This window comes from Talpa occidentalis, unplaced genomic scaffold (assembly GCF_014898055.3).
Source record: "Talpa occidentalis isolate TD23 unplaced genomic scaffold, MPIMG_talOcc4v2.1 talOcc4.15, whole genome shotgun sequence".
Lineage (NCBI taxonomy): Eukaryota > Metazoa > Chordata > Mammalia > Eulipotyphla > Talpidae > Talpa > Talpa occidentalis.
In genome coordinates, this window is record NW_023601543.1 from 33,205,314 (window position 1) to 33,277,402 (window position 72,089).

The 72,089-nt window shown below is 40.6% G+C and overlaps 2 protein-coding genes across 2 annotated transcripts; one reads left to right on the plus strand and one right to left on the minus strand.

Moving 5' to 3' along the window:
* Positions 1–8,251: 8,251 nt before the first annotated feature.
* On the plus strand, positions 8,252–30,564 carry NOX1 (NADPH oxidase 1). Its single transcript, XM_037511618.1, is given in 14 exon segments — positions 8,252–8,365; positions 10,781–10,832; positions 10,835–10,866; positions 17,001–17,009; positions 17,537–17,612; positions 17,954–18,109; positions 18,200–18,377; positions 18,462–18,594; positions 24,449–24,536; positions 25,063–25,147; positions 25,555–25,789; positions 25,914–26,028; positions 26,999–27,077; positions 30,114–30,564. Coding segments are annotated over 14 exon segments (1,785 nt in total). The 3' UTR covers positions 30,547–30,564.
* Positions 30,565–33,135: 2,571 nt separating this feature from the next.
* CSTF2 (cleavage stimulation factor subunit 2) lies at positions 33,136–57,042 on the minus strand. The gene is made up of 14 exons (XM_037512209.2): positions 56,911–57,042; positions 55,706–55,784; positions 55,205–55,374; positions 54,290–54,426; positions 53,685–53,804; positions 53,431–53,568; positions 51,081–51,204; positions 45,636–45,698; positions 41,539–41,680; positions 40,272–40,447; positions 39,703–39,995; positions 36,350–36,460; positions 35,603–35,728; positions 33,136–33,346 (listed from the first exon to the last, which is right to left on the minus strand). Exons 1-13 carry the CDS (start codon positions 56,966–56,968, stop codon positions 35,606–35,608), a joined length of 1,734 nt encoding a protein of 577 aa, XP_037368106.1. The 5' UTR covers positions 56,969–57,042; the 3' UTR covers positions 33,136–33,346; positions 35,603–35,605.
* Positions 57,043–72,089: the final 15,047 nt, after the last annotated feature.

Consider the following 72,089-nt stretch of genomic DNA (forward strand, 5'->3'; position numbering starts at 1 on the left):
TTAACAAGGCTTAAAGCTGTTGCCAATCAATTTCCTTTCTTTGCATCTGCACCTTCTCTATATACAGTTGAGCTGGGGGACATTGCTGACCTCCAAGTCAAAAGTCACCTCCCCAAAGATGTAACTAATAGCCTACTATTGACCTGAAGCCTTACCTATAATATAGACGACACATATTTTGTGTGTTATGTGTATTGTATACTGTTTTCTTACAATAAAATAAGCTATAGAAAAGAAAATACTGAGAAAATCACAAGGGAGAGAAAGTACAATTTATAGAGAGAAAGTACGATGTATGTATCGACATCTTGTGTTTACATCATCTGTTTACAAGAAAATCCCCATTTAAGTGAATCCACACAGTTCAAACCTGTGTTGTTCAAGGGTCAACTGTCATTCCTTCCCCTGGCTCTTGCTGGTAGAGCGCTCTTAATCACTTCTGCTTTGACTCTGATTGGAATCGATTTTTGCTCAAATAAACTCTTAAAATTTTAAATATGTCTCAGTTTATCTTTTAACAATACACACTTTTGAGTGCAGCTTCCCAGTGTAATGATTGGAACATGAAAGTACTTGCTGCTATTCAAGTAATGTCTCCATAACACTTAACAGCTTAAAAAGCACTGCGAGGATCTCATGTGATGTTCACCACAGCCCCAAGGGAAGTTGGGAGGGCAGGGAACCACGTGGACTTTGTCATCCTTAAATCCCCAGACCCTTTTCCAGGTTTACGTCTGCTCCCCATTTTCCTTCTTCCTTCCAGCCACGGGACACAGCGAGTTTTCTCTCCTTTTCCTCACTGTCTCCTTAAGCCAAGCTGTAGAATGAGACATAGTCTCATTACTGCCCCACTTCCTGGCTGCCCTGAAGCCAAGCACACAGGTTTGTTTAATTGTAAGGTTTACCTGAAAACTACTCTGGAGAAATGGTATCAAAGTAATAGAGATAAAGGAGTGACAAATGTTCCATCATCTTCAAAGTTTATATTATGGTGGTATCTAAACTATAATTTCTTCTACTCTTTTCAGTGGTTAAAAAAAAAGCGCACTACTGTGTTGGAGCCCTCTGCTTAGGGATCTTCATCAACATTGTCCTTCATCATCACTGTCATTCATCACCATCATAGCAGTAAGCAACCAAGGACTGCAATGTTCTGGTTGCTTTGCATATTTTAACTCATTTAGTTCTCACAGCCCACTTTATGGATTGATCAAATGAGGTAGACTTCAAGCCAAGGTAGACTGACTTTGGAATCTGGGTTAACCACTACACATACTGCCTCACTCCTCTTCCCTGCCACCACCCTGTTCTGCCTGTCCTCATAGATACTACTTAAACATTTTTCTCCATGAAGAACCAGGACGCTGGGGCCTCCCTGATAGTGCAAGGGGTTCAGATGCAGCACTATGAAGCAATCCACAGCCACTATAGCACGAGTTCAATCCCCGGCCAAGAAGGTGACCCATATGGTGCAGGCAGACCTCTCCTGACTCACCCACTGCTCCCCTCAGCAGTGTATTTCAGTAGATCCACCTGTTCTGTTCCCCACTCTGTCTCTGGTGAATCCTCTCACCTCCCACAACTCTGGCCGGATCCCCAGCTCTTGTATGCATAAATAAATAAATCTTTTTAAAAAGATGTCTTAAAAAAATAAAATGTGTTAGGGAACATTCCTTCTTCATGTATTTTTAAAAACAATTTAAGCAAGGTGGGTATTAGTTCATCTTTAGAAGTTTGATGAAATTCATATATAAAGCCATCTGGTCTTTTTTTTCCAGAACATTTTTTATTACTTTTCCAATTTTGGGGCTTGCGATTAATTTGTTCAATTCATCTATTTCTTCCTGGTTAGTCTTTTTTTCTTAAGATTTATTTTATTTATTTATACAAGCACTAGGTATAGTCAGAAGCGCGGGAGGGTGAGAGAATTCACCAGAGCCAGAGTAGGTTGCAGAACAGGCAGACTGACGAAACACACTGCTGAGGGGAGCAGCAGGCACAGCAGGAGAGGTCTGTCGCACCATGTGGGACCCTTGCCAGCAGCCGGGGCTCGAAATGGCGCTGCAGAGGCTGTGGGCAGCTTCTCAGCCCAGCACTCAGCCGCTGCGCCACCGGGGAGACCCTTTTCCTGGTTAGTCTTGGTAGATTATGTTGATCTAGAAATTTATTCATTTCTTCAAGGTTATTGAATTTATTGGCATATAGCTGTTTATAGTAATCTCTTATGATTTTTTTATTTTTGTGATTTTTTTATTTTTTATTTTTATCACTATCTGTGGTGATTTCTCCTGTTTCATTCGTGATTCTGTTTATTAATGTTTTCTTTCTTTTTTCTGTCAGTCAAGCTAGAGTTTTAGCTATTCTGTTTATCTTCTCAAAGAACCAGCTTAGTTTCGTTGATTTTTATTTTGTGTAGTCTTTTTGATCTTTATTTCATTTATATCTGCTTTTATCTTATTATTTCCTTCTTTCTCAATTTGGGCCTTGTTTGTTCCTCTTTTTCAAGTTGCTTTAGGTATAATATTAGATAATTTATTTGGTATTTTTAATGTGGACCTGTTTTGCAATAATCCTCACCCTGAAGACCATATTTGCTGCATACCATAGATTCTGGCAGCTTGCATCATCGTTTTTGGTCATCTTAAAGTATGTTTTAATTTTTGCTTTGATTTCTTCTTTGATCCAATTACCATTAAACAACATGTTTAGTCTCTATGTATTTGTAGTTGATCTCCGAAAATTTATAGTTGATTTTTATGGCATTATGGTCAGAGAAGATACTAGGTATAATTTGATCTTTGTAAGGTTTTTGACAATTGACTTGTGCCCCAAGATAATGTCCATTCTTGAAAATGTTCAATGTGTATTGAAAAAACATGTATGCAGCAGTTTTGAGGTGATGTCTGTTAGACCTAGTTGGTCCATTTCCTCACTTTAAAGCTGTTGTTATTCTATTTATGCTTTGTCTTGTTGATCTGTCCATTGTTGTGAGGTATTACGTTTCCCTTGTATTATTGTGTTGTTTTTAATATCTCATTTATATTCTGTTATTGTCTTATGTATCTCAGTGCTCCATCATTTTGTGCATATATATTTATGAGTGTTATTTCTTGTTGCTGTATTAGACCCTTAGTCATAATAAAGTGTACTTCTCTATGTCTTAATGCCTTTCTTAATTGAAAGTCTATTTTATCAGATATACATATAGCTGTTCCTGATTGTTTGTTTGCCGTTTGCTTATATAACTGTCTTGCAGTCTTTAAACCCAAGTCTATACTTGTCTTGTTTGTAAACAGTAGAATGTTGGACATTGTTTTGAAATCTATTCAATCACTCTACATCTTTTGACTGGTGAGTTTAGGCTTTTTACATTTAAGATTATTATTGCAACATAAGTGCTCATTGACATTTTGTTATATTTTGTTTTGGTTGTCTTGTCTTTTTAACTCTTCTGTCATGCTCTGAAGCTCCAATGATTCAGGACCTCTTTTAGTTAGTTTTTTTTTTCCTTTGGCATTTGTGAGTGCCAGAGTTGTATGGTGGGGATCCACACAGTGATCCCCTCTTCCAAGCCAGCTTCTCAGTCTCAGTGCCTCTTACAGTCATGTCCATATCCACTGTAGGCTATTTTTAAGCAATAGATGCAGAGCTGAGCACAGATTGTAGTTGATATTGGAGGTCACAGGCAAGTAGTTGTTCTCATTCCTCTCCATCACAGAGTCTTATCCTGGGGTGTCTGCTTCAGCTGTAGGTAGGTGAGCAAGCTCTAGTTTAAGTATTTCTTCGTGGGAATAGTAGGTGTTTTGGATATCTCAGCCTGGGCTTTCTATAGGGAAAGCCCTCTTCTAGAGGGAAGTCCAGGTGTTCTGACACAATTCAGGCCACAGCTGTTGTGTTACAAATCTCAAATTCAAGCTCGTAATCCTGTCTCTGTGGCCCCACCTATGCAGTTCTCCAACGATGTACCCTATATCCTGGGTACCTGCTTGTGCACCCTGTTATCCAGTGAAGGACCAGGTCTTAAGAACTCCAAAGTTGGGCCTCCCTGGTGGTGGAAGGGGTTAAGCACAGCACTGTGAAGCTGTCTGTAGCCTCTTCAGCATGAGTTCGATCCCCGGCCAGGTAGCTACCCACATGGCGCAGCAGACCTCTCCTGTCTCGCCCTGCTGTTCCCCTCAGCAGTGTATTTCAGTCAGTCTGCCTGTTCTGCTCCCCGCTCTGTCTCTGGTGAATCCTCTCACCCCCTGCACCTCTGGCCTGTACCCCAGTTCTTGTATGCATAAATAAATAAATCCTTTAAAAAATAAAAATAAATAAAAATGAACCCCAATGTTGCCATGTGCCAGAGTCAATAGCTATAGGGGGCTCTGAATAGCACCCACTTCCCCCTTGTGTGGATTGTAATGACCTGTTATCACGCTAAACAAGTTCACTTAAAGTTTTTCCTATAGCTTTCTACCTACTGATGCTCTAGTGTGAGCTGTGATCTTCAGTTCTCCCCTCACGTCTTTTTGGCTTTGTTTTATAAAAATTGTGTTGTGAGTATCTGGAGGAGGCCAGCCCAGGGTTTTCATTCTGCTGCCATCCTGCCAGATTTCCGGGGCTACATTGCTACTCCTCCATATGTGCACCAGCTTCACTTGCCCACCACCACACCTCCTGTGCCAGTGCCTTATTCTCTTCCTTCTCCCACCATGCCCTTCCTACCCGCTTTTCCCTCTGGTAACCAGTATATTTTTCACTACATCTAAGATTTCTTTGTCAGTTTATGGGTTTGTTGTTGTTGTTGTTATTTATATTCCAAAGATACACGAAGCCATCTGATATCTGTCACCTTCTGACTTAATTCACTTAACATAATGACCTCAAGCTTCACCCATTTGGTTCCAGAAGGCACTGTTTCATTTTTTTAATAGCTGAGTAGTAGTCCATTGAGTATATGTTGCACAATTTCTTTGTCCAGTTGTCTGTCAATGGGCACTTAGGTTGGTTTTATGAGTTGGCATTTGTGGATAGTGCTGCTCTATTCGACTACTTCCAGCAAGTCAAGCTCTCCCCAGAGTCAGATCATCCTCCAGGAGAGCTGATATACTGAAGTTTCTAAGGTAGCTTGGCTGAGGTCAAAATGGCAGTGGGTAAATGCAGTTCTTCAGAAAAGCCACCTTAAGGCAATTTCCTTTGCATACTTGCTTCCTGCCCTGCTTCTCCTGAGGTCACCTATGGGTAGCCACTATGTATGAAACCTTTCTTGAGAGAAATATTAGTAAATGTCTTATCAAGGAAGGCAATGATGAGACAAGAGAGAATATTTTTACCCTTACCCAAGAAGATTGTTATTCCCTGAACAGGTAAAACACCCGACTAGGGAAAAATACTTATGATTCTCTTAGATAGGGCTGGCCTATTGAACCAGGGGAGGAAAGTAGAATGCATTTATTAATTCCTAGAAACTCTGTGGGTTTGTGTGCATCTTTCGCATCTTAAAGACTCACAGATCCTGAGCTGGACAGAGGTCTCATTCCTGAAAAAATCTCTCCAGAATCCAGGTTGCTTAATTAACCTGCTGCTTAGACAGATTCCAAAACACCTCGTGACAATGAGGAACTGGATTATTAACCACTGCCTCTCAGTTTTTGTTCTGGTAAGTTATGTTTCACTTCCTGTTAATTACTTTTAACACAGTAAAGAGATTTTATGTTTGTTAATACTCACAAAGTTACTTGAAGGGAAAGATTCCATGCCAATATTGGACTCATCAAAGCCAGTTATCAGTTAAAAATTCCAACTTCAAGATTATTTATATAATTTTTACATAGTCTTCTGTGTGTGATATTTGTTACCATCTTAGAAAAGGGAAAAAACTCCAACTCTAGAAATTGTTTGATAAAAGGAACAAATAACATAAACCATAATTTGAGATTTCTATTTTCATTTTTTCTTTCTCTTATTCTCTTCCATCTTACTTCTAGCTAGCGCCACAGAGCATTGATTTATCCTCATTCTTCCTTATACTGCTCACATCAAGATTTCATATTTATTGAGATGTGAATCTATACTCTTGAAACTTATACAATATTATAAACGAATTTTCTTCAATAAAAATTTCATAGAAATCATGATTGTTTAATATAGACACGATTTTTGAAATCATAAGCCAGCAGTATCCATTAGAAATACAATCAGTCAAAAGGGAGGGTGTTTAGGAGGAAAAAATTATAATGTGAGTCACATCTGTAATTTTTAAAATTCTAATACCTACATTGAGAAGGTTAAAAAAAAGAGAGATTAATGTCTAGTAGTAAATTTTGTCTAACCCAATACATGAAAAATGTTATCCTTTCAGCATGCAAGAAATATTAAAAATACTAATGAGATAACTTACATTCTTCTATTGTACTAAATATTTGAAATTCAGTTTGTATTTTACACTTACAGCACATCTCAATTAGGGCTAACCACATTTCAAGTGCCCTGTAACCACATGTGGGGGATTGCTATGGCATTGTGTAGTGCAGACAGAGACCAGCTCCTGGCTTTTACAAGGGAAAATGAGAAGCAGATGTCACACTGTCACACAGTGAACTGACTGCAGAGCCATCACTCAAACCCAGCTTCCCGGGTTCAGGTCAGAACTCCTTTGCCATAGCACTTAGACACAACCCCCTTCTCTAAACCCACAGCTTCATTCTTTCATTTCTGAACCCACCCCACCCCTAACATACACCCCCATACCCCCGCCCCCACAAGCAGATGTACTGAAATACACTGCTGAGGGGAGCAGCGGGCTAGACAAGACTAGGTCTGCTGTGCTATGTGGGTTGCTGCCTGGCTGCCCAGGGATCGAACTTGAACTGGTGCTACTGTGGCTAGGGATAGCTTGAAAGCGCTGTCCTTAAGCCCTGTGCCACCAGGGAGGCCCCATTTGCATTTTTTACCTTTGTCTTACTTTTTGCTTGGAAAGTTTATCACCCATAACTCACATTTAACTATCTGGCTTTGAATTTCCATCCTCCACCAATCTTGCTGGGAGGCTCAGACTTCGTGCTGTCTCTGACATATACTTCTATGCATGATGTATTTTTAACAAAAAAATAAATTACTCAGAAAATGTTTTTACCCTTCCTTCCTGTGAGGTCTTGTACTATCTTTTCTTTTTCCACTTATGGTGGAGGAAATGATAGTCAAGGTGGAAAATCCTCGCAGATGACACTGTATTTCATCATTCACTTTGATGGTGGACTAATAGAATTCTTTGTTTCTGTGTCCATCTCAGATCCTGAAATATTTCTGCTCCCTCTAAATAAGTTTCTCTCCTTTGTCTTCTCCTTTGTCTTATGAACTCTTGAGATGTTTAAGGATCTTACCTTTCTTTTCCCACTAGGGTCAAAGAATCTCTGGAAGATACTCAATGCTGGAATGTGTGTCTGAGCAAAAGATACAGGAAGAAATTGAGAGGTAAAATCAGTTTGGAAATATAACTGTAGCCAGCAGCCAGCCAGAGCTCCTACTTTGCACCAAACATTGTATTAATCACTTCACATCATTATTTCATGTTGTGAGATAGCACTGCTGTGAGATAGTATTATTACCCTCATTTTAGAAAAGGGAAAAAACTCCAACTCTAGAAATTGATTGATTAAAATAAATTGATTGGTTAGTGTTATTTTTCTCATTTTACAAATGAAGAATTGGTGTTCAGAGAAGTTAAGATTATAGAACTAGAAGTGATGGAGCTAGAATTTGAGCCCTCTAGAGGATAACTTGCCCCCATAGGTACTTATGTGCAAAGTTTTCTTTACTTTTATTTATTTATTTATTTATTTATTTATTTATTTATTTTTGTGGGACCCTCGCCAGTGGCCGGGGATTGAACTGACGCTGCAGAGGCTGCAGGCAGCCTCACAACCCAGCGCTCAACCACTGCGCCACCAGGGGAGGCCCCTTTATTTACTTTTAAATTATTGAATTGCAATTGCTTTGGCCTAACAACTACTGAGCAACATTTCATTTCTAATATTTCTGGCCTCACGGCAGTGGAGCAACATTTTGTCCCAGTGGAACCAGATCTTGGACCCTTGGTTGTGTACCTTGTCCATTGTGAGGACTAACTTGGCTGGGACCTTAAAATATTTAACATGGAGGGGAGGGTATGTTTCTGTTTTATCACCAACAGGACTGCTTTGGGTTCCAACAAAAAAGGACCAGTCTTATTCCAGAGCTCCAGCCATTAGCGATCCAGTTGCCACCCAGGATGCCACCTATGCGGGTCGAAAGGAGAAAGGAGGATCCCTTCCCAGTGACTGTGCAGTCCTCCACGACATTAGATCCAGACTTGATGTCCTTGAGGCTGCTGTATGCTGACTTGGTGAATATCAACAAGCCCTCTGGACACCACAGACTCAGTTGTGGTTTGTGATACCATTCTATGTAACTCCTATTCCTTTTGGTACAACCTCTCCCGAAGATACGTTCAAAGACAACTTGATGGTACATTCCATAGTAACCTTGGACTCGATGTCATAGACTTTGGAGACAGACTACAGCAACAATTGACACGATTGCAGCAGAAAGCACAAAATGCCACATTGGCACATTTAAATGACATTGCCTGTTGGCTGAATCCAACAAAACTGGTTCTCAGGACGCAATGTTGGAGTTTGGATTTTGTTTGGTATAGGTTTATTGTTTTTGTTAATTTTTTCTTGTCATTTTAAAAGCCCTGTGCTGCCTGTTGCAGAAAACTCTTTGTGTTAAAGCTAGGCTGATATCCCTGTAAGAGGAGGCCACCCTATTATTCATTACACTAAACCTTGTTTTTGCATATCTGTTACTCTGCATAATCCTACACAAAAGCAAATGAAGAAGCCCAGTGGGAGTGGAAACAAGTGAATGCCACCCCACTACCATATTCACTGTCAAGGCTGCATTAAAAAACAAAAAGGGGGAGATGTTGGAGACCCCCTAAGGCATGAAGTACTGAGACAAAGAGAATGTCAAGGTCATGACTGGAAGACTGGTCAACATGGGCTGGAAGACTAGCCTGTTTCTAGACCACGACGTCCTTTATTGTGTCAGCAAAGCTATGCCTGAGAATCAGTCAAGAATAGAAAGGGAGTAGAATATACCTGATAACACAGAACCTTGGTCGTGAATGTGTGCCTAGACAAGGCTGAATACTAAGAGAATGGTTCGTTGTCTAATAACTAACAAAGAGTGGAAGGTGACAGTTTGTATCAATAAAAATGAGTTGCACTGGAAACTCGGGACACTTGAGCTTGGACTGAGAAGCCTTGTGTCTCCTGGGTTCCGCTTCTTTTAAACTCTATTATATGTCTGTCAATTCTTTATTCCTCGGTTCTTTCAGATTCCTCTCCTCAATCATGTTCACCAGAGCTGGTCTCTGGCAGAGCCCAAGGAGTTTGAGTCCAATAACACAATTCCAATCATTAGGTTATGCTGCTCAAGGTATGTGAGTATTCCAATGTATTAGGCTTAAGGTTCTTTACTCAGGGGCTAGGATGGTTTTGACCCATTCTGGGGTCAGGGTAAATATTAGAGGAATCCCAGTAACTTAGAGTTCTGTTCAGTTACAGATTAGCTCCTCCAAGTTTGGGCAACAAGTGCCCAAGTTGGTTGGTCTCCAAGGCACTGGGCAGTGGGTTCCTTATTTCCACCTTTGCCAATGCAGAGGCAGAGTTGGGACAGACAAAAGCAGTCTGAAGAGCTCAAATGAGTCCAAAGCAATGATAGGTTAATTTGCAAAGAGACTCACAATCTAAAAACAGGAAAATGTGTGTGCTAGGGTGTAATTAAAGAGGCTGGCCCATCTGGAATTGGTTTAGTCCCTTTCAGATGAGTATTGTTACAGATGTTAAATTTATTCTTTGTTTCTTTAGAAATCCATCTATTCACTCATTGCCATCTTTCAGGGGCAACTGTTCAATGTTCCAGTCCAGGAGTTAACAAGGACTAGATAAAAGGCCAGTAAAAAGCCAGCTAATATCTATTTTAGACTTTTCAGGCCATATTGTCTCCATCACAATTAGTCAACTCTTTCATTGTATCAAATAAGTGGGCGAGGCTAATTCCAACAACACTTTATGGACACTGAAATTTGAATTTCATTTAACTTTCACATGTCATGAAGTAGTTTTCTTTTTTTGATTTTTTTCCACCATTCAAATATGTGAAAACCAATCAACCAATGACAACAACAGAACATAAAACCCATTCTTAGCTTGCTGGCTGTATAAAATATGTGGTAAGGCAGATTTGGCCCATGGGTCTTGGCTTGCTGACACTGCTCATTGGCATCTAATGTGTGTCTCAAAGTGCTAAGAAACTCCGAAAGCAAGTTAGATACTAGGGGCATTATACTTAATTAAATTGAAACACACTGGCAGTGCAAGGGGTTAAAACACAACCTATGAAGCTGTCTGCAGCCTCTGCAGCATGAGTTTGATCCCCCAGCTGGCCAGGGAGCAACCTACATGGCGCAGCAGACCTCTCCTGACTCGCCCGCTGCTCCCCTCAGCAGTGTACTTTGGTCAATCTGCCTGTTCTGTTCCCCACTCTGTCTCTGGTAAATCCTTTCACCCCCCCCCCCACACCTCTGGCCTGTACCCCAGCTCTTTTATGCATAAATAAATAAATCTTTTTTAAAAATTGAAAGAGACTAATGCAAAATAGTCAAAATGATGACTCTTTCTTATCCTTTATCTACTCCTCCCCAAATCCAAGCTTTATTCTTTGCTATTTTTTCCTTCTCTAGGTTACTTAGCTGGGACTGATTATTGTCATATTTGTGCGTGCCTTCCTGTCATATGAGAAGGCCGCAAGTACTTCTACACAAGAGAAATCCTGGGGGTGAGTATCATAGTTGTAATTTGGGGATTCTCTTTTTTTCTTATTTCTGACCCCAGGCCCTGGAGGACCAGTGCCTGGATTTCCTCCAGGGGTAGGGTTGCTAGATGAAATAGAGGATTCCCAGTGTAGGGGCAAGAAGACACAGAGCAGTATCTCTATGATTCAAGCAGATGGGTAAAGGAGAGGGTCCTGGAGTCCTCAGTGGCTTTTTGCAGGCTTTTACTAGGATTTACCAGGAACACAGCAGGCAAGGGGTGCCGCCCAGCCCCCAGCAAGCCTTCACTCTCTGGGATCTCTGGCATTCTCTCATGCATGGCCTTGTTCTCTGCTCCTTTTGCTCTGTTGTTCCCCTTTTCCTACATTATAATGTAAATGTAACAACAAATGCTTTTATTTATTTAGCAAGATACACTGAGCACTATACTAAGAATGAAGAATGATAGTGAATAAAACAGTCTTAATGCCTGGTATTTATGAGTTACAGTTGTGGGGGGTGTGTGATAAATTGATGTGCTCTAGCACTGTGAAGCGGGGGCAGTGATGGGTCTGTGATAGGGTAGTTCAGAGATTTGTTCTTCCTGTTGTCTTGCACATCTGGGGCAAAATGTTGACGACAAGTTTGTCCCACAATCTCTAGAAACAACGTGAAGAGCAGAGATGATTTTGTTTGTTTGTTTGTTTGTTTTTTATGTTTTACCTAATCTTTTATTTTGGAAAAATATTTTTAAAGCAATGCTATTGCTCACTATGTAGAAACTTTAATGGAATATTAAGCAACTCCAATTTTGAGACAGTTTTTTTTGAAAGGTGTAGAAACAACCAAATTTATTTAGCAGTTGGTATAGTGATTCTGTGAGTGCTATTACTAAATTTCGTGGGGGTACTTGTTCTTTTTAATTTTATTTAATTTTATATATTTTTACATCATTTTTGCACAGTGATGGTCTCACTCATAGCAGGAATTTAGAAAACCTAAATAAGGGACCAAGAAAAAGACTAATTATAATAAAGTAAAAATCAAAATCAACAAGCAACTATAAACCAGAGACACACTGTGGGGGCAGGGGAAGGGGAAGATGGATTAGGGTCAAAATAAGGAGGATGGGAATTGTGTGGGGAATATAACCAAGATGAAAATGCATACACTCTGCAGGAGCAGATATGATTTTTGACCAGCAGAGAAGATAGAGTTTTCCCAGTGTACATCTCATACATACGTCCACACCCTACTCCAGGTGGCCGCCATCAGGCATGCATTCAGGACCGCAGATCCATCATCAATCCTAATGGTGGGAGGGCAGAAAAGCCTGATACTTTTTTACCTTACCCTACACCCAGTTAAATTTGAATTTCAGAAAAATATGAAATCAGTTTTCTTTGGTAGAAGTACATCTAAATAGTGCATGGGACATAGGGATACTAAAAATATTCTTTTTTTAATCTGAAGTTCGAGTTGAGCTTGGTGCTCTGTATTTTTGTTCAATAAATCTGACAGCCTTGTCTGAGATAATCTTCCCAGAACCAATAATGAAAGCACACAATAAAGATAACAATTAAGCAGTGGTTTTCAAACTGGTTTCCATGGAAAATCAGGTGCTCTTATAGGTGCCCTCTATTTCAAATAAAGCAGCCTTTATGTAATGGACTCATGATTTTAAGAGTCTGATTGAAGAGAAATAGAAAACAACTTGAAAACCATTGCTGTTGACTGATCTCACAGAAAAACATATCACACAAGAGGGGATGCTTTGGTGGGGGTGTGTTGTGGAGGGGGCCATGGCAAAACTCAAGGCTTGCAGAAAGGTGGGGTTAGATCAGACTAACAACAGGATAGAGAAGATTGGAGAAGTGGCAGCTCAAACCCAGAAAAGGAAGGGTGGGGAGGGGTAGGGCACATTGGTGTGGAGGTGAGCAGGAGGCATGGAGGCGAGAATCATTCTTTTACAGACTCATCAAGCTGGTCACTACCTGATTAGAAAAGCCAATTTTTATTCAGTACCAGGTAGGGACTTCAGTTATATCACTTTCTTTTCAAGGGTGTCCTTTCTTTTTTGTAGGAAGGGTTAGCTTTCCATAAAAACCCACCCAATATACATGTTTAAAGACAGCTTGTTCTTTTTAAAAATACTCCTTTTCTCTCCACAATCAAAGGATCCGTGTTGAGATCACAACTAATTTGAATGTTCTGTTCATGGTTTATTTCACCCTGCTGTTTTCCATTTTAGATGTTGGTCCTTGATCTTTCTTTGGAAACTATAACTCTAGAGGCAGTGTTAATTCGTTTTAAAAATAGCTTTTTATTAAGAGAATGATGCAATAAATGTGAGTTGTTATTAAGATCTGAATTGCTTTATGATCAAAAAGTCAGCAGCAGCAAAATGAATCATGCTCATAGCCTGTAGACATTTCATTTTTTAAAAGTCCTCTCTTTTAGAAAAAATGTAATTATAAATAATACTGCTTTCAATGAGATCAAAGTTATATAAGTGTATAAATAAAACGTAAAATTGCCCTCCTGCCCCTCTCCCCTGAGAGAACCACTGTTGCTAGTTTGGGGTGTGTGTGTACAGATACTCAGTGATGTGTGGTCACACACATCAGACCTATACGTTTTGTTTTTGAGGTCGGTACTATTTTTATTTACTGTTTAAATTTCCTGATACAATTTTCTCTTTTGGTGTGCCACTCTGGGAGTTTTTATAAACGTGTATACTAGGACACAGCTTTTGGTTTCAAGCAAAAAAAGGGATCACATTGTAGATGTTGACTGGAAATTGCTTTTTACACTAATGAGTCTCCGCTATCTTTCCCTGAGAGTATGTAACCAGTGATGTGGTGGAACCAGCTCATACCAGCTTACAAAAACAAGCTGTGTGCATTTCTTTCCTACCCTGCATTAAGTGATGTTCAGTGGCATCAAGTTGTTATCTTGAAACCTGCCATCGTGGGAGCATTTACATCATGTAAATTGGCAAATGCTGAAAATCAAGATCCCCCTCCCCTGAAAGCTGGTTATTAAACACTTACCTAGGCTGTACCCTGCATATAGTTGTTCTTATCCTCTTAAGAGCATAACAGTTCATGGCATTTATGTTCCATAATTTGTTTAATCATCCATAGGGTATTTCTTAAATTTGTGCTCCCTCTAGGAAAATCTACAGAGCTATTTGATTCACTATGAAGCAGAGCAAACAAGTAGGAGAGGAAGCAATTTAAATCCATAGCCAATGAGGCATTAATGACAGCGGCAGCTCAATTAGAACATGGGTTCCTATTGAGGTTGAAAAGTGAGCATAAATTGGGATATTTCAATGTGCTGCAATGGGGAAAAAAGATTTGCTTTAAAAAGTGTTCATCCCATACAGATAGCTCCTTCTAGAATACGGAACTGTGATATCACAGTCCTATGTTTACAATTCATTTGTCAGTTTTCATTTTAAGAAACCCCTGTGACTCAAAGAAGCAAACTGTGGAGATCAAGGTGGATGGGGAGGATCTTTGAGATGAGCAGAGAAAATTTACTCAGAAATGGAACAAGCTGTCTCTACCAAAAAACAGTTGGAATGTGACTCAGCAGAGGGAGAAAACACAGGTCATGTGGAAGAGCCAGAAATGGAAAGCAGTACGGCAATTCTTGTTCACTGCACTGCCTCACGTTGCACGCCGCTGTGGAAGTGTAGCCTCGCTTACTGAATGCTGTCATGGTGTCCGGTGCTTGGGTTGTATGGCAAAATAGCTTTTGTGCCAAGAGACTATTAGAAAAAAGCCAAGAAATTGTTAAGTCTTACCCATAGTCTCCCTTTCAGCAATGCATTGACAGTCACACCTGTAAAAAGCTGGCCAGTAAGCTGGCGCTAACCGGCCAGCAAATTTTGATTTTTAGATGAGAAAATTGTATTTACAGAAAAACCCATGAGGATTAACCAAATTTCATCAACATTATTTTGTTAGTAATAATTGACATTACCAAAGTGGTTTAAGATGTCTTATCACTTGTTATATAAGACACATTAAAATGTAAATGTAGTTTTCATGCCATCTTATCCTTTAGTTTTCTTTTATATTCCAATTTGTAGCAAATCTAAAATTAAGGCAGTGTACATGGACTAGATTTGCTTGTAAATTATGCTGCCTTTTACATCAGATATGACGTCAATTTTAAGGCCATCTGCAAATTAAGTGACCTTTCCATTATAATTCCTAAATTCCATTATAATTCCTAAATTTAATTTAATTTGGTGCTTACCAAATGGAACTAGAAATGCATAAGAGAAGCTCATAAGTTTTAAAGGGAAAATATTACACTAACAATATCATAAATGGACCAGGGATTTCCAAAGAAGTTTGCAGACATACATTAAATGTTGTATAATGATTAAGTCTAGAATATTGTTTACATATTGTTTATTGTTTAGACCACACACTCTAAAACCTAGTGAGGGCTACGCTGGTGGTGCAAGGGGTTAAGATACAACCTATGAATCTATCAGCAGCCACTGCAGCACGAGTTCAATCCTCGGCCAGGAAGCTACCCACATGGCACAGAAGACCTCTCCTGTCTCACCCGTTGCTCTCCTCAGCAGTGTATTTCAGTCAATACACCTGTTCTGTTCCCCACTCTGGCTCTGGTGAATCCTCCCACACACCCCACACCTCTGGGCTGTACCCCAGTTCTTGTATGTATAAATAAATAAATCTTAAAAAAAAATTAAAACCTACTGCTGCCATCACTGCTGCTGTGAAATTGTGAGTCCAGATCTTGCAGTCCCAGATATGACAACTCCACTCAGGGAGCAGTTGGACAGAGTTGGTGAGAAGTTGGAATTAGCTACCAGGATGTTGAGCATATTCTGTCCAGACTATGCCTCGTCAAGCTAGTTTCCATGTTAAATGCGTCTTTGAAGCACTGATCTCGTGCTTTCTAGCAGTTTCTACTGCAGTATCATTTTGTTCTTGATGTATGTTGCCAGGCCACCCAAGGAAATATGAAATTCTAGTCTCAGAAGTTCTCCCCTTACAAATCTCTACCAAACTTTAAAAATTATCCCCTGAGGGGTTTACTAGTCTGGCCTAGACTTTATTCAATTATTGAAGACATCAAAAATATAAGTGGTTGGGCCTCCCTGGTGGTGCAAGGGGTTAAGCACCGCACTATGCAGCAATCTGCAGCCACTGCAGCATGAGTTCCATCCCCAGCCGGCCAGGGAGCAACACACATGGTGCTGCAGACCTCTCCTGTCCTGCCTGCTGCTCCCCTCAGCAGTGTATTTCAGTAGATCTGCCTGTTCTGCTCCCCACTCTGTCTGCCTTAAAATATATAAGCTTTACATAAGTGCAAATGATATATATGTGATCTTAAAGATTGTGTTACAAATGACAAACAAAATCATAACTGACTGTATTAAGCAAATATACTTGTTGCAAAATATTACATCCATAGAATGTCTTTGTTAACATGAAATTGAAATAGATTAGGAATTAATAAATTGGTAAATGTATAGTCAACCCTTTCCCAACCGTTGTCATGGAAATTTCTCCTTTTTTTTTTTTTTTTAAGGATTTATTTATTTATTTATACAAGCACTGGGTACAGTCAGAAGCGCGGCAGGGTGAGAGAATTCACCAGAGCCAGAGCGGGGAGCAGAGCAGGCAGAGGGACCGAAGTACACTGCTGAGGGGAGCAGCGGGTGGCAGGAGAGTTCTGCGCGCCATGTGGGACCCTCCTCCGGTGGCCGGGGAGCAGCCGGGAATCAAACCAGCGCTGCAGAGGCTGCGGGCAGCTTCGCAACCCAGTGCTCAACCGCTGCGCCACCGGGGAGGCCCGGAAATTTCTCCTTTCAATATTAAGTTCAGCAAATTTTCTGTTGTTTGCAAACAAGGAGCCTGGCCTGATTGTACTAACTACACCGGGAAGGAAGAGGGGAGGAGGGGGCAGCCCTGCCCTTTTCGAGATCTCAGGTAAGTGGACTAGTCCCAGGCTCACCTGAGAGATGGAGAAATGAAGAGGCTGAAGATCTCTTCTCTGCTCTGCTCCAGTTGGCCTTGGCCTGCACTGGAACCTCTGCTTCTTGTCCAAACTTTAACAGCTGGTCCTGGTTCCAGTGTGATGAAATCTGCCGTCCTTCCTGAGGGAGGCCTGCTCAGTGAGTCCTAACCATTCCTAGGTCAACCTTCACATTAAAGGCAAGGCACTCTTGGCTCCTTAATAAGAGCACTGAAGGGCCTCCCCTGCTGGCGCAGCGGTTGAGCGCTGGGCTGCAAAGCTGCCCACAGCCTCTGCAGCGCCGGTTTGATCCCCGGACGCTGGCGAGGGTCCCACATGGCACGACAGACCTCTCCTGTTGCACCCGCTGCTCCCCTCAGCTGTGTATTTCGTCAGTCTGCCTGTTCTGTTCCCCGCTCTGGCTCTGGTGGATTCTCTCATCCTCCCACGCTTCTAACTGTAGCCAGTGCTTGTATAAATAAAAAAAATAAATCTATTAAAAAAAAATAAGACCACTGAACACCAAGCCCCTGGGAATGAAAGCCAGAGCTCTCCTTTGGTAGCCAAGGGATGGGCAAATGTGGATGGGTGTTGGCAAGGTCTGTGTAAGACATGTTGGATAGTGAATTTCATAAAGCTTCCTGGAGACACCTGACCGTGGTGCCTTTACATTTGTTGTTCAACAAGTTCACACTGAGAAAGCCACTGGATCACAACCTCACCTTCCACCAACTGGAGGCGTACATGATATGCCTACACACAGGTAACTGAGACAAACCATGAAACTGCAGACCCCAACACATCCAGAGTCTAGACTCATTCATCCATGCAGATGGACATTCAAAAAATATTTATTGACTACCTGGCATTATTTGCCAGGCACTATTCCAGGCCTGTTTTCATGTAGCATATTCTATTTTTATGGGAACAGAGTGAGTATAAAGAAGATCTTAGATTTCTCTGCAATGAAGGGTGCATTGGGCACTTTCTGTGGACTTGGCCTTCCACTGCACACCATTGATAGGATTCTCTGATTCTAGTGAGGCATACCTGCCATGATGTTCCTGAAACACCTCTTACAGTCTTTTTAACCCTTCCATTTAGATAGTCACATCATCGCACACTTGTTTAACTTTTAACCATAGAGCAGAAGCCGACAGGTCACAGATGGACCCTTCGCTTTCATTCTCTCCAGCCTATCTCGTGGTGAGATAGAAGGAGATGCTTGGCTAAACCCCATCCCATGCCCAAACACAGTAAGCTGACTTGACGGGATCTGGTCATAAGCACGAAGTGCATGGTGTCCTTGGCAGATGCATGTCAGGTTGACATTTCTCCCTTCACGGGCAGTGGAGCGGGGGACATTCACGAGCACTGCTGGTCTCACTGAGGTGCTCATCACCGTCGCTCTGATTCTCACAGTGACTTCAGCTGTGGAGTTTATCTGGAGCAGTTCTTTTGAGGTCTTCTCGTATACACACCACCTTTTAAACATCTGCTTCATTGCTTTAGGGATCTATGGCATGGGGTAAGGTCTTCAATCTTCCATTCTCATGCCCCAGCACCTTGCATAATTCTTTTGCCCCAAACTGTCCTTCTTTGTCTGTTGCAGTGGAATAGTCTGGGGTCAAACAGAAAAGTGCATGAGAGGGAGTCATCCTCACAGGTGTACAGAGCCTTTTGAGAAGTGGGGTGATCATGACTCCCATTGCAAGCATCCCCAATTTGAAGGGGTCCCTGCTGAGGTAAGAGCCCTATGGACAAGGACAGACTCCTCTTAGGAGCTGTTGTTATTATTTTACTCTTTTTCAAAAAAAGATTTATTTATTTATGCATACAAGAGCTGGGGTACAGGCCAGAGATGGGGTGTACCCCATCTTCAAAGGTGTGTATGAGAGAGGATTCACCAGAGACAGAGTGGGGAACAGAACAGGCAGACTGACTGAAATACACTGCTGAGGGGAGCAGTGGGCGAGTCAGGAGAGGTCCGCTGCAGCATCTGGGTTGCTCCCTGGCCAGCAGGGGATCGAACTTGTGCTGCAGAGGCTGCGGACTGCCTCTGTGCGGTGCTTAACTCCTGGCACCATTAGGGAGGTTCCTACTATTTTACTCTTATTATTATTACTGTTATCACTATTATTACCTCATCCATCCCTGGAGGATTTATACGTAAGGCTTCTAGCTTCATGGAGCTCCAGTATCACCTGATCAGACCAGGGAATTAGCGGTATTAATTATTAATTATCACTAATTATCAGGATTGCTTGAAGAGGAAGGATTAGTATTTATTGTATGTTGTGAGACCGTCTTCAAAGGTAATAATGAGAACCCACAGTACCTAGTAACAGTGTTTGCCATGTTCCAGGCTTGCTGCATAACACCAGTTAGCTCCCTTACACATGGCAATGACCCGTGAGGTAGATACTTCTTTTGTTTCCATTCTGAGATGAAAGGACTGGTATTCATGGAGATTAAGTAAACTGTCAAGCCCTCAAAATCAGTAACTAGTGGAACTGGAGTAAAAACCCAGGCCTTTGGGTTTGAAAGAGCGTACTCTTGAACACCGTAACATCCATAAGTTGAGCTGTGAAACCCCAATCAATTTTTGGAGGAGAAAAAAGCATTTTGAAGTATAATTGACAAATAAAATTATATGTATTTAAAGTGTACAACGTGATGATTAGATGTGCATATCCTTTGTGAAATGATTACTACAATCATGTTCATTAGCACAGCTATGGATATGGCTAACTTTTTTTTCCTTTCTTTTGCAATGAGACCACATATGACCTACTCTTAGGAAATGTCAAGTATGTTATATGGTATTACTAACCATAGTCAGGATGCTGTAAATTAGGTCCCCACATTCACTCATGTTATAACTGAGCACTTGTCCCCTTTGATCAGAATCTCCCCATTTCCTCCCCCTCACCAGCCCCTGGTTAATCACCTTCCTAATCTGTTTCTGTGAGTTCACCTTTTTTTTTATTAAAAAGCGTTCTTGAATTTGGCTTTCTTTGGTGTAATAAGAAACTGGGTTTCAGAAAACTTGAGGTGTGTCTCTGGGTGATTATTATGGATATTATGGTTTGCATTTATTGGCTCATAAAATATGTTAGATTGAGGAATAAAATGGAAGGAAAAGGTTAATTGTAGTGCCTCAAAGTGTTCTGAGCAAGATTAAAGTCTTTAAATCACATGCAGAATTAAGAATAATGACCCAGTTCAGTCTAGAAAAGGAAAAATATGTATTATTTGAATCTCCTAGAGTTAGAATTTCAAATCAGTGGGATAAAGGTTATTCATAACATTTTAGGGTAATAGGATAGCTAGTTAGGAAAACAAGCTGTATCTTTATTCCATACTTTATACTAACATATTGAGCAATGACATAAACATTAAAAAAAGAAAGAACTCATAAATGTACCCTGAGACCACATGGGAAATTTTTTTTCTAATACTGGAGTAGGAGAAGACCTCTCCAAATCAGATAAACAACATCAAAGCCAGAAAATGAAAGATAATAAATTTGAATATATGTATTCTCACCATATATATTGAAATTTGAATATATATATTCAAATTTATCTTTCCATACATCCATAGAAATATTACATACTTTGCAAAGCAAAAAGAAAAAAAAAACTCATCATAAGTAAAGACAGGTGACAAATTACTAGGTAGGAAAAATATTAACAACTCACAAAGCAAGAATTAATTTCCTAATATATAAATAATTTCTACAAATCAACAAGCAAAAGCCAAACAACCTGCTAAAAATAATGTGGAAGATAGGAACAGAATGATCACAACAATGGAGATACATTTTAAATATAAAATATATCTAAATATAAACATATAAAACATAAAAATAAAAATATAAAATATGTCTAATATAAATACGTCTAAATATAAAATGATGTCTAATGCGGTTCATAATGGAAAAATGCAAAATATAACTACACTAAGATTTTTTTTAACTTAACAGATTTGCAAAGATAAGAATTTTGCTCACTTATTATGTTTGCACTCTCATGCATTGATGCTGAGTGTGTAAATCTATACCACTGCTTATAAGGTTTACTTGGTAGTATTTTAGACTTATATAATGTTGTAAACCAATGTGCCTTCAATAAAAACTTTAAAAAAAGGAAAACTTTTATAGTGAATATGTAAAAGTTCATTGATTTTCAGAGGATTATTAGAACAACAACAACAACAAAAAAAGCCCAGAATTTACAAACAAAACCATTAAAATTCTACTTCCAGGAGTTTATTTTACAAGCAAGTTAAGTTACGTGGATTTGATTATCCATTATTGCATTGTTTAATAGAAGAAAAGATTGGAAATAAGTGTCCATTATTAGGGGACTAGTTAAATTATGGTACTTTCCTACAATGAAAAGTCTGTGCAGTCATAAAAAGAGAGGCAGTTCAGGGTACTAATGTGGACCAGGGTACTAATGTGCATATACACAACAACCTTTTGTGGTTTAATGCAGTACTATTACTTAGATACATATTCCTTCAAAAGAATTCATAAAATGATGACACTGATTGCCTCTGGGTAGCTAGAGGACAAGGATGGGAGGGAGATCTATTTTTTTTTTTGTAATCCCTTTTGTACTTTTGAATTTTGTGCCATGTACATGTACTATCTATTTTAAAATAATTTTAAGGTGACACGCCTAGCACATGTTAAAAGCACATTCCATTTGTAAAGTTAGAGGAACTTGTAAAGTATAACCACGCACCTTTGGGTATTATTTGATTAGTAGGTGTGAGGCTATAACACTTACTATCTAAAGTGGTCAACTCCCTGTCTTACATTACACATCAATTTCTCTCTTTCCCCACATCTATTACTGGAGATAAGGTACATTTGACCTATTTGGGGGTATACTTAAGGGTCAGGGGGTTGCTTTGATTGGTCTCATAATACCCCAAAGGGAAGAACATCAGTTTTGTCAACTGTTTAAATGTGTTGATATTTTTTCTTCCATAAACATGAAAGAATATACTCTCTCCACATTCTCTCCATCTGAAAATCATAAAAATGATGCATATTGTGGGAAATTTAGAAAACATAGGAAAATATTTGGAAAAAAATAAAAATTTCAGAGTTTTACAACCTAGAAGGTATATTTTTTTCCTTAATCTATCATGGATGCTTTCTTCTGTTGGCAAATATTCTTCTGAAACATTTGTTTTGAAGAAGTTGTATGATATACCATTTTTTCATAGTAAATAATAAGGCCATTTGTATGCTCATATGCTTTGCACACTTTATTTCCTTATATTCTTTCTATTCTATATTTCTTTATATTTTCAAAAAGATTTATTTATTTATGCATACAAGAACTGGGGTACAGGCCAGAGGTACAGGGGGGTGAGAGAATTCATCAGAGACAGAGTGGGGAACAGAACAGGCAGAATGACTGAAATACACTGCTGAGGGGAGCAGCAGGCAAGACAGGAGAGGTCTGCTGCACTGTGAGGGTAGCTCCCCAGCAGGCCGGGGATCGAACTCGTGCTGCAGAGGCTGTGGATAGCTTCATAGTGCTGTGCTTAACCCCTTGCACCAGTAGGGAGGCCTCTATATTCCATTTTCTAGAAGGAAAAATTTCTGGGTCACAGAAAGAATGCTTTTAAGACTCTTGAGATGAGTTGCCATTATTGCCCTGGGAAGATGCTACCAATTTGCAGTCCCACCAGCTGCACATGTAAATGTGCTCATTTCTCTGCACTCCAATTAATGGTGCACATTATTGTTTAATGTTGCTTTCCCAACTGAGAAGCCAAATGCCATCTTGTTTTAATATTCATTTTTCTGATTACTTCTGAGGCCAAAAGTTTTTCCACATTGTTATGGGTGAGGGTGGGGGGTTTTCTTTTCTAAACTAAAAGGATTCTGCACAGTAAAAGAAACTATCACTAAAAGAAAGAGACACCCTGAAAGATGGGAGAAAATATTTGCACATCATACATCTGACAAGGAGGTAATATCTAAAATCTTCAAAGAATTCACACAACTCAACAATTGACCCAATTCAAAAATGGGCAGAAGAGCTAAATACACACTTCTTCAAAGAAGACATACAAGTAGCCAACAGATGCATGAAAAAAATGCTTACCATTACTTATCAGGGAAATGCAAATCAAAGCGACAGTGAGATACCATGTCACTCCAATGAGAATGACCGAGATCAAAAAACACCAGAAATAACAAGTATTGCTGTGGGTGTGGAGAAAAAGGAACCATTGTACACTGTCGGTGGAATGTAAGCTGGTCCACTCCCTGTTGAATACATTATGTTGGCCTCTCAGAACATTAAAAGCAGATCTACCATGTGATCCAACAATTTCACGCCAAGGTATATACCCCCAAAATGCATTAGCCTCACTACTTACAATAGCCAAGTTATGGAAATGACTTAAGTGCCTAAGGACAGATGAGTGGAGTAAGAAGATGTGGTTTATAAACACAATGGAATACTACTCGGCTACAACAAAAATATGAAATTTTGTCATTGTGACAACATGGATGTAATTGGAAGGGATTATGCTAAGTGCAATAAGGAGCAAAACAACTACCAGATGATTTCACTAATATGTGGAATGTAGAGAAACAAAATAAAGGAACAGAAAAAATTAACCCAAAGTAAACCCTAGAAATCTGACTTTAGAGTTGCGACTTCCTGAGGAGAAGGGGGGATGGGGGCTAGAGAGTAAAGGGGAGAGGGCGCCCGATGGACTGTGGTGGGGGATTATGGGTGCCCAGGTGGTGCATGTGGTGTGGCGACACACAGCTGAAGAGGTGTAAACTTGTACCTCTGAATCATATACAGTGTTGTAAACCAGTGTTGGCTCAATAAAAAATAATGCATTAAAAAGACAAGTAGGGGGAAATCAGATTGTGAACAGCAGCTACAGCCATTGTGGCAAGATTAATGGATAAGAAAAGACCGTATTAGTATAGTGAGATTTCGATGATCCATTTGGCCTTTGCTCTAGGTTTTGAATGTTCTATCATTTTATAATAAGTGTTTATAAACAAGAGTTATCAGTTAACAAAAAAAATGTTGGCAAGATAGAAAGTATTTTGTGCACCTGAAAAAAGAGGTAATGGCCAAGCACCAGATTTTAAATGTTGTTACCAAGAGCTTTAGTCATGTCATGTACTTTGCCTTTTTTGCTAGTTTTATTTTTAATCATCTGCTTCTATATATGTTTTCTCTGTTGGTTTTCCAGATTAGATAAGAAGTCCTGGAAGACCATCTTAGAGTCTTAAAATGAATTTTTTATATAATTTTTATATGCAATTACCATGGGTTTTAAATCAGTGCTTAGCTCTTGCTTCCTGGTGAGACCTGTAAAATTTCAGGAAATGGCTTGCTGTTCAAGTAACAGCTTAGAAAATCAAATCATTGTCGTTTATGCCTTTCCATCTCCATCCTCAAGATGTGGTGGAATTAGTGGCTTAATAATGATACATATCAGAGAACTCAGTATTCATTGAATGAAGGAATGAACTGCCAGACAGATCAATTGTAAATGAGAGAATAATGTGTAGTCATTCTTTACTCCACCTCTGTGCAGTCTTGGGAGTGGATCCTTGCACCAGTCATTTTTTATATCTTTGGAAGGATCCTCCCATTCTATCGCTCCCAGCAGGTTGTGATTACCAAAGTAAAGAATATGCACTTCCTTTAGCTGTGATAAGTGTTCCATTCTTCCTGATTATAGAAATAAGTTGCCTTGCTGTCACTCTGAAGGGAGGAAAAAAGAACTGGGGGCTTGGGGGCAACATACTTCAATTTCTCTAAGTGCTGGGCAGAATTATGGGTTTGGCAGAAATCTTAAGCATAGGGCGGCAAGCAGGCAGCCTGGTTCAGATCTAGCCCACAGATAATTTGTTTCGCCCACACATTGATTGCTTAGAAGGTCAAATTTGTTGCTAAGATTTAAAAATCAGGATGGAGGCTTTCACATTTAAAAATGGCATTTCTGGCTTCCCCTGATGATTCAGGAAACCTGATACCCGCTGAGTCGCAGTTTGCAGTTTCACCATTATCTGGACTAAGTCACTGCTGCCCCCTTTAGAAAGGCCTTGTGCTTGCAGCTCACTGTCACTGCGCAAGCTTTACTCTCTCTATCTGCTTGCACCCGTCGCCATTTCAATCTGCCTCCTTTGCTCTCTATGCTTCATTCATAAGTTGTTATGCACCCATCCAAAGTTTTGGAATTGCAGATGAACAAGCACGGCTTCAGCATGGGAGGGGGACAATATATTTTTGTTACTTGCTGTAGTGCCAGGAAGGGTACAGGGCAGGATCTCTGTGATCCTAGCAGATGGTTAAAGGAGAGAGTCCTGGAGCCCTCAGTGGCTTTTTCAGCCTTTTATTCAGTTTACCAGGTACTGGGCAGGCAGGGGTGCTGGGGATGGGGGGCCAGGGGGCTGGCAGGCCTCCAAGCCCCTGGCAAATCTTCACTCTTCCTGGTTCTCTTTGGCTCTCTCTTTCACTCTGCTGGCATCCCTGTGACGCCGCCCTTGTAAGCACAGTCTCAGCCCAGGTGTATCCCACCTACGTATGCCCACACCCCACTCCAGGTGCCCGCCATCAGGCATGCATTCAGGACCACAGGGATCCATCATCTATCCTGATGGCGGGAGAACAGAAAAGCCTGACACTTTACTTACCCTATACTTGCCCATCAGTCTCTTCCCTGGAGAGGCATCTCTCTCCTCTGACTTCTGCTCCAGAGGAAGACTTCTTTCCCATTCATATTCCAGCAGTGGGAGACTGGATGGAAACTCTCCTAAGGGCTTTTGAACAACAGCATTCACCATGTCCCAGGGGAGTCCTCGAAAGCAAGACAGACCTGGGTGCCAAGAGACAGAAGAGAGAAAGCAATTCCTTGTTGAACTTTCTAACTCTGGTACAATAGAAAAGGATTAAAACAAACAAGTGGATATCAGCTGTGGGAACAGCTACATTTCTGGGAGGATGTTTGGTGGCAGAGGTGAGACATCACTTGCCCACTGTCTTCCATCTTCTGCAAGTACGGCCATGGATGGTCCCTTGGCACTGTCTGGGGAGACTCCCAGTCTGAAGTGGCTGTGTTGCTTGGAGAAGGGATTGAGGTTACCCCCTTCACTTCTATCTTGAAGTCCATCTGTACACATTTGGGCAGATCACAACCTCAAAGCAGGAAGGCACACTCTCGCAAGCCACTTCATCTGGTCTCGACCTGACAGACCCATTGCTCTCACGGGCTTAGTATTTTACAGTTGATAGGAGAGTAAACCCTCCTGGAGTTGGGAGAATGGGGCATCATTTCTCTCTTCCAAGGCATACACTTCTACACATTCACTATAAGAACAGGGTCTTTTTTTTCAATTTGGGGTTTAATATCATGAACCAAAGATGCCGATGTTGGATGTCTCTATCTGTAAGACAAGTTGTCAGAACATCCTTTATACTGAAGGCCCGCTGCTCTGTGGAGGTGATTTTTCGGGTCACCCTTAGACGTGAACAACAAATATTGAGTATATTTACACAATCATGTCACCACAGTGACATTGTAAAGGGCGCTATTATTAATAAGGCTATGCGCTCTCTCCATTTTAAAATCAATTTTTATTGATTTACCATTCATTTACAAAGCTGTATAATTTCGGGAGTCCAGCTACACACCCCTGCCTATGCACAGGCTTACTCGCCCACCACCAAAGCTTGTGCCACTATACCATCACATCACCCTTCCCGCTCCTTCCCCGCTTCCCTACCCATCTGTAGGGTAAGTAAAGTATCAGGCTTCTCTGCCTTCCCGCCATTAGGATGGATGATGGATCCCTGTGGTCCTGAATGCATGCCTGATGGCGGGCACCTGGAGTGGGGTGTGGGCATGCGTAGGTGGGTACACCTGGGCTGAGACTGGGCTTATAAGGGCGGCATCACGGGTTCACCAGCAGAGCACAAGAGAGAACCACCAGAAGAACAAGCGAGAGAAGCAGAGACCACGAGAGAAGGCCGGAGAGCCCAGAAAGAATGAAGACTTGCTGGGGGCCCGGGAGGCCTACCAGCCTCCCGGGCCCCCAACACCCCTGCCTGCCGTGTACCTGGTATACTCAAACACCTGAAATAGGCACCGGGGGCTCCAGGACTTCTTTACCCGGTCTGCTCGGATACTGCTCTGTACCCTTCCTGCTGTTACACCACCTCAAGTAAGTGTATCTTCTTCTAGTTAGTTGAGTTTGCAAATTTAGGGTTTTAGAAAGGTAATGCAGAATGTTGGACACTCCTGGGAAAAGGTCTCAGGCAGAAATGATTTGTACCTTTCTTAGATGCTTGCTTTAAACTGAGAAAATTTCATCTGGTGATTTTGGCAAAATAAAGGTCATGATTTTCTAATTGAGAAGAACCTTTGCTGCTCTGGCAATCCCCCAAGCAACAATGTAAGGAGACTCAGGTATCACCTTGTAGAGGCAGGAATGACCACTGAGCAGGTTTTCTAGGATCCAGCAGACCGGGTAAAGGAGGAGTCAGAGTCCTCAGTGGTTTTTTTTTTTTTTTTTTTTGCAGGTCTTTTATTGGGATTACCAGGTACACGGCAGGCAGGGGTGCTGGGAGGCTGGTAGGCCTCCCAGCCCCCAGCAAGTCTTCATTCTATCTGGGCTCTCCGGCCTTCTCTCAGCTTCTGCTCATTCTTGGCTTCTGCTGGCGTCCCCATGATGCCGCCCTTAAAAGCCCAGTCTCAGCCCAGGTGAATCCCATCTACCTATGCCCACACCCTATTCCAGGTGCCCACCATCAGGCATGCATTCAGGACAAGGATCCATCATCTATCCTGATGGCGGGAGGGCAGAAAAGCCTGATACTTGTTTACCTTACCCTATACCTCTACTACAAAACATGCAGAGAATTCAAACAATTCAAATGCATAATTTGGGGCTTTAATGAACTTTAGTTAAAGTAATGAGGCTTTGGAGTGTATTATCTACTTAAGTGACAACCCGACCTTGGTGTTTCTGGAGGAGTTTGAGACACGTTAGAGTATATAGGAAAAGCTGATGGCATGTAATCAGCCATTCCAAGGGAAAGGAGATAAGCTGATTGTGTTAGATAAATCCCCAGAAAAAGTTGGCAAGTGAAGATCAATTCTACAAACATTGGTTATCTTTTATTTTTATATATATTTTATTTTATATAATTCTTACATCATTTTTCATTTTTGCACAATCTATGCATTTTCATTTCGGTTCTAGCCCCCATACAATTCCCAACCCCCCTCATTTTGACCCTAATCCCTCCTCTCCCCCCACCCCCGTAGTGTGTCCCTGGTTCATAGTTGCTTGTTGATTTTGATTTTTTTCTTTTAGAAGCTGAGCACTAATTCTAGAAGCTTTGGAGGTTGGAGGAGAAATAGGATATGGTTATTGCCCTGAAGGAATACACATTTTAATGAGATGCATACAATCAATTCAAAGCAGAAAGATGCTCTCCATGATACAGGTATGTGGACACTGAGGGAAGAAAAGTCTATAGTCACATGGGGGTGATCAGGAAAAGCTTCATGAAGGCAGTGGTAAGAACACTTAGTGACTCAGATTCAGATGATCCTGGGTCCTAATGTTAAGTCTAACACTTTTTAGCTCTGGGACATTGACCTAGAAAACCGTGATCTTCAGATTCAAGATTCCTCATCTGTAAGATGGAGGTTATATCAGTGAATGCCTGGCTTTACTCACTTGTTAATTATTGTGTCGAGTTGACCATCGCTGAAGTTGTGAGCATGGGAGATTGCTAGGAGAGCAGCGGAGGATGAAGTATTAAGGAATGTTTACATTATGTGGGAAGGGAAAAGATGGACCAGCGAAGAAGGACAACATGAAGTGGTGCCACAAAAGGGAGGAAAAATGAGAGGCATGGTCAAAGGTGTTGGAGTAGCAGGGCCAGGAAGTACATATATAGCTTCAGGACAACCTAAGCATATTAATAGACAAAATGGGGTCCAGTAGACAGAGGTAAAATAAATATACAAAAGGGGGAGAGGACTAGGATGGGCATAATAAAAGAAGGCAAAGATAAGAGTTGACAAAGAAGTGGAGAAATGATGGGAAGGTTCCTTGTGGGTTGCTTCTGGGAGTGTAAAATGGGTGCAGCACTTTGGGAAAACTGGCAATTCCACAAAATGTTAAACGTACAGTTACCAGGTAGCCCAGCAATGTCACTCTTAAATATATAGCCCGGACAAATGAAAAAAATGTCCACACAAAACTTGCACATGAAAGTGTAAACAACCCAAGTGTCCATCAACAGATGCATAAACAAAATGTGATACAGCCACACAATGGACTATTATGCGGTTGTAAAAAAAAGGAATGAAGTACTGATATGCAACATGAATGAGCCTTGAAAACATTGTATATGAAACCAGACACCATGTTCAAAATAGGCAACTCTAGAGACAGGAGATTTGATTGTCTAGGACTGGAGGGCAGCAGTTGGGAGGAAATGAGGAATGATTGCTAATTATGTGGCATGTCTTTGGGATGATGAAAATGTTCTTGGGTTAGATAATGGCAATGGTTGCATGACTTTGGGCTGTAGAAAAAAGCACTAAATGGACATTTTCAAAAGGTGAATGTTATGGCATGTGAATTATAACTCAAGTGAAAAAGAGAAGGCACGAGAGGATCAAGAGGGTGAGAGCTAGAGGATAGTTTGATTGTCCTTGGCCAGAAGCACCATGTCTTCAGTGTGACATCTGAAGTGGGGGGAAGTGCACTGGATGACTTCAATGGCAGCTCACACATTTTGCTGTCAGGTATTTTTCAAATTGCTTTGGCATGACTTTTTTAAACTGCAGAACAACCCTATGAGGGAGATACTATTTTTATCCCCATTTTGCAGGTGGGAAAAATGAAACACAGGTGAAGAGACATGCCTGAAGTCACACACGTGGGGCAATTATCAGAGCTGGGATTTGAACCTAAATGACCTGGCTCTTAACCAGTACACAGTACTACCCATTCTGATCATCTGTTCTGATAGGAGAATAAGGCTGAGTGATGTGGACTGGAGGCACATCTGGGGCTTACCAGTAGAAAAGGGGAGAACACTACCAAAAGGCATGAACAACTCCATTTGACACAAGGTTGTTAGGCGTAGCGGAGGCCTAGCAGAGGTAGTGTCCCGTTCTTATTTGATAAACAAAGCGGCCTTGGCTGCATTCTAGCCATACTACTGTTCTATTGCAGGTGTGTGGTGGGAGTCTTAGGCGGGCCTCAGACTTTGGCAAGGAATCTGCACAAATGCTGTCACTGTTATTCCAATCTGGATCCTACGAAAGTTCAGTTTTACTTCAAGAAAATTCCTGAAATACAGGCAGCAGGATGTTATTTTGTGCTTAGTCCCTTCTTAGTATGTTCAGTAACTTACTTGGTCTGGTCAGGTTTGAGTAGCCATATATGGACAACGATGTACCTCTTAAACCTTGACTCCCTGCACTTTTTTGAATTGAATTCAACTTGGTCGTCACTGAGTTTCAGAAACCTAAGAATGCCAGAAGTCACAATAATTGCAAAGTCTTCTGGAAAAATAATTGAAAATCCTGTATGGAAGGCCATGACTGCAGCAAAGCCTGGTAACAGAGGTGAGGACAGATGCTTTCACCCCAGGGGATTTTGTTGATTCCAAGTGTTAACTATATCCTGGACTTATGCTTTATAATCCCCCTCCCTCCCACCCTCAAAGAAGATTTCTAAGTAGGATATTTTTTTAAATACAAATTTATTGAATTAATGACAAAGCATATTAGCATAAATAGTAAAACAATGAACATAAGATTACCAAGAATTCCAATCCTATATAACATTGACTATGTACATTCTTACTGTTTTTAAACATGGTCTTATCCAGTGTGAACAGCAATTTATGCCTTACTTATTTTTGCTTGTCAAAAAATGAAGGATTTTCTTCTTTGCTTAATGAGTCTTGTTACTTTATCTGCACTTTCCATTTGGAAAAGAAAATCTTGAACGTATGTTAATTACAATTGAAAGTCAGCTACATTGTCATTAGCATGTATTTTATTGGAAATAATTGTGAAAACTTGAACTCCATGTTTACATGACCTAGTCAACAGGGGTTCTTTATCATCACTTTTATTAAAGTCTAGCTTTAAAAAAAGGTATTTAGACTTCTGATAACATTTTTTGGGCTCCCACCTACCTATTCAGTAAGGACTCATTCACCTAATGATGTTAAGTAAAATGCCTTTTCTCTTATCAAAATGCTTTTTATTTCTCCCATCCACCTGGACCTAGGGTATTCACAGTCACAGTCAATCAGTAAAAGGAAAGAAGACTGGGGACTCTTAAAAAGGTGGGGGGGGAGGGCCACACTTTATTGCGCCCAAAGACAATTCACCTCATTATAGATTTTTAAGAATGTTTCCACTGAATTAGCATTATAGCACCTATTTCTCTATCATTAAGTGACCAAGAATGAATAAATAGTTGTTTCTAATTATACAGAAACCTGTATGACTTCAAGGATTAGTAAGATAGATTTTTTTCAGTCACTATGCTGAACAAAATAAAGGTAGGTCCTGAACTCACGGTACTAACAGTGTTTGATTTATTAACTGGACATCAGTAAAAAAAAAAAAAAACCACTAGTGGTTATTTCCGTAGGAATAGATTGGGATACCCCTGCTATTGCCAATTTCCCAGATTTCAATCTATTTAAATTTAATAAGGCTTTAGGAAAATGAACAATAGAACCTTGATGATATGGTTCTTATTAGACAATTGCTGACCAAATGATAATTTGATCTTCTAAGACTGATTTGGAATCTTAGTGTCCCTTGAAACTTAGGAGTTCCTAATTAGAAAGACTTCACTCTCTAACTCAATGTCTAAATATTTTGATACTTCAAGATATGACTGCTGTTAAAAACAACATATCAAGGCCTAGGATATCCCTGGAAGTAGGCAGAAAAGGTAACGATAACAAATCCAATGCGTAATCAGTATCCAAGCCTGAATTGGGGATAAGCAGGATACCCAGAAAGCTCCTCAGCTTTATCGAGCAAGTTTTACTTTTTAGGTTGTAATATGAAGTATCTTATTCAGCACACTTTTGTTGTAAATGTTCATATATCAGAGTAGAAAATCCCTCAATTTCAATGTCTCTCATGAAGTTGATTATCTTTGCATTCTTTTGCTTGACACGTAAGCAATATGCTATTACATTCTCTAAGCCCATGGCAGGCTTTTAATTCACTTGACCATAATCCTAACCCAGGGGGTAGGATTCTGAGAATATAAATAGGCTCAAGAGTAGTTCCAGTAGAACTTTACTTATTAAGGCACCTCTTAACCTCTTGAGGTTGGCCTGATGAAGAGAAAACATATTCCTCCTTAATGTCATTATGAGAGAGAGAATACAAGGCTGGGAGAGCCATAGTTAGAGCTAGTGGCACTAATTATGTTCATACCTATCTGCAATGAAGCAGGCAGGGGCAGACCTAATGGGCAATCTGTGTTCTATATTTTGGTCCTCTTAAAATAAATGAGAATATGAAAGTTTTAGGGGTTTTTATGTTTTAATTTCCCAGAATAAATTTAGTTATAGGGTAGGGATGTAGGTTAGTGATTATCTAGAAGATAGGATGAATGTATTTTGTCCATCTGATTTCCGTTTTTATTTCATCTTGAAATGTGAAAAATTAGTGGCTTTTTTAAACTTTTAAGGTTGACTACCCAGACTGAAAAGTTTTAGACCAAATAAATGTCAACAGCCTCTAGTCTTATTGATACTCTCAAACCAGCATTAATATATCTGTCTTAACTCTGAAACATGCATGCGAACAGGCCTGCTAATTGACATAAAATGCATTTTGATATTTGGATTTTTCTAACCTAAACACACTGCTCTGTTAGGCTCCTGGCTTTGTTGGCCTTCTCACCATTTTACAGCTCATGCTATTTTCTCCCAGTAGACTCAGAAGTTCTAGCAAGTTCTCAAAGGGCGGATCTTATTCCTGTTGGAAGCAAACTAAGCAAAAACCAAGTTCCAGAAAACATTGCTTCTGAGAAATCCTCAAATATCATCAAGAATAAATGGTTAACTTAAAAGGAAAAATAGAACTATGGCAATATAATATTAAAGTACAATACTGCAGTAGGGTAGAAAACACATCTAAGGTTTCACCCTCAGTGTTCAGCTTTTTAAAAGCAAAAAGGTCATGTGTTATCAATTTGCAGTATACTAAAATTGTGTCCAAAGTTTATTTCAAGTCACAGAAAATATACAAACTAAGACAATAGAATGAACTGATTTTGTTCTGAGAGAAGGTGATGGGAGTCCTCCACCTGGCACCAATTTGAATCGTTCAAGGGTTAGGATGCAGAAGTCATCTTTTTGCAATATTTCAACAAAGTTTTGGAATTAATTTCCAGACTTGTTGCCAGGTATTTTTGAAAACCTGTAGGGAAAAGTTGGGAGAAAGTCATTAGAAATGGAGATAAAATTCTCTTTTCCCCAAACATCAGGAAAAAAATTAGAAGACTGGGGGAGGGAGCTCTTAGGTGTCAGCACAGAGCACCAGGGGTAGATTCCAAGGTGTCCACCTCTTGCCTCTCTAAAGTAGTCACCCCTTACTGCAATATTCTAAACCTCAGCCCTAGATACAGTTGGGGCCATTTAACACTTTGTTATTGGGGGGGGGGGGGGTGAGTGGAGAACAGGGGATGTCCTATGCATTATAGGATGCTTAGCAGCACCTGAATGCCAGTAGCACACTATACCCTCTAAAATTGTGACAACCAAAAATGTCTCCAGACATTTCCAAATGTCCTGCAGAGGGCGGAAACTGCCACTTATCTAACGGTAATAGTATGTATATAAGCCTGCCAGTGATAGCAGAGATGGATTATAACTAGTAAGGTCACAGGATGGAGGGAAAGCCAATTTATGGCCACAGTATGCACAAATACATGTTAAAACCTTGCCTGTGTAAAACTGTACAGAACTACACACACACACCCCCCTCCCTTAGTGTAGGCTTCAAAAATGGTGAAAATGGAATAAGGCCTATAGTCTACTTAATAGTAACATACCAATGTCAATTTCTTGGTTTTGTACTACAAACTAAAAAGGCAGTGTACAACAACTTCTCAAGATGGTATCATCTGTAAAGCAATGATACCGCAATTAAAAAAATGTTATCATTTTAGGAGGCTAGGTGAAGGGTACATGAGGGTCTTTGTATTACTGGCTCAATTTCCTATGAGTTTATAATTATTTCAGAATAAAAGATTGAGCAACAAACCTTGCCCCGTGGTTAATGTGCAAGGCTTTGAAACGAACTATCTTATAAGCAAGAATACATAAGAAGATAAACTTATAAGTCACAGAATTTGGAAAACTAGGTGCTTAATTTTTTTCTTGTTGAATAAATGATAGCTAGATTAAGGAACACTTAATTTAAATATGTTAGGGCTAACTTCAGGAAAAAAAAAAAGAAAAAAGAATACATAATAAAAGAACTTTCAGGTATACTTCTACCTCCACTACCCCAATAATTTCTCTTTATTGTAGGGAATGCCTTTTCTGGTATGAATAAATTAGAGAAAGTGAAAAAGAGGAGTAGTTATTATCTAGCCCTCCGAATAGGTAGTTTATGCTTTTATTGAAAAAACAACACCTGGGTGTCTGGGCTGAAGAGTTATGCCAAAAGTCATACCAAAAGTCAAGCCAGCCATGCACCTAGGACAGCTTCCCATTAGAGTTCTGTCATTTGAAGTAAGTTGCACAAATATGATGCATATTTCCACTTTGGATGTTCTGACAGTACAATTATGGACTGAAATATATTTAGTCAAGATTGCTAAATTAGTATAAACAAAGTTCACATCATTTGCTAATATATGGATGGGGATCTGTAATTCTGATGGTATAAAAAATAGAAATTCAAAATGTGACATCCCAGCTGATATAGGGAAAATGAATTTTATTTAAACCATTTTTAGAAAACAGAATTCCTTATGAAATACAAAGCTGTAAGGGGGGAAATTTTTTTAAAAAGAAACACCAAAACATGTAATCGAATTAGGTCACACAATTACTTAGGTTCTACCTGGCTGATGAGCAAGAAAAATCAGGGCAGCAGTGTACAGCACCCTCCAAAATGTATAGAGACTGATGGTGGACATTTACTATCTTAAATTATGTGCAGTAATACTTTAACATCAAAAGATTCAATATAAAAGAAATAATGGAAATGAAAATATTTACACATTTTATTCAAATGCTTTGTATTTTCTCCATCTTAATATGACATTTTGGAAAAAAAAATAATATAAATGATTTTGGAAGGACACGCACCAAACTACATTTAGAGGTTATGTCTGGGGTATGAGACTGAGGAAGCAGAGCTGTTTACCCTGAACTTCCTACATTTCTGTATTTGATTAGTTTTTGTTAAAATGAGCATACATTGCTTTTGCCATCGGGGAAAAGATCGAAGATGATTACAAAATGATTTAACAACTGCACAAATGCTCTGCAGCCTTCTGGATCCTGATAAGGGCTGGCCACTTGAAGGGTGAAGAGTCTAGCCCAGAGGAGAGCAGGCCTCAGAGGATACTGAGATCCAGAGAGCCTTGTCACTTAAGGCTGAAAGAATATACCCCAAATGCACAGGGAGCTTGTCCCACTCTGGCGGGATAAATCTGCTCACCTTTCAGGGTGCTCCAGTGGATTTCTGTATCTGTTCCTTTAAGATCAGGATACTCTGCCTCTGCTCGGGAGGCAGCATGGCGATCTGGTCTGCAGTCAGCTGAAGAACCTGCATAATCAAAGCAGCCTGTGCAGAGGGGGGAAAAAAGGTAGTACGGTTTAATAATGGCAGCTGAAAAACACACCACCAGTTTCTGTCCAGGGGATATTTCACACAAGAAAACAGCAGGCTTCCTCAAAACAAAACCAAAAAAAAAAAACCAAAAGCAGTTGGTTAGAAAAGGTACAATGAAAAGCACAAGTACAGCAATACCCAAGATCAAAAGATTTAAAGAAGATACCTCCGTGAACCCAATGTTCTTGAAGACTAAAATGCTATCTGTGAGCCCTGGGAAGTCTTCAGCTTTTAATTCTGTTCTGAAAGTCTCTCCTTTTCATAAGTTTTAGCTTTTCCATCACCATGAGGCTCCCCACAATGGTCAAATACAGAAATAGAAAGATATACTCGTGGGGAATCTATTCTTTTTAGGGATAAGGTAGAGAGGAGAAGAAAAAAGGGACAAACAAAAAAAATCCCCACTATTGGCAGATGAGCACATATTTTCAGTTAAGAAAATCAAAAAAGAATTCAAAATTAGACTATAAAACATGACTCTGTAGGGACTTTGAAGACCCAAACCTCCCAGTAACTGTGAAGAAGACTTTAAAAGCTTTGTGCATATGGAGGCAGTAAGAGAGCCATGCTTACCTTCTCATGGTCCTGTGGAGTGACTTGGTTCTGCCCAGGACTAAAGCCACCAGGCTGGCCTCCACCCTGAATGTTTGCTCCTTGCATACCTGTTCCCTGCATGACTGGAACCTGTGTGCACAAAAGATGAAGAAAGATGCTCAGAACTTTTCACTATAGGTAACCAGAATTCAGTAATAGCAATTAAAAAAAATTGATCTGATTATGGATGTGAGTTTAAGAAAAAAAAGCAAATAAAGGAATCTGAAGATCATTTCCTACTATAGCAACAGCAGAAGGCAGAGTTAGCCAGAGATCAACTAGCAAGTCAGACACATTTGCTTACAACAGATCTAGCATCATCAATAAATACCACACAGCACAACTGGACACCATCAAATCAAGCAAAATTCAGCCATATAAGCACAAGGAAAACTGACAGCATCCTGGAAATCAGTGCTCTGTGGAAACAAGTGAAAACCGAGGGATTCGAGATAACGTATGCTGGTCTACTGGGGAAGCTACACTCACAGGGACACCACCTACCTCTGTTCAATCAGACAAAGGAGGTTCATCCCAAAGGGCCCTACCTCACAAGTAAGGCAGAGATGATCATGATTGCAGAGGCAGAAAGGAAGGCCTCTGGGGAAAAGATTGCTATTAGCCCAACATTTGCTTTTTATAAAAAACTTTCCATAGAGAATACACAACAGATACTTTCTGCTAAATACAGACCAAGAAATATGATTGAAGTGAATTAAAAAAACAAAGTGCAATTATGTCATAACTTATTGGTAGTTAAGATCTTCTGTCAGTGAGGTCAATCTTTTGGGAGACTACCAAAACCCAAGGAAAAAGCCGCAGAGCAACTAGAATAACTGTTAAAAGGTCCCTATGCTGGAGTTAAGTTCAACTCAGGCATTCACCCAGAGGTTAGGTACTCTTCTTAAAACACAAGCTGTTAACAAACTTGTTACCTGCTTTCCCAGCAGATTAGAAGCAACAAAGCACAAAAGAAGTGTGCATAAAACGTTAGGAGCAGATACCATGATAGCAATGTGAAGAGTCAGGTGACAGTCTGATGGAGAAGGAGACCAGAAACCAAAACAGGAGATAACTATGCTTTCAATTATAGCACATACAATAATGGGTGCACTTAATGATGATCTTGAATAATCAAAAACAATTACAATTATTTCCACATCCTGTTTAAGAAAGGAAGGAAGTATAATACACTATAAATTATTTTTCATCAAAATAGTTTAAAAGCTTGATAGGGTGGTTCTATTACCTGGAACATTTACTTACAAGCAATAACTAATTTCCCAAAGATACTCCATAAAGCATTGTATGCTCTGTTGAGATTGGTAGAATATTATCAGTTTCTGTTCTTATGAGTACTGCACCCACAGACTGATATCAAACTTGATGCTCTGTGACAGATTTGAAACATCTATGAGAATAACCTTTTCGAAGCTTCAGTCAATACTAATTTGAGGTACTGTAATGTGATTGAAGCACTCAATGGCCATGTTAAGTTTCTGAGCATGCCATTCTAGGCAGACAAGGAATATGAGTGACCCTATACCCAGATTTGCCAAGACAATCTCACTTTATACTTCTGTCCCAGGTACAAACAGAACTCACTTTTATTCTCTAATGTGTCTCTGTTTGTATGATAAAATTTTATAATCACCCTAGTAACAATAAACCTTGCACTGACAAGTTTCTAACTGGGTGGACTGGAGCTTATTTTAAAATCTAATTTAAAATTACAAATCAAGGATAGACTGTTAAAAAAAAAGGCACAGAACAGTGAAGGGGGAGGGGAATAAGAATATACATTGACATTTGAAAAAGTAAGAATATGTATTAAAGATACATTAAAAATCTAATTAAATTGATTATAGGAGATGAGGGTGAGAGGGAAGATGTGTACTGTGCATCTTTTATACAACAATGAAGATACTTGATATATTTATATACTTTTATATAATATTTAAGTATTAATTTAAACAACTTTATAAAGGAGTAAGACATTTTCCAGAAATGGTCTTCCAACCGTTGTTTCCAGTATCTTCCTCCAGAGAATTATCCACAGCCATTACATAAACACATCAGGTAATTATGTGTTGTCTGTCTCTTCAACTATAACAGAATGTAAGCAGAGACTTCATTTGTTCACACTGCTATATCCTCATTACCTGTAACTCTGTCAGGCACCTAGTAGGTGCTCAACAAATACTTGCTGACTGTCTGACTGAATGCACAAAAACAATTTATATTATGTGGCTACCAGAGAGGGCACAATAAAAATCAAGGCCCAGGAAACATATTTTTCAAAAAGCAAAACTTACCAAAATAGAACAGTTTACACATACTAGGAAAAAAGCACATTTAAATTTTGTATTAAAGAGGGAGAGGCAGATACCCAGACATAAACACAACACAGAGATAATGGGACAGAAATAGAGTGGAAAAAATAGTGGGTTCTATTCCTTGCTCTGCCACTTTTTAATTGTATTTGGACAAGTCACCTGAATTCTTGGGCCTATAAAATGAGAGAAGTAGATGGCTGACATATTCCATTCCAGCTCGCGTGAGTGCTCACACACTCTCTCTCATACACACTCACCACACGCACAGACTCTCATACGAGGAAAGTAAGGGGCACATAAGAATTTGGGAGAAGAAAGAAAGAATTACAATGAAGGAAGAAGACATATATAGGAAGATGGCAGGTGGAGGAGCTCAGGAAGGATACATACATACAACCAACTGGGGGTGAAGAGGAAGGTGTTGAAAACACACAATCAACCATAGACACCACATACACATAACTGGAGGGAACCCAACAGAGAAAGAAGAGACAAGAATTCAGTTGCATGGGTCTTAAGGTGAAGCATTAGTAAATTGCCTTTTATATGCCACTACTTGCCTTCAGGCTACGTGATGAAAGTAAATTAAAATAGGTTTCTATTTTACCCAAATGACTATTAATAACTCTTCATAAGCTCTAACACAATGGTTCTTATGGTTGTGCATTAGAATCACCTGGGGGAATCTTTTCAAATTATCCATGCCTTGATTCCACTGGTGTGCTCTCTATCCCCTGAATGTTCAAGAGTTCTGCTCTGAATGAAAGAGTCCCCAAAATTAGGGGGCAAGGTTGCTCTTTCGGACTATAATACTGATGGCCAGAAAAATCAATACCCTAAGGGACCGAAAAACTAAAGGAAGGGAAATACTAATCTTTCCTCTCTAATAAGCTGAGAAAATAGCCCAAATCAAAAAGCAGTAGTAGTCAGGGCTCAATAATCAATTCTTAAATAGATCAGTATGTCACATAGAAGCTATGAATGTGTTACACATACCTGTCTGGATCCCTGGGGGCCAACTGCCCCCATGTTAATTGGATTGGGACCCTGGATTCCACCAGGTATAGGCCCTCTAGGGCCAGGGACTGGGCCCCTAGGATCCATGCTTCTGGCTTCCATTCCTCTGACTTCCATAGCTCGGGCCTCCATCGCTCGAGCCTCCATCGCTCGGGCCTCCATCGCTCGGGCCTCCATTGCACGGGCCTCCAACCCTCTGGCATCTAGTCCTCTCGCTTCCATGGCTCGTGCCTCCATCCCTCGTGCATCCAGGCCTCGGGGATCTCTTCCGCCTATAAAGTAAGTTGCAAGAATACCACTGTGTATTGTGTAGCTACTCACCTTTACTGCCAAGAACCAAGAACCTTTACTGTCAAAGATAGGAATCTATTTCTCCAATCACATTTCCCCCCACCTACCTAAGACTGCTTTCTCCTCCCCACTTTCTCAGATTTGCAGATACACTTTAACAATGCTTGCCAGCCCTACTGCTCCAGCATTCTTTAGCCCAGATTAGAGACTAAGGCATCTGGATTCATCATCAGCCTACAAGTACCAACCAGCCTTACCTCTGCCATCCAAAGGTGGACCCCTCTGATCTAGCATGGGTCCTCTTGGCTCTGCCATCAGAGGCCTGGGCTCAGCTAATGGCCCTCCCCTCATCTCATGTGGGGGTGGGCCACGGCTGTCATGGCCAGGGACATGGTGCATGGGTGGACCCTGATGAGGTGGTCCCAGATAACCTCTAGATGTAGAGAAAAACATTTTATTTTCAAACAGAACAAAACAACAAAGTATCAACCAGAAGACTAGCAAGCAAAAATCAGACAAAGAACTTGTATTAAACATCACTCTATAAATGCTAACAAGAGAGTATCAAAGAAAAGCTATGGGATGTATATCCACGTATTCTAGAATTTCCTATTTGGTTGGGGCACTCATAATTTAGGAAGGATTAATGCCTATCCACTCAATACAATGATCACACAGTACAGTGCTTAAAAACATGGGTTCAAATCTAGGCTCCATCATTGATTAGCTGTGCTACCTTGGACCATTACTTAGCTTCTCTGAGCCTCAGTTTCTTCATCTGGAAAATGGGTCTACTATTAGTATCTATTTCACAGGGTTGTGTGGATTTAACAAAATAATATTCATTAACAGGGCCTCCCCAGTGGCGCAGCGGTTGAGCGCTGGGTTGTGAAGCTGCCCGCGGCCTCTGCGGTGCCGGTTCGATCCCCGGCTGCTCCCCGGCCACTGGAGGAGGGTCCCGCATGGCGCGCAGACCTCTCCTGCTGCCCGCTGCTCCCCTCAGCAGTGTGCTTCGGTCCTTCTGCCTGCTCTGCTCCCCGCTCTGGCTCTGGTGAATTCTCTCACCCTCCCGCGCTTCTGACTGTACCCAGTGCATGTATAAACAAAACAAACAAACAAACAAATAAATAAAACATGCCTCTATAAAAAAAATAATAATATTCATTAACAAAATGAAATAATGAATGAAATAGTGGATGAAATGAAATGCTCTAAATATTCAGGCACAATCCCCATTAATGTCAATTATTACTAGTAGTATGACAACTACTACTACTTCCAATAACATAAGTTTTCCTTGTTTGGGTACTTGTTCTAAAATTTTCAATTTCCAAAGATGCAGTAGTCATGGTTACCTCAAAATTACATACTCAAGTACATAGTTCTGCCTTAGAAGTGCTTAGTCTTGGACAGCAGCCATGAACATTTATCTTCTGAAGTAGGCAAACAAGTACACAGATTTTACTCTCAAAGCAAGAGAAAATTCTGATTTCCCCCATCTTTCCCTTTGATGTTAGTGATTACCTTGGCTCTACCTCTCCAGTTACAGAAAGTAAAGTGCCTCCACGTGGGTCATTCGGAGCATCTCCTAACAGACCTCGAGGAGTGGGGACGTTGGCAGGCAAGGCCCCACGCTGCATAGCTGCTCTGGGGTCTTGCATCGGCACTGACAGGGAAACAAACGGGGAGTTACTGCTGTTAAAGACACATAAGGAAATAAGAAATGACTCTCTGTACCACTGAGAACATAGTTCAGACACCTTGGAGTGGGTGAAATGTCACCACAGCAGATTCCTCTTGCAGCTCAAGAACAGAAGCAGGGTGTAGACAGAATCTGTGCCATATCAGAGGTATGGATGGAATTATACAGAGAGCACACAGGAGAGCAATCTGCCAATGACTAGCACTGCAACCTGAAGAAACTTATGCTTCTGGTTTTCCTTATAATCAATCAGTTCAAAGACTGAGTCACAAAAGAGAGGTAGGGTGTTGGCACAGCTGAACCCTGCCATGGCTCTGCAAGAACCTGCTGTCCCCTCAGACTGCTGTTCCATCCAAGTCTCCTGACACCAGTAGGCAGGGAGTACAGCCTCAGACAGATGCCCATATCATCCATGTTCTGTGACCCGTGTGAAGAGGTCAATCTTATGGCCTTAACAGGAAAAAATTAAAGAGACAAAAACCAAAGACACTACTTTTTTGGGTTCCGAATGTGAGGATGACTGCCAAGCAGCCCTTGCACTCTCAACGTCCCACCCTGATCACCATAAGCACATGGAAACTGGCAGATACAATGGGTACCTTGAACTCGCTCAATTGATGCAGGCCCGGTGGGTCCCACGGGCGAGTGCTGTAGGGTTCCTAGGTAAGCAGTAATTTCAAAAGGAGAAAGAGCAGACACTTAAAAGAGCTTGCACACACAAGCAGAAACATATACATATTGGAGAGTTACACTTGTAAGTTAGCCAAGACTTCAAGAGTTTGAGCCAGGATACAAAATCTTCCAAAATTATATTCACTTCTTTGAAATCTGAAACTGCTTCATTTTGATGCGATAGCTCCCTCAGGTGAAACTTGTGGACCACTGATTTTACTTGTTAGGAATAAGCAGCCATTTTCAGTTTTCACCTCTGCTACCATAATTTCCCCTAAACCTCCTTATGATACCATTAAATTAAAAAACACATTATAAAAAGGATAGTTTTGAATATCTAGTTAGACAAAGAACATAAACATATTTTCCTAAGCAAAAAATGCAAGAAATACTGAGAGAAGCATTGGACCTGGAAGATAAGACTTATTCTGTAGAAGCCCTTAACAGAAGTGAGGTAGTACTATTTTTGCCATATTTTAAAGCACAAAAATTTCTGCTATCAAAGATTATCAAATGGGGGAAGTAAAACTGAATGGATTTTAGACAAGGAGAGAATATATTATCCCTCAAGAAATACTCCACCATCTCCAAAGAAAAAATGCAGTGGCCAACAGGCATATGAAAAAATGTTCAACATCACTAATTATCAGAGCTATGCAAATCAAAACCAATGAGATACCACCTCACTTCAGTAAGAGTGGCCCACATTAACAAAACAGGAAACAACAAATGCTGGAGAGGATGTGGAAATTAAGGAATTCTCTTACACTGCTGGTGGGAATGTAAACTGGTCCAGCCACTATGGAAAGCTGTGTGGAGGTTCCTCAGAACACTAAAAATGGCTCTACCGTATGATCCAGTGATTCTACTCCCAGGAATCGTCCCGAAAAGACACAAAAAACACTATTTCGAAAGGAAACATGTACTCCAATGTTTCCTGCGGCACTATTTACCATAGTCGAGATATGGAAACAACCCAGATGACCCAAAACAGATGAACAGATCAAAAAGTTGTGGTATATTTATATAATGGAATATTACTCAGCAATCAAAAAAGACAAACTCATGCCATTTGCCGCAACATGGATGGAACTGGAGGGGATTATGCTAGCTGAAATTCGTCAGAACGAAAAAGATAAATACAGGATGGTCTCACTTTTATGTGGAATATAGAGAAACCAAACAAAAGGTCAAGAAAAAATTAAAACTAGTAAACTGACTGTAGAACCGAGGCATACAGTGAAGAGGGGATGTGGGGGGAATGGGAGGGATGAACACAAGGGAATATGGTGATGTCTTATGGATGATAAGGTGATGGGAGATCTATGGGGACTACAACAATGTAAGAAAAATAATAAAAAAAGAGAAATACTCTGCCACTGCAACTCTTTGATAACTAACAAATATCAGAACAATATCTAATAAAGATTAATGAGATGCCAGGTGTACCAATGCTAAACAAAAGTGGCAGAAAGCAAGAAGTATCTTCTTAAACATGTCACAGTCACTTTTCACCATTAGAAATGTGCAGAAGCAGCATGGATTCCAAGAAAAGACAGACAAATTGGGCCCAAATGAAAAGATTCTTGCTTCCTCTGCTAGCTACTGAAGAAAAATTATAAAACTCATTTCACTGTCTCTTTAGGAAGACATGCTTGATATACCTTCAAAATATAAATCATTTCCCTCATTAACTTCTTCCCAGAAAGGTAAAGAACTACAGCAGGAAGGCCTGTCAAGTATGTACTAGACAGCTGGTCACTGACTGGGGGCCTGAGGAGAGGTATAAGCACTACTGAAACCTGAATCCTTTTTCACAATTGCAGAACTACACTGTGGTACACAATGTACTGACAGCGGCCAAGGGGGTGGGCACAAAAGCACAAGCTGTTCAGATGAAGTATTTGGACAGGAGCTTGTCCTACTGTCAACCATCTGACAAGATTATTAGTTGTTGCTTCAGCAATCAAGCCCAGTGTACAAACCATAGAAAAAGCATAGCAGGTCCTTGAAAATTCTGTTTCCTTGTAACATTGATGACAAAAAAAAAAAAATTCCCAGTCAACACTGAATGAAGTGATGTTATCTGAGGACCTGGTTTCATCATATAAAGTCATATTTTTCCTAGACCCCACTGATGACATTAAGAGAGGACGTCCCTTCTAGTACACAGGTCTGTTGCTTAAATATTCTGCTTTTTAAGACAACAGATTTCACTTATAGGCCATATGCTAAGAAGAAATAACTTAAGCTTCTCTATGTCCAAAGCAGTCTTCTCTGGCCACAAGGACCTAATGAAAAATAGAAGACACTAAGGAATATTTTTGGAAGTTAACAGAAGCAGTATGGATGGACAGAGTATCGATTTTGGAACCCAAGACCTCTAAATCTTAGCTCTGCTACTTACTAGTTGGAAGAGAAATGCACACATCAAGTCCAGTGCACATTACTCAGATATCAGTCTTTACTTACCATGTCCCTTTCAGTAAGTTAACACTCAGCTTCCATCTTTTACTGTAAAACTGGGGTGCTGCCATCCAACTCACTAGGCTGTTTATGAATGTTAAAGTGGCCCACAGCATGCACAATTTTATTGTCACTTTATTCTATTATCTCACCTCCTGACATTATTTTCAAGTAAAACACTGAATTTTCTTTTTCTTCAGACTCTAATAACATGGAGAAATAATGTGGAGATTTTGGAGTGGCTGCTGCTGTGGTATCTCGTTTACTGCCACAGTACAACATACATTTACCAGGAAGGCTTCACAGACCTTTCATTCCCTCCCAGCCCATCTTACATGCTCGTTATTCAAATTCTGTACTCAGTCAACAGAGATCCATAGAGGGAGAGAGAATATGTCAACAAAACCATTAGACTATCAGGAAAAGACAATACAAATTAAACAGACATGAAGGGCCCATCTGCTTCATCATCCATTCTTACAGAGCTGGGCTCTGAATCACTAGATGGAAAGTATAGATCAGTGCTGTCTAGAAGAATTTTCTGCAATGATGGGCATTTTCTTTATATATCTGCAATGTCAAGTATGGTATCCACTAGCCACATGTGGCTACTGAGCACTTGGAATGTGCTTAGTGTGAATGAGAAACTTCAGATTTTATCTAATTTTAATTTATTTAATATTCAAATAAGCACATGTGGCTAGTGGCTGCCACATTAGAGTGCAGATAGAGAACATTTCCAAGTCCAGTCCACATCAATCAGACATTAGTATTTATTTACCTTGTCCCCGCTCCATGGGCACTGGTCCACTTCCTGGCATTCCAACCTGGGCCGGCATTCCTCCTAGAGGATAAAGGGCAAGAGAGGAAAACAAATTAAGGCAGTGGGGAAAAACTATCAAAGTGGCTGAGTTGATAAATTTTCTGCCCCACCAACAGAAACTTACAAAGGAACTACTGAACAATGCAACTAGACAGAAGATGGAGTTTCTTAGGATAATTAAGGCTTTGTGACAGAAAAGTGAGTTAAATAAGAATACTTCATCTCACTTGCTACTAAAATCTTGGCAAGAAGTCAATTGCATTTACCCACATTAAGCCTCCTCACAGGAGATAGCACACCGTTCCTGAGAAATTTTGCAAATGTGTGGGCAGACTGTTTTAGTTGTGAAGATTTGTAGGGGCATGGCTGGCATTTAATGAGAAGCTGACAGGGATACTACATGGCCTACAATGCAGAAGATAGTCCCACAAAATCAAAACTTACCCTGCCTTGCCACATTTTGAATGTCTCGCTGAACATTCATATAAATGAAACCCTATCTACAGTCATCTGTATTTAGAACCCGTCTGTTTTATTTATAAACACGGTTACTTGCCCTTTTGTTTATATGTACGCTTTTTCAGAAATGCAACTATGAAGTAAATCATGGGTATTGTATGTTGTTAAGAACCTAGCCAAGAGTTTTCACCACTTTCAAAATCACATCACCAATGCCCACAGTCCTCGTGGTATCTGAGTAGCCAAAATAACATAAGCATTTTCTGTCTACAATTGTAACTTTTAGTCATGATAAAGGTATAAGCATTTGACTGTTAGATTGTTTTCTACTGGAGTTGTCCCTGAACACTTGCATAATAAAACATTCTTAATTATAAATAATTTTCTTTTACTTCTCTTTTACTCCATATTGTAGTTAGGGTGCTATAAATAGGTTTTTAAAATCATATTAAGTAGGTTGTATCACCTGTGCATTTCACTTCAGCACAGTACAGAGCCACTGCAAAATATCTTGTTATGAAAAACAACCACAGAGTCTAACAGTGTTGAAAACCCCTGGTCTACTCTTAACTTGCCGGGGTATAATGACTGCTATACAAATAACTATGTACCACAAGTCCTCATTTGGAACTTTCCACAGAGCAATTAGTCTCTTTCCCTCAAAGGAATAACATATGCTTAAGTGGGGAGAAATGATAAGCAGAACTGCTTGCAGTTCATTAATATTTACCCAAAATATCAAGTACACATCAAATTCTCTCATTCTACTTAACATGCCAAGCACCAAAGAGTCATGGATTAGGAACCAGAACCTGAGCTAGCACTAAGAAATTGTGATTTTAAACAAGCGATTTGATAAAATAAATGTATCACCAGGCTTCCTCATTTGTAAAGAAGTTGATCTAAACCAGTGGTTCTAGCAATACAGTTCCCCAACCCAGCAGCATCTGCATCACCAGGCACTTGTTAGAACTGCAAGTTATCAGGCCCTACCTCAGACTTGATGAATTAGAAAGCCTAGGGGTTAGGGATGAGTAATTTTTTTTAATAAGGCTTAGGTGATTGTAAGCACACTAAAGTTTGAAAACCATGGGTCTACATGATTTTAAAGCTCTCTTCTAACCATAACATCCTATGATTTAGTCATACCACCCACCAAATCAGTACAAAGACTTAGGGTCTGAGGAAAGGAGTGGCAGAAGGAAGTATAAACAAAATTTCTCATAAACCATCACACATGGTACACGGGCTAGATTCCCAGAATGGAAATGGGGGATCAAAATACAGATGAATGTTTAATGTGGGACTATTTGCTTAAAAGGCTGAAGAAGGGCCTCCCCAGTGGCGCAGTGGGTTGAGCGCAGCGCTGTGAAGCTGTCTGCAGCTTCTGCAGCGCTGGTTCGATTCCCAGCCGGCGAGGGAGATTCCCACATGGCGTGGCAGACCTCTCCTGTTGCGCCCACTGCTCCTCTCAGCAGTGTATTTTGGTCATCTGCCTGTTCTGCTCCCCATTCTGCCTCTGGTGAATCCTCTCACCCTCCTGCACGTCTGGCCTGTAGCCCGGTTCTTGAATAAACAAAAAATAATCTTTAAAAAAAAAAAGGCTGAAGAATCTACCTTTCCACCAGCAGTCTATGTGTCCACTTTCCCTGCCAATATTGTGGCATCCCTCTGTGAAACTTATGCTTGTGATGTGTTTAAAGAAAGTGAAATTTCACTGTTATTTCACGTGCAATTCCCTGAATGTTATCGTTGGGCATTTGGATTTGCTCTTTCATGCAATGCCTTTTCATTTCCTTTGCCTCCTTTCCTACTAGGTTGTTCCCCCTTCTCATCAACTGTCAAAGAGATTTGTACAGGGTATCTCAAAAACCTAAGTGAAGTTTTAAGTTTTAATAAGTATAAATACAAGCTCACACACACACAAGAAAAAAAATCACTGGAAAATTTACTTATTTAAATTCCTATGCTGGGCCTCCCTGGTGGCACAGCTGGTTGAGCACTGCGCTGTGAAGCTGTCCACAGCCACTGCAGCATGGGTTCAATCCCGGCCGGTCTGCGAGAATCCCACATGGCGTGGCAGACCTCTCCTTCCTCGCCCACTGCTCCCCTCAGCAGTGTCTTCGGTCCGTCTGCCTGTTCTGCTCCCAGCTTTGTCTTTAGTGAATTCTCTCACCTTCCCACGCTTCTGACATGTACCCAGTTCTTTTATAAATAAATAAAATCTTTAAAAAAATAAATTCCTATGCTGCTTTCACTATTTCATGTATATTTTTAGGTAAAATGTACTTTTCTTTTTTTAAAGATTATTTATTTAATGTATTTATTTATACAAGCACTGGGTACAGTCAGAAGTGCGGGAGGGTGAGAGAATTCACCAGAGCCAGGGCGGGGAGCAGAGCAGGCAGAAGGACCTAAGTACACTGCTGAGGGGAGCAGCGGGTGGCAGGAGAGGTCTGCGCGCCATGCGGGACCCTCCTCCAGTGGCCGGGGAGCAGCCGGGGATTGAACCGGCGCTGCAGAGGCTGTGGGCAGCTTCGCAACCCAGCGCTCAACCACTGCGCCACCCGGGAGGCCCTAAAATGTACTTTTTGTTGTCTTTTATAAATTTTTTATTTCCTCTTAATTCAAGGATTATGTTCCTTAATTTTCCAAGTTTTTTTAGTCACCTTTATATTATTTCTCATTTTATTGGTTTAAAATAAAAAATGTGGCCTGTAAAATCTCTATATTCTAAATTGTTTTGTATTTTATGCTAAGTACGTGGTCAACTTTAAAAACTTTTTTCTCCTAAAACTCCCCTTTTCCCTAAGCCCTTCATGGTTAAGAATACTTCATCTCACTTGCTACTAAAATCTTGGCAAGAAGTCAATGCACATTAAGCCTCCTTATAGGAGATAGCACCATTCCTGAGGAATTTTGTAAACGTGTGGGTAGATTTTTGGTTGTGAATGTTTAATTCTATTCAATGTTGATTTACAACATTGTGTATGATTCAGAGGTATAGGTCAATTTTTTTAAAAGCTTCTATGGTCATGGGGGTGTGGGGAAAATGTATTCTTCTAGTCAAAAGAGATAACGTTCCCTCTAAATGTTAGTTCAAGCTTACTGATACCATTATTTCATTCCTCAATGTCATTAACTTGTATTTTGCCCACCAGCACAATAATTTTCAAAATGTGTTCCGCAGGTGACAGTGATCTACACACTGTATGACAATGTAAGTACAAAAATGGAGGACACTTAAAAAAACTTACATAGCAATTTAATACTGCTGTGACATCCAAGTGCATGACTAGTACACTTGTCTCACTAAACAGTGAGGTGTAGAACAGTTTGGGTGTTTTTCAACTGCATGTTATGAGTTGCATGCTTGTCACATGTGGCAGGACCACCCTACTTGTGATATTTTAAGCTAAGTTAGGCACCTATAACTCAAAAAATGTATAAAATATAAACTCTATTATAATATTAAAAGATAATTCAACTATACCTCTAAAGGATAAATAAGGGCCTCTCCGGTGGCGCAGTGGTTGACGCTGGGCTGCGAAGCTGCCTCGGCAGCGCCAGTTCGATCCCCGGCAGCCGGGCAAGGGTCCCACATGGCGCGCAGACCTCTCCTGCCACCCGCTGCTCCCCTCAGCAGTGTACTTCGTCCATCTGCCTGCTCTGCTCTGCTCCCCGCTCTGGCTCTGGTGAATTCTCTCACCCTCCCGTGCTTCTGACTGTACCCAGTGCTTGTATAAATAAATAAATAAATAAATCTTCTAATAAATAAATAAATAAATAAAGGATAAATAAAAATTGAGTTTGCTGAAATTTTTTTAAAATTTTCTTCTTCTAATTCTTGTCAACTTAGCTTTCTAGACTGGTTTCTCTACAAAACAGATTTTAGATCCAAATGAACACCCATGAGTAGTACCATAGTCAATCTAAATGAGATTAGGTAAAGTAACAAGAAACAAGCTCATTGTCTAAAGACATTAAATACTGATATACATGGTAGGTTCATACAGGTCATTCATATGGGGAATAGTTACTGTTGAATGACAAAAACTACAAGTGTATAAGCAATACTCCATCCATTGCCTATAAAAACACTCTCAATGAACATACAGTTGTTAAAACTTTTTTTCCTTTTGTTGTTTGGTCTGAATATATTTTATGAAATGCAGTTTTATGTCTATTAAATAAAATAATGTGATTATATATTTATGTGCTTTTTTTCATGTATTTATAAACTAACAGTTCCTACCTTTAAATAGGAGAATTCAGTCCATTCACATTTAGTAGAATAGTAACTCTACTACACTTTATTCCATTCGTTTATTCTACCTTTATTATTACAATGCCATTTCCTTGTTTCCAAATTTGCTGACTTGGTCTAGTTTCCCTTCATTCCATTTTTCCCCTCATTAATTCAGAAGTTTTGTTTTTTTTTTTTAAAGATTTATTTATTTATCCATACAAACACTGGGTACAGTCAGAAGTGTGGGAGGGTAAGAGGATTCACCAGAGTCAGAGCGGGGAATAGAACAGGCAGAATGACGAAACACACTGCTGAGGGGAGCAGCGGGCGGCAGGAGAGGTCTGCGCGCCATGTGGGACCCTCGCCTGAGGCCGGGGATCGAACCGGCATTGCAGAGGCTGCGGGCAGCTTCGCAGCCCAGCACTCAACCGCTGCGCCACCAGGGGAGGCCCTAATTGGAAAGTTTTATTGTACTTTTCCACTTTACCCTCCTTTTCCTTGTTTTAATCATCAGGCATAGAATTTGTATGTAAGAAGTTAACTATTTCCTCCACTTGGGGTATACGCTTCCTAATTATGTATTAATTCTATATCAAGATCTCATCATCACACAGTGATTTAGCTATACCATGTCATTTGCTGTAACAAAACTTAGCAAAATACCAAAAATGATGATGACTCTAAGTGAAACATACCTCCAGGAGCTAAGGAACCAGGCCCAGGCCCTGTTACAGCAGCTGGTATCTGCCCTGGTGCTGGAACTCCAGGCTGCATAGAAGCTTGCATCAGAGGAGGCGCACCATTGACATGCAATCCACCCTGACCAAGAGAAAAACCAGAGTATATAATCATGTCTTTGTGGAGACTCAACACACAAAGTCTAGGACTTCAAAAAATTCTTTAAATTGACACCTCCAAAGTCTCCCAAATATGCTTTTCTTACAGCATGTTTTAATCCACATTGGCTTTATAATACACTTTGAAAAAAAGTTGCAAAGCACACAATGAGCCTGGTTATGCAGAACATGGTTAAGATGGGCCATATTCTAAAAGCAGAGACTGACAATTCTTAGCTCTGTGGCAAGGCCATAGGTAGCACTTATTGTTGACTTCATGGCTGGGACCCGGCAATAAGGTTTTAAAAAATGTGCTTTGAACCCGAGGAGAAAAAGAGACTAGGACTTTTATTTTTTTAAAAATTAACTGTTGTTAGTTTACATTTTTATGATGAAAGTTCTCTTATTTGACAAATCTTTTCTTATCCCTGTCCTCAGATATAATTCCGGTTTGGGAGGAGTATGAATTTATTTTTAATACATTGAAGTTCTAGAAGGAAAAGTAATGCTGTCCATAAGAACTTAAAGTCCCTTGGAACATAAAGAGCTTAATAAAGAATAAAAGTTATTAAAACAAAAAAACACATATAATGTCAGAGGACACAACTAAAACTCCAAAGTAGAAAAGAGTAAACTGTATAGTGAGTTAGATAAAAGAAAACAGGATGTGAGATCAGACAAAACTAGGTTCAGGTCCTGGATTTACCATTTATAATTGTTTCTTTTGGATCCAGTTTACCCAGTTGAGCCTTAATTTATTTCCCTTCTATTTCTGAAAAAGTATGTATTGAATTAAAGCAGGGGTTAGCAAACTATGACCCATGGGCAAATCTGGATCACTGCCCACTTTCGTAAATAGATTTACTGCAAGTCAACCTTGTGCATTTACTTATATATTGTCTATGGCTGATTTTACATTCCAATGGCAGAGCTGAAACAGATCTGTCATAGGTACAGACCTCATGGCCTGCAAAGCCAGAAATTCTGACTATTTGCCAATTGTCAGAAACTGTCTGCAGATGCCTATACTATATATACCTTTGTATGTGTTCATCCAAATTATTTACCTCTGCTAATCTGATAGGTGAAAAATGATAGCTTATTGTACTTGCTGTTTAAATTTATCTTATTTTGAGGTTGAGCATTTTTTTGTATATTACATATTTGTATTTCTACCTCTGTGAACTATTTATGTTCACTGCACACTTCTTACTAGGTGAGTTGTAATTTTCTTTCTAATTCATGTCTTTTGTTATTATAAAAAATTCCAGATTGATAAATTGTATACAGAATAAAATAACTGCACAGCTTAGGAAATAAAATTATATTTATGATTATATTTTCCCATATGGTCATCCCCAATTGCATCCTGAATCCCCCACATAAGAATTCTTATAGATGTTTTCAAATTTTATGTAAATCATTACATAAATCTTTGCAATTCACTCAATACATTTTTGGGATATATGCAGACACAGATACGACATTTTGGGAATTCATTTTCACTTCTGTATGGTATTGTTTTTTGAGTAACCTGCGTTGAGACCATATATCCTAATTCATCTTTTCTGTGATACAGAATTGTTTTTGAAAGTCATTCATGTTGATACATGTAGTTTGTTTAACTGGTATAGAGTATTTCACTGAATAAACATACCACACTTTCCCCATTTTTCCACTGATAAACATTTCAGGACGCTTCCAATTTTTCACTGTTGTAACGTAGCAGCAAACATTTCTAAACTAAGGGTTCTTTATTAGGTAACCATCACAAGTATGACAAAAACTTTTTCCCAATTTTTCATTGATGTTTCTTTTTTTTTCTCCATATAGTAAATTTTCAGTTTTCAAGTCAATCTTTTATGACTTCTGGTCTTTGTGTCATGTTTGATAAAAATGGATAACAAGAGTGTCAATCTCATATAATTGCTGTATTGAATGATAATGTACATGGAATAACAAAGTGCCAACTACCATGCCACACATGCACACACACAAAATTAACTCAAAAATAGGGCGCACAGAAAGGATCTCTTTGTTATACAAACTTGGAACCAAAACTGTATTCATTCAAATGTCATGTACTCTATAAACTGGAAATCACAATTATGATCTCCAGCTCCTGACCATTCTTCTTTTGACATATCCTCCTAAAATGAAAACGACATTCTAAGAGAGATAAAAGAAATGTTATCAGAGAAAGCCCTACCAAAGACTGGGCTTGAGGGGCCTGAGGATTCTGCTGGTTCATTGCCACATTGGCTCCTGAGCCAGGCCCAGCACTGTGAACTGGTTGAGGGTTGCCTGCAATCAGCGTTGGGATATTTGTCTGGCGATGCAGAATTTTCTAAAAAATGAAAAAAATAAATCTATGAGCTGTCTGTTTTAACAAAGCAATCAGGTAGTTCCTACCCCACTCAAATTTAACCATAGCACATCTATAAAAGAACCAGAAGCACTCACCAGGGCAATCTCTGGATCCACAATTCTCATCACTACTTGTGCTTGTAGCAAAGCATAAGCCAGCTGAGGATTCTGAAGCAACATGTTCCGTGCTTCCTGGGGGCTATTCTGGACACAGAGCTGAGAAGATAAACAGATTCATCATCAGGCTCAATACTGATTACTTGGAAACTGATAGTGATTTAGAGCCAGTCCCATCTGAGAAATGTGATATTCAAGAGACTTTTAAAGCTATCATTGGTTTTGCATAGCACACAAAATCTTGGTCATGGCAGGCAAGAGAAGGAAGAGGCATTTCAAATACCATAATACCATCACTTAGGGGAAAAGCCACATTTTAATATCTACATCAGGTATCTGTGGGTCATAAAAACCCAGAGAGAATGTGTAGCTGTTTGTGCACAAAAATGGAAAGCTCTTTGCACGAAATGTAAAATACAGTGTACACACAGGGAATTTTGAAGGTATAAGAAATGGTGGTCTAAACACACCTTCTATTTGAGCCCAGGGAATCATTTCCATTAACTTGATCAATTAACTCCTTGAAAATTTGATGTGATTTGATTTATTCATCCCTAAATTCATAACTTAATGCCTCCTCCCACCTTCATTTGTTTCATCAGTTCAAACATCTGCTCTGGTGGAAGACTGGCAACTGCTTTGCTAATGGACTCAGGGGCATCCTCAGGACTGATGGTCTCTCCATAAGGTGACTCAATGACAGGGGCACCAGTGCCAAGGCCTGATTGGGAAGAAAGTACAAAAAAGTTAAGGAGGCAAATAATGAGCTAAACCATCTCAAGTATAGCAGGTCCTCGAACAATGTCATTTTGTTCAACGTTGCAGTTTCCAAGAACCTTTCCAAGAACGTCAAGTGAGGACTTATTGTATCCATTTTCCAGGGCTGTAAGAACCAGTTGATAACTTTAAATTCTCTGAAGCTGAGAAATAAGTAATTTGAAAGTTTCTTATTTCTGTGGGGGAAAGTGTCCGAGTGTATTTTCCACTCCCAAGGAAAGCTAGGACCAGGCTTACACAGGAGGACATTGTTAACCTAATCAGGAAGTAGGCATACTAATTTCCTTTGACAAGTCATTTCAGAAGCAAAAGGCACAGAAAAAGATGCCAATTCTAAAATGGAATTCCAGGACCTCTTGCCTCATGAAAAAAGTCTTAAGAATGCTTTAGTACCCTACACTCCTCCACCAGCTACAGAAGATCTGGCAACAGTGGAAAATACTGGTAAACACAACTGGCATAGTTCACACTACTAATGGCCTGCTGAGCCTGGATTCATTTTCAACTGGAAATCAACTCCTTACAAACTGAAAGACTTCTAAAGTCAACTTTACCCTGCTTCTCAAAGATATACTTCCCTAACACAGGTATCTCAAGTTGGTTAATTAAAGAAGCAATGTGGCTAACCATTTCAGCAGATGCTAAAACTTGTCATAAGTGGACAATCTTCAATGTTACATCTTTACTAACTCATGGTGCATACAACTTGGGTTTATACTCACTCTTCAGCTCTTCTTTGTTCTTTTCACTGGCAGCATTGTCCACTCGAAGTGCTCTCCCGCTGAATTCACGGCCATTCAGGTTTCGCATGGCACTAAGTGCAGTCTCTTGGTCTTGGTATTCACAGAAGCCATAACCCTTTGGCTTTCCTGTCTCCCTATCATACACCAATCTGGAGAGTAGAACCAAGTATCAGACACAAAGTTACATACACACAGGGTTCTGTGAACACTGGCATACTCTAACTTGGTCCACTGTGAGACAAATAACGGTATCACTCTGCCTCACTGAAATTCTATTTTAAGTCATGTTTAAATAAAAAAAAAACACCTTATAGTAAAAATGGTTATGAGTGGTTTGGTATGCAAATTATCTCAACACAGCCATTACAAACAAGAAGGATGCATGTGAAAAGTCACTAGTAAAAACCTTGCATTAACATTAGGGCCAAATAGGTGGTGATTTTTAAGAAACTACCACCAAGAAGTGTAAGAGGCTCTCACCTGAAACTAACAACAGGTCCAACCTCAGAAAAGATGTCCTTTAACTGCTCTTCAGTAGCTTCATAAGGAATGTTTCCCACTAAGGAAGAAAATATTTAACATTAAAATTCTGAGTTCACAACCTAGATCTTCCTAGTGAGAAAGTAAACAGTTCATTCTATCAACTCATATCAATAATGATGTAACAATTGGCTCAAATTAAGTGTTCCTCAACCACAGCACCATTAATACTCCCATAGACAAGATTTAAGTCTTGTCTGCTGAAGACCCGAACTACAAAAGAAATAAACCACTGAGCCTAAATAAAAATGATGTAGGCACCCCTAAATATTACTTTTCTGGTTGATCTGAAGAGTATTAGATTTACCTTAACTTTGGGGAAAATACTTTAACAGTAGAATTTACTCAAGGTCTGCAAAGTCTGTCTGTCTCTCTCTCTCTCTCTCTCTCTCTCACACCCCAAAATTATAATTTTTAAAACCAGGTCACACATCTGTATTTCTATACATATACATACTCAATGGAGAATGACCATGAATGTAGTGGAGGAAGCTTACAAATTACTCCCAGCTGTTGTCATGTCCCTTTCAAAGGGTGCTTTAAAATCACCACACACACTTTAAAAACACAGCTTATTTCGGCTGAAAAGATGACACAGAATAGACTCGAGCCTCTTTAAAATTTCTTTGACAAGGTCTTAACCGTCCATTCATTTGTATTTATTTAGAATCCACCTTAAGACTCCAGGTGACCGTTACCACGATCGTCGAACTAAAACGTTACAGATAAAAATAGAGTACTACAAGTGCTTATGAGAGGGCGGGAAATGGTGACAGGGATGGTTATACCCTTAGCACACAATCTGTATTCCGGGATGGGGGCAAGAAGTAGTACCGGAGAGTTGCCACACGTCCTCACTTCTACATAATAATTGAAGCTCACGAAAGGAGAAACTCAAAGACGCTGAACTCTAGCTTAACTTCCTCATCCACACCGTGGAAAGGCTGTGAGACCTCGGGAAGAGGGGTGCATCACTTTGCCCCCGAGTTCACCAGGTTGGCCGCCCCAGAGCAGAGGGAGGCAGAGTTGAACGCCCGCTCCATCACCGGCTCCCACGCGACTCGTGAGACACAAAAGGCGTTTCTCGCCGGACCCCGCCTCTTTCAGTCCCTCCCCGATGCTTGGCTCCACCGCGTTCTTCTCACCGAAAACAGATCGTAGAGACCGATCCACCGCAGGGTCTCTCACAGTCAAACCCGCCATCGCTCTTTTCCGGCGGCTTCCGGTGCGCCCCACTACACTTCCGTGTGGCGCGTGAGCCCGGCGCCAACACGCTTCGTGACGACGCGTGAGCCGGAAGTGCCAGGGCCGGACGGACGCACGGCCCCGCCCCCGGCGTCCTTCCGTTAGTGGAGGCGCGCATTCGAGTCCCGAGGGCCCTCTACCCCTGCATTTGGGGCCGCCGCCTGAAAATAACTCACTTCCCAGCCGGATTCGGGCGGGCCAGGCCGACTCGGAAGACTTTTAGTTGGAAGAATTCCTTATAGCTCATTCGCTTTTCGGCTAACGCAAGGAATCGTCGACCACAATAAAGATGGCGGCAGCGGCTTTATCGCGGTAACAGGGAAGTCGTTTGCCAACACCGGGACGCCTGCGTTTTAATTCCGCCCGGTTAAGGGAGGGCAATTCTTGGCCCCTCCCCAGCAGCGTGCAAGTTACCATTTTGCTTGAGCTGCGAGTGTGCGGAAAGAGTAGGAGCAGCCTAGGAAATAAGAGTGAGGGGTGGTCAATGTCAAGGTGCCAACATTGCTGAGAGATAGGGAGGTAAAAGGAGAACAGCCCCTGTCTACCCCCCTGTAGCCCCTCGGTTCCAGGTGCTTGGTGGTGGTGAGGGGGTGGCCTGGCCGAGGACCTTGCCGAGCAGGGTATCAGAAAATATCTTTGATCGGTGGTACACGACAGTCAGCTGAGGCACAGTTTGAACTTAACGTTTCTCCGACTCCAGAGACTGACAGCCAAACCGCTGTATCTAATGCCTTCCAGTATAAGTGAGACGATATGGATGGATGAACATATTTGATTATCAATTTTTGGAAAAGAACTTAGAGCATGTGACAAGGTAACTGTGGGTCAGTGAATCTGTTATAGGACAGGGAGAGGGGCTGCCCAAACCCCGCAAACATGCCTATTGTCTATTCTAAATGGGTTCTGCCATCCGCCGCATCAACACAAAACATATGAGACTTTAATGGGAAGGAACTTTAATAAAAACTAGGAAACAATATAGGTAAGGCAAAGAGTCTAGTTTCTAAATGAAGCACCCAAAGTTACCCGTCCCCTCGTGGGTAAAACTCCATCCATATGGGATCGGCCCAGAGCAAGGCCCCAAAGCCTGCCACAAGTCTAAAGTATCTTCCAGTGGGGACCCACAGAAAAGAGTCAGAAACAACCAAACAAGCCCGGAAGGAAAAGAGCAAAATCAACATCAAGATAAAAGCTGCCATTGTCACCTCCCCATGGGTCTCACCCACATCTGTGTCACCCGGTCCACGACCAAAAGACAAGCGCAGCTTCTTCACGTGTCTCTAGGCGCCATCCTGCCTCCTTCCTCAGTCTCTTCTGCAGCTTTTCCTCTTCCTGCTCAGCTCCACCCTTCCTTGGGTGGGGCAGGGAACCTGGAACCTCCCCCTTTCCTGGGGACCACCCTGTTACAGTTCTTCATAATGAAACACCCAGGAATACCTTGATACACTAGGTAGGGCTCGTTTTGCTGCCATCAATCATCTGTAAAGAATGAACTGTTTATTCTATCACTTCATCAACCAGTTTTGCTCTACTGGTTATAAAAGAGGAGGTGTGAGCCAAGGGATGATTTCTAAGCTTTTCTTTTTTTAATTGTTCGTTTCACTTATGTGCTTGTGACCGCTGCCTCAGTGCCTGTTGTCCATGAGAATCTTTTCCCATCACTGTGGCGCTCCCAGAGTGACAGCATTTCTTTTGCCTCCAGGTTATAGCAAAGTGAAGACGGAAGGTGGGACATCTGATGCTGTTGTAAGTGTTATTAATGAGCCTCAACAAGATATATGCAGTGTGAAGAGGTAGGGGGAAACTAAGGAGGATGCATTTCTACATAAATGGGACGAAATATACAGGATAAATGTTTCAGAGACTCTGAGTAGAAGAGAAATAGTACATGGTGGAGAATTTAAGAATTTGGGAAGCCGCAATTAATATTTGTGAGTGTAGTGGCAGGATAGGCACAGGACAGGGTATCTATGATCCGGCAGACGGGTAAAGGAGGAGTCCTGGAGTCCTAGGTGGCTTTAACAGGCTTTTATTGAGCTTTACATGTAGCGTGGCAACCAGGTACACAGCAGGCGGGGGTGCCAGAAGGCCGGAAGTCCTCCAAGCCCCCAGCAAGTCTTCACTCTGGGCTTCTCTGGCTTCTTTCTCCCCTTATCTCTCCTGCTTCTCTCCTGCTTCTGCTTCTCTTGGTGACTCTGTCTATACTCCTCCCATGGCCCACAGAAGTAAACAACACAACAATGTAACAACTGCAGGTGCCCCATCAGGCAGGGAAATCCTAATGGTGGGAGGGCAGAAAAGCCTGAAAACCATTTACCCTACGCTGGGGCATTGGCAGAACATTATGTGGGAAAGTCCCAAATTCTTATCCAGTCTGGTTTATGACAGTAAAAATCTTGAATAAGGTATGAAGCAAGCAATGACTTCAAGATTGTGAGCGCACAAACACTCAGGGTTTTTCTCATGGCCATAGAAGTTAAAACTTCCAAGGCCAGGGTAACTAGTACATCACAGTTGACCTATATTTAAAGCTCCTCAAAGAGTCATGGAATGAAATCCTTCAGTGGTCCTGCAGGGAATATCTGAAAATGCAGTAACTCCTGAACAGACATCATTGCTTGGTAAAGATTCCAGATGACACTGTAGCATTACCATGTTAGGAGAAACCCTCAGTGAGCAGTACTTGCAAAAGTTAAGGAAACTTGGGGCCTTCACAGAGCACCTGAATGCTCACACAGAGATCCTTGTCAGTATCTGAATCTAGGTACCAATTGACTAGCTTTCCAGAAAGAAGACATCCTTCCTAAGTTTTGTACTGCTAAATTATCAAACTGGTTCTGCAACAATGTGTATACTTTCTGGGAAAATTTGAGACTTCAGCCCTGAGGCTACCTTACAAATACTTTTCCAAGCCATCATAGCTGATTATTCTGATCTTTTGATTTCAGCATTTTCATTTTTTTATTTCTTCCCTAACTACTTCTCTTTCAATGCATGCTCAATGAATCAGTTTATTTCCCTCATTCCTTTCCCAGAAACCTGTTTCTTCAAGGTCCTTCCATGTTGTACCACATGTAAGAATTTCCTTTTTTTTTTTAAGCTTGATATAATAGACCATGTGTAAGAATTTCCTTCCTTTTTAAGGCTCAGTTTCTTTCCTTCCTTTTTAAGGTCAGTATATACCACATTTGTTTATTCATTCATCCATTGATGGACACTGGATTGCTTTCACCTTTTCCATTTTGTGAATAATGCTGCAGTGAACATGGGTGTGCAAATGTCGTTTGAGTCCCTGCTTTCATTTATTTTGGGTTTATACCCAGATGTGGAATTGCTGAATCATGTGATAATTCTGTGTTTAAAATTTTTGTGAGACCACCATACCATTTTCCACAGGGACTGTACCACTTTACATCCCCACCAGTGATGTACAAGGGCTCCCATTTCTCCGTATTCTCACCAGCATTTGTTATTTCCTGTGCTTTTTGGATAATAGCTACCCTGGTGGGTGTGAAATAGTAGTCTATTGTCGTTTCAACTTGCATATATTGGAAAAACCTACCCTTCTCTTCTGTGTCTCCTTACATTCAGACAAAACATGGAAAGACCTACCTTTCTCTTCTATGTCTCCTTACATTCAGACAAAACACTTCATTTCTGATACTTCTGGTCCCTAAGTGTGTGTGTGTGTGTTTCCCCCTACAACAAGCAATTCTCTGTGACACCAGCTGGATGTCCTACATTTTAACTGAATTCTGTCTGCCTGGATATAGTATTGGATCCCACAGGTTCAGGGTTCAGTTCCATAAAACTGCCCCAGCCTCATTTTAGCCAGTCCTGAGTCCAGGTTATCACCTGTGCTTTTGACCAATTGACTATAAATCAGGTTCCAACAACCCCCCTCAGGTTGAATTAATTTGCTGCAATGACTCACAGATTTCAGGAAAGCAGTAATTTCGTTTACCATTTTATTAAAGGATATGATAAAGAATGTAGATGAATAGCCAGATGAGGAAATACATAGGGTAAGGTCTGGGAGCGTCCTGAGGGCAGGAGCTTCTTTTCCTGTGGAGTTGGTTGGGGTATGTCACCATCCTGGTACATGGAAGTGTTGACTCACCTAGAAGACCTTCAGACCCCCCTAATTTTGGAATCTTTTCGGAGACTTCATATGGGTTTGATCAATCATTAACTCCATTTCCAACCCTTTTCCCCTCTCTAGATGATGGTGGGATTTGGCTGAAAATTCCAAGCTTCTGATCATTACTTAATCTTTCTGACCAGACCCCATACAGGAGTCCACTCAAGTCACCTCATGAGAACTGATGCTCCTAGCGCCCTTATCACTTAGCAAATTACAAGGGTTTTGGGAGCTCTGCCAGGAAATAGTGACAGACATATATGTGTGTATGTATGTTATATACATGTTAATATTTTTTCTATTTTCTCACACCTAATGGTTAGTGATGTTGAGCATCTTTTCATGTGCTTATAGATCTTAGTCTATCTTCTCTGGAGAAACATGAAGTCCTTCTATTTTTAAAATCATGTTTGGGATTTTTATATTGTTGATTTTTAGTTTTTAATGTTCTGGATATTAATTCCTTATCACATATATGATTTACACATTGTTTTTTCCATTTTGTGGGTTTTTCACTTTGTTACAGTGTTCTTTGATGCACAAAGGTTTTTAATTTTGATGAAATCTAACTTACCAATTTTTTCATTTGTTGCTTCTGCACTTGGTGTCATATCCAAGAAATATCTGCCAAATCCAGTGACATAAAACTTTATCCTGTGTTGTTTTTTTTTCCTAAGAGTTTTATAGGTTGAGCTCTTACATTTAGGATTTGGATCCAGTTTGAGTTCATTTGTGTATATGGTGTAAGTTAAGGATCTGGCTTCATTCTTTTACTTGTTTTTTCCAGGACCATTTGCTGAAAAGGTGTTCTTTCCCTATTGAATGGTCTTGGCACCCTCGTGAAAAGTCATTTGACCATATATATGAGGGTTGATTTCTAGGTTCTCTATTCTAGTCCGTTGATCTATATGTCTCCCTTTATGCCAGTATTACATTGTTTTGATTATTTTAGCTTTGTAGTAAGTTTTGAAATAAGAAAATATGAGACCTCCAATTTTGTTCTCCAGTTGTTGTGGCTATTCAGGAACCCTTGATATTCCATTTGAATTTTAGGATGGATTTTTCTATCTCTGAAAAAATGTCACTGGGATTTTAATAGGAATTGCATTGAATTTGTAGAGCACTTTTAGCCAATGTTAAATTTGCCAGCTCATGAACTTGGGACAGCTTTCCATTTGTTTGTGTATTCTTTAATATCTTTCAGCAACATGTTCTAGTTTTCAGCATAAAATTGTTTCACCTCAGTTTGTTCCTGAGCATTTTATTTTAAAAATATATGTGTGTTTTTTTATTGAGATACATTTAGCTCATAACATTATATTAATTTCAGGTAGATAATGTAATAATTTGATATTAATACATTTTATAGAACGATCATAACTCTAGTTAACATCCATCACCATACATACTCATAAATTCTTTTTTTGTATGATGAGACTTTTAAGACCTACTCTCTTAGCAACTTTAAAGTATACAATGCAGTGTTATTAACTGCTCACCATGCTGCACATTACATTCCCTGAACTTATTTATTTCATAACTGGAAGTTTATGCTTTTTGGCCATTTTCACCTATTTCACTCCTCTATTGTCTCTAGCAACCACCAATCTGTTCTCTGTATCTGTGAGGGCTTTATATTACTTTTCAGATTCCACATATAAGATCACATGGCATTTTTCTTTCTCTGAGTTATTTTGCTTAGCTTAGTGCCCTCAAGGTCCAGTCATGCTGTCACAAATGGTAAGATTTCATTCTTTTTTTTTGTGGCACAATAATATTCCATTGTGTATGTTTGCCACATTTATTTATCCATTTATCCATTGGTGGACACTTTGGTTGCTTCCATATCTTGACTGTTATAAATAATGCTGCAATGAACATGGGCCTGTATGTTTTTATGCACCCCCAGTTTGTGTTTCTAATCTGCTACCTTGCAGATGTCACTCAAAAAATAGTATTTTATTTATTTTATAAACGAGAATACTAAAATTCAGATAGTGATTTGTACAAGATCACTCAGTTAATAAAGATCGAAACTGGAACTCAACTCTAGTTCTTCTTTTTCCATGTTTGTGATTTTTTTTTAAGAACCAATACCAATGAACATCCTTTATTACAGTGTTAAGTTTATTGACATTGCATGGGGCCATTAATTTCTGGGGGAAATAAGTTTCCAGATTACAGAACTCAGACCCTTAGCCACTTTACATAATGTTGACCAAGAAGCACTAGAAAACTCATGAATCTTCAGTGTGCAAGGCAGTACTCGTCCCTGAGACTTCAAACTCGGCTGCTCCTGCAGCATGGATGGCCATGCTCTGGCAAAGCAGCCTGCAAAGACACTATTAGTTTCAGTTCCTAATTCAATCAATAGTCAGGTTTTGTGATTTTTAAAAAGCAGACCTTGTATTTTAGAACAATTTTAGATGTTACAGAAAGTTGCAAAGGTAGTACATAGAATTCCCATATACCCACCCCTCTGCCCTGCACAGTTATTAACTTTTTATAATATCTTTGTTATAACTGATGGACCAATACTAACACATTACTGTTAACTGAAATCCATACTTCATTCCTATTTCCTTAGTTTTTACCTAATGTCTTTTTCTGTTCTAGGATCCTATCCAGGATACCACATTACATTGTTGTTATGTCTCCTTAAGTTCCTATTGAATGTCCCCATTTCTCAGAATTTCCTTGTTTTGATGACCTTGACAATACTGAAAAGTACTACTCAGGTATTTTGTATACTTACCTTCAGTTGGGATGTTAGATGCTTTCCTTATGATTAGAGGATGTTTGGAAGGAAAACTACACAGGTAAAATGCTACTCTCATCATATATCAGGCCTGGATCATCAGGCCAAAATAGTGTTTGCCAGGTTTCTCCTCTGTGAAGTTACTTTCTCCACTTTCTTTCTATATTCTATTTTAAGGACATCACTAAGTCCAACCCACATTCAAGAAGTGTTGGGGAGGATTAAAGTACTTCCTAGAGGGTGAGTATGTATGTAAATTGTTAAGCATTATTCCATAGGAAGATTAGTTAGTTGCTCAAATTGTTGCAACTTTGACCACTGGAAACTCTTTTTACATTGTGCTTTTGGCATGGCCTTGTTATTTTTTGTTCATTTGTTTTGTTTTTCTTGTTTTGGGGTTTGTTTGCTTGTTTTTTGAGCACTTTCTCGCTTTTTGGCACTAAAAGGTGCTCATTTTGTGTATTTCCTGCCACACACAGCCACTGGAGAATCAACCATTTCTCCAAACAACCCTGGTTCCATTTAATTAATCAAAATGTGTCCCAGAGTAAGAAAGATCTAGTACATTGTAGAGCCAATGGAAATCCATTTTTGGAGAGGGGTATGTGTAGGAAGTAGTTAAATAGGGCAAAAGAAAATGAGGAAGCTGAAAATGTTATAATCTAATTCTTTCCTGAATTATGGTTTACTATACATTTACAGCCAATTTAAGAGCATAAACTAAGTGTTAGTTATGTCATTCTAACTATGTGAATGAACTTCAACTTTCTCATTTGCAATGGAGATATTAACTTCATGGCATTGTTAGGATGAGGATTAAATGATATAGAACACATGCTTTACACAGTGCTTGGTACATATTAGCTGTGATTAGTTTCAGTTCTTTACTTGTCTGAGCTAACTTCTATTATGTCATGCACAACTGTGAGCCCTCACAACTTTTGTTTGATGCCTAGATTATCTAGTTTGTCTCTTGTTATATATTCCTTTCCTTGGGTATAATTTTGGTGTGACCTGTGCATATTCTCTTTTGTGATTGTCACCTGGAAGCTGGGAATGACATCACTGCCCTGAACAGGAGAAGCACTGGAGAATTCCTGTGCAGGTGATATTGGCTTGAAGTAGCCACTTCTTCCCCAGATCCCTATTCAGGTTCAGTCTACTCGAGTATTTTATCAGTCTTTTAATTCTAGGTCATAAGAAAAATATGTTGTTGGATTATGATGTATTCACATTAAAGTATGCTGTATACCGAATCTCTTTTTATTAGCAGGATAAAAGTCCTTTATTATCCTTCTAGCAAATTTTGTGTCCCTTTGTCACGTGAGCTCTTTATAATGATTTATTTATAAAGAAGTTGTCTTCCTCTTGATCATGTGATTCTTCTCCCAAAAACCTTTCCTATTTCACTATGGATGAAGTCTAAAATCCTTCTGAGAGGCACACCTTCTAGAAGATTGCCCTTTCTTTGCCTGTGAGCCTTCTTCCATGGTTCCCATGGCTGACATGTTCTTTTCTCATAATTTCCTTCACTAGGTTATCATTCAGATAACTTTTCAAATTACAGGGAGTAATTTAAGGTATGCTAATATCTCCTTGTCTATTGTTTCTGGGACACTTCTGTTTAATTATCATTTCCTAGCATGCACTGACCCTTAATATGTATATGGTGTAAACTCTCAAAAGTAGTCAACATTTGATTATTTCTGTATATCTTTTAAGTATTTTATTAATGTTGTCCTCTCTCTAAAGGACACATATGTAAGTGCTCCAGTCAAGATATTACTAAAATACTAAAAAGTATTTGCCTTTTGATAATGAGTAGAAAGTCAAAAAATTCCTTTAACAGGTCTTGAGATGGGAAAATCTTATATGATGGTGTTGCTGTCATTGCTAATTTCATTTTCTTCCCCCAGTTTTATTGGAAATTAATTGTCATACATCACTGTAGAAGTTTAAGGAGTATAGCATAATGGCTTGATTTACATATATTGTGGAACGATTACCACAGAAGTTTCAGCTAACACCCATCTTTTCATATAGGAACAATAAAAAGAAAAGAAAAAATTTTCCTTGTAATAAGAACTCTCAGGATTGTTCTAACAGCTTTTTTATTTATCATTAGCAGTGTTAGCTGTAGTCAACCTGCTGTACTTTACACCCCTATGACTTCCATATCTTATAACTGGAAGTTTGTGCCATTTGACTACCTTCTTTCTGTACCCCCGCCTCCCCCCGCCCCCCCGCAGTCACCCTCCACCTATGGAAACCAAAGGTCTGGTCTCTTTTTCCATGAGTTTGGTTTTTTGGTTGTTTTTTCCATTTAATTTTCTTTGTGCCTATTGTAGTTGAGACTGCTGAATGTGTCTGGAATTCTGGAATTATCCTATCAGCTGGTGCTTAGCTCTGAAGAAGGCTGGTTCATTGCCTGCCAAATGCTACATCAGGACCCTGGGAGCATTTGCAAATCCACCAAAATATGGAATCTGTCTCAGGGAAAATTTTCCAGCTTAATCAAAACAGTGAAATAAAGGGAAAAAAACACTGTCATTACCCTTAGCAAAGTATCAACAACCAATAGAATTATAAGGCTCCCAGGAATTCTATGAGGGAAACACTGGCTGTAGCCACTAACCCAGCGTGGCAAAGGTGGGTTCTAGCTGTGGAAACTTGCGTTACCATACTTCATTAGTAACTGCATATTTAACCAATAAAATTCTCTGCTGCCCATTGGATCACATAGTCATGGATCTGAACTGTCACCAGATTCACTAGAGGAGGTGAATCCCGAGGTACAGGGCTCCTTGTGTAAGCGAGCATCCGTAGTTGATGACAGTAATGTATTAGCTCAAGCCATAATGTAACCCCTTGTCTCCTAGTGATCTGTTTTAGTTAGTTTGTTAGAAAAAACAGCTTTCTTGAGATATAATTCACATTTTTTAAATTTAAATTTTATTTTTATATTCCCCATACAATTGCAACCCCCTTATTTTGACCCCAATCCCTCCCCTTCCCGCCCCCCACCCCTCATAGAGTGTCTCTGGTTCATGGTTGTTTGTTGATTTTGATTTTTACTTTCTTATAGTTATTCTTTTTCCTGGTCCCTTATTTAAGTTTTCTAGATTCCTGCTATGAGTGAGACCATCCGGTATTTTTCTTTTTCTTTCTGGCTTATTTTGCTGAGCATGATCCCTTCCAGCTCCATCCATGTTGCTGCAAATTGCATGTGTTTATCTTTTTTGAATGCTGAGTAATATTCCATGGTGTATATGTACCACATCTTCTTGATCCAGTCATCTATTTTTGGGCATTTGGGTTGTTTCCAAAGCTTAGCTATTGTAAATAGTGCTGCTATAAACATAGGGGTGCAGGTGCTCTTGGAATTGATGTTTCTGTGTCCTTTGGGTAAATACCTAGGAGTGGAATTGCTGGATCCTATGGAAGCTCTATGTTTAGTAGGTCAAGAAATCTCCACACAGCTTTCCATAGTGGTTGGACCAGTTTGCACTCCCACCAGCAGTGCAGGAGAGTTCCTTTTTCTCCACAACCTCGCCAACAATTGTTGTTGCTTGTTTTTTTAATATGTGCCATTCTCACTGGTGTGAGATGGTATCTCATGGTAGTTTTGATTTGCATTTCCCTGATTACAAGTGATGTTGAACATTTTTTCATATGCCTGTAGGCCATTTGCATTTCCTCTTCAGAGAAATTTATTTTTAGCTCTTCTGCCCATTTTTTGACTAGATTATTTTGCTCTTTGTAGATTTTTGTGATCAGTCCTTTATCATTAGTGTTGTGTGCAAAAATTTTGTCCTAGTCGGTGGGGTTTCTCTTTGTTTTTGTTATTGTATCTTTTGCTGTGCAGAAGCTCTTTAATTTGATGTAGTCCCAGCTGTTGATCTTTGCCTTCACTATCACTGCTTTGGGTGATGTGTCTGTAAAGATGTCTTTGATGTGCATATCATGTAGTGTTTCGCCTATATTTCCTTCTATGTATTTTATGGTTTTAGGTCTTATGTCTAGTTCTTTAATCCATTTTGAGTTGGTTTTTGTGCATGGTGTGAGGTAGTAGTCAAGCTTCATTCTTTTGCATGTAGCAACCCAGTTTTCCCAGCACAATTTATTGAACAAACTTTCTTTGCTCCAATGCATAGTCTTTGCTCCTTTGTCAAAGATTAGTTGACCATAAATCTGTGGGTTTATTTCTGGATTTTCTGTTCAATTCCATTGATCTGTATGTCTGTTCTTGTTCCAATACCATGCAGTTTTGATGATTATGGCTTTGTAGTAAAGTTTGAAGTCTGGGAGTGTGATGCCTCCATTCCCTTCTTTTTTTTTTCAGGAGAGCTTTCGCTATTCAGGGTTTTTTGTGGTTCCATATGAATTTCATCAATTATTGGTCTATTTCTTTGAAGAATGACATTGAAATTTTTATTTGAATAGCATTGAATCTGTATATTGCTTTTGGTAGGATGGCCATTTTAATAATGTTTATTCTTCCAATCTGTCTGGGGCCGTGGCAGGCATTGTGCAACTTGAAATGCATATCGTTATCCAACCACCAATGAAAAGTGTACACGAGGGCAGTCAGCAAATAGGAAAGCATCACACCGTCCAGAAAGAGGGAACAGGGAAAGTGCAGGCGTGGCAGAGGGTATATAAACAGGGTGCAGTAGGAAATAAAGGTTCTGCTTTGCAGCACATCAAAAAGAGTCAGCCTCTCATTTCATCCCCAGCCCCTCTTCCGTGCCTCTCGAATCCCGCTGGTTGGACAGGTGGCGCCCAACGTGGGGCACGGACACGACGGTCTCGCTGAGGGGCCAGTCTCCTGGTAAGCCGGCTGTGTTACAGGTAAGTTAGGGGAGACTGGGAGTCATGGGCAATAGTGTGTCCAAGGGGCAGCTGGCGCATGCCTTAGAAATCTTAGTGCACAATTATGGCACCCCAGTTAAAGGACGAGCTGTACGGCTCTTAGTGGAAACGTTAAGTCAGACCAGTCTCTGGTTCCTGAAGCAGGACTGTGTGACGTTAGAAGGTTGGATTAAGGTTGGGGGAGATCTCGGGCTACACAGAGACCTGTATGGAAAAGACGTGGTTTCCCCAAACGTTGAAAGCTTGTGGCGGCTGATTAGAGATGCCTTACAAACAGGCAGTGGGGAGGCATGCGCCGCGGCTACTGCTGCCCTTTGTTCGGCTAGAGAATCGGAGAACGATTCCGGCAGAGAACAGCTAGAACAAGGTCCTGAAGCAGCGAGACAGGTAGCTAGGGGGCCCCGAAGGCCCCGAAAGGCACTCCCATCCGATGATTCCTCCTCCCTATCGGCTTCGGAGAAGGAATCGGATATGGATGAGCCAAGGCCACCGCCCAAATCGGAGCTTGGGCAGCCGCCGCCATCTTATGCTCCACTTCCGTCACGGCCGCCGCCATTTGCCTCACCTAGTGCGCCTCTTGAGGAGTAGCCCTTGGGGGTGATGGGGCGTGAGGGGCAGGATGCCGCGGGCATCCCAGAGCTTCTGAGAGCCATTAAGGACCTATTAACACCATCTTCCCACTATTACCCTGTACATGAAGTGGATGTCCAGGGTATATGCACACGAGTGCATCAACCCACTGATTTTGTAACAGGGTGGTCCCCAGGAAAGGGGGAGGTTCCCTTCCCCACCCAAGGGAGGGTGGAGCTGAGCAGGGAGAGGAGAAGCTGTAGAAGAGACTGAGGAAGGAAGCAGGATGGAGCCAGAAGGAGACCTGGAGGAGGCGCATGGAGCTTAGAGACACGTGAAGAAACTGCGCTTGTCTTTTGATCGTGGACTGGGTGACACAGATGTGGGTGAGACCCATGGGGAGGTGACAGTGAATGGCAGATTTTATCTTGATGTTGATTTTGCTCTTTTCCTTCCGGGCTTGTCTGGTTGTTTCTGACCCTTTTCTGTGGGTCCCCACTGGAAGATGCTTTAGACTTGTGGCACACTTTGGGGCCTTGCTCTGGGCCATTCCCATATGGATGGACTTTTACCCACGAGGGGATGGGTAACTTTGGGTGCTTCATTTAGAAACTAGACTCTTTGCCTTACCTGTATTGTTTCCTAGTTTTATTAAAGTTCCTTCCCATTAAAGTCTCATATGTTTTGTGTTGATGCAGCGGATGGCAGAACCCATTTAGAATAGGCATGTTTGCGGGGTTTGGGCTGCCCCTCTCCCTGTCCTATAACAATTTTAAGGACACAAAGACATTAAAGGAGAGTGTGTCACAATACGGTTTGCAAAGTCCTTTCACTCAATCCCTGTTAGATTCTTACACTGATAAAAACCCGACGCCTGATGATTGGAAAAATTAGTGTCGAGCGGTCATGTCCCCTGGAGATTATCTCATCTGGAAGCGGTCTTTTTTGAAAACTGCGAACGTACCGCTCGTCAAAATGCCGTGGCAGGTTTTCCCATACGCAACAAAGACATGCTAGCTGGGGAGGGACAACATGCAGGAAGTGACCATCAAAAGGACTATGACCCCGCTGTGTTTGCTCAGGTTGCAGTAGCAGCCAAAGCAGCCTGGCGGGCTATAGGGAACCGGGGAGGAGCAGACATAAACCTGACACGCATAGTTCAGGGACCTTCCGAGCCTTTCGCTGATTTCGTGGCTCGGCTAATGACGGCAGCGGGCCGTGTTTTAGGTAACACAGAGGCATCCATTCCCTTAGTTAAACAGCTAGCATTTGAAAATGCAAATAAACGATGCCAAGATGCAATTAGACCCTGGAAAAATAGAGCCAACATTGAGGATTATATACGATTGTGCAAGGACATCAGCAAAGCGTCAATCACAGGCAGTGTGATTGCGTCAGCCCTGCGAGGCTCCGCCTTCCCCTGGGCCAAAAATGACAAAAATCGTGCCTGCTTCGCCTGTGGGAAGGCAGGTCATTTTAAGGCACAATGCCCTGGGGCGGGCTACGATCCCTCCACCCAGTGTCCTGGGATCACGGAAGCTACCGCCTGGTCCTTGCCCAAAATGCAGGAAGGGTTCCCATTGGGCAAATGAATGTCGCTTCAAGTTTGACAGCGAAGGCCGCCCCCTTCAACAGGGAAACGGCCGCGGGGGGCCGAAGCCCCGGACTCCCCAGCTGTACGGGGCAATACAGACCATGGCAGACATACAGAGCTTCCAGCCAAACTATTCTCTGACCTCCCTCTCGCCACCAAGGGCAGCGGAGGATACGACCTCTCTGTGACCACATACTCGGTACTGACGCCAACCATGGGAGTACAGCTTCTCCCAACAGGCGTATATGGCCCTTTGCCAGAAGGCGTAATAGGCCTAATTATTGGTCACTCTTCCAGCGCTTTAAAAGGTCTCTTGGTTATTCCGGGTTTAATAGATCAGGATTATACAGGTGAAATTAAAGTCATGGCACAGGCCCTCCGTGGCGTAGTCGCCGTCCAAGAGGGGGCCCGTGTTGCTCAAATTATTCCTTTGCCATTCATGCCGTCATCAGGGAAGTGCCTCCGACAGGTTAGGGGCTCCTCTGGCTTTGGGTCTTCAGGAGACAGCGTCATTAATCTGGCATTGTCCCTAGAGGATCGACCATCCATGGCACTAAAAATTCAGGGAAAAGACTTCATCGGCCTCATGGATACGGGTGCAGATACCTCGATCATAGCGTCTAAACATTGGCCATCGTCATGGCCTATTCAGGAGGTCCACACCACCCTTCGGGGTCTGGGGTCCAAAAAAAATCCTCAACGCAGCTCGGCAGTTCTGTCGTGGACACATGAAGAGGGCCACTCTGGACAGTTTCAACCTTATGTTCTCCCAAATATCCCCATGAACTTGTGGGGAAGGGATGTCCTCATTGCTATGGGGGCGCTATTGGTGGCCGGCCTCAGGTTATCCAGATGATGATTAATAGTGGATACGCCCCAGGGAAAGGTTTGGGGAAGTCAGAACAGGGCCCTACCTCTTTCGACCTCTGTTCGAACATTAGGGCGGACAGGGACCGTTGAGGCCTAGGGATGGTCGCTCAGAAACCTTTTTCTTAGCGGCCACTGAAACACCGCCTATACGGACCCCTTTATCCATTAGATGGAAAATGGACTGACCAGTCTGGGTCCCTCAGTGGCCACTTACAGATGAGAAATTGGAGGCAGCTCATTCACTGGTATATGAACAATTAGCAGCAGGGCATTT

Coding starts and splice junctions, on each gene's coding strand:
- CSTF2 (XM_037512209.2), bottom strand. CDS start 56,968: ATGGCGGGTTTGACTGTGAGAGACCCTGCGGTGGATCGGTCTCTACGA. Junction 53,569..53,684: donor TGGATCCAGAGATTGCCCTG/GTGAGTGCTTCT, acceptor TTCATTTTTTAG/AAAATTCTGCATCGCCAGAC. Junction 41,681..45,635: donor GCCCATGGAGCGGGGACAAG/GTAAATAAATAC, acceptor TTTCCCTGTCAG/TGCCGATGCAAGACCCCAGA.